Raw genomic sequence first — 72,089 nt, 5'->3', positions numbered from 1 at the left:
CCCAAAGGCAAAATTCTTCTCATTCGGAATAGTGGGAGTATTATAAGAAACTCGAATACTACAAATTGTTTCCACATTAAATGAGTAATGTTCGGAAAAAGGGTAATCATAATCATGACAAGTTTTATAAATATAATCATCACTACTTTTTATAGCATAAGTGTCATCACAATAATCATTATAAGTAGCAACCTTGTTCTCATCATAATCAATTGAAACCTCTTCCAAGATAGTGGAATCATTACTAAAGAAAGTCATGACCTCTCCAAATCCACTTTCATAATTATCACAATAAGATTCAAAATCCTCCAAAATAGTGGGATCGTTACTTCCTAAAGTTGACACTCTTCCAAACCCACTTTCACAAATATAATCATCATATGTAGGAGGCATGATATCATCATAATAAATTTGCATATCAAAACTTGGGAGACTACAAATATCATCTTCATTAAACATAGCTTCCCCAACCTTGGGACTAACATTAATTGCAGAAAATACATTCTCAAACATGTCATTCTCATCAGACATAGCATCCCCAAGCTTGGGCCTTTTCATATCATAAGCATAATCACTCTCATCATTAATAGTATGGATAACACCAATAGTATAACAATTATCATCATCACAATGAGTAATAGGAGCAACATCATTTGGGAGGGATACCTTTTTACCTTTACTTCTCAGTCTTTTCTTTTCCTTCTACACATCATGTGTGGGTTTAACCCTCTTTTTTGAGCTCCTTATTAATGAGATTGGTTGAATAGAAGGCTCCTCCTCGTTACCTGATTCATCATAAGAAATAATAGGAGGATATTGGGAAGCCTCTTCCCTTTCATTAGTATTCTATTCATCTTCTATTTCTTTTCTTTTCTTTATATACTTGGCAATGTAAGGATTTTCAATGCAATTCACCGCACAATACATATAAATTTCCTCTAGATCAAAATTAAGAACTCTGTCAAGGGCAAATTCTGGAATAACCTTAGATATACGTTTCATTTCTTCATAACCCAAGAGCAAACTAAGTTCATTATGATGTGCAAGGGAAATCAAGTCATCACAATTTTTGGACACGATACGATCATGAAACAATTTGCATTGGGTACTGAAATGATCACGTTCATTGCAAAGTTCACAAGTACGGCTAAGAAAGTTTAAATTTTCAGCACAACCATCTAGCCTTTCTTGCAACCATTTAGTTTCCAAATACTTATACCTCTGGCAAAATCTATCTTCCCTGTTTGGTGTGTACTTGCAAACTCTATGCACTCCACAAAAATTGACATGCTTATAAGAGATATTTTCATCATGACTAGTGCAATCATCATTAGTACTATGGATATTCAAAGAGTTCATACTAATAACATTGCAATCATGCTCATCATTCAAATATTAGTGCCAAACATTTTAATGCATTCTTCTTCTAACACTTTGGCACAATTTTCATTTCCATCATAATCACGAAAGATATTAAAAAGATGAAGCATATGAGGCAAACTCAATTCCTTTTTTTAGTTCTCTTTTATAAACTAAACTAGTGATGAAACAAGAAAAAGGATTCGATTGCAAGATCTAAAGATATACCTTCAAGCGCTAACCTCCCCGGCAACGGCGCCAGAAAAGAGCTTGATGTCTACTACACAACCTTCTTCTTGTAGACGTTGTTGGGCCTCCAAGTGCAGAGGTTTGTAGGACAGTAGCAAATTTCCCTCAAGTGGATGACCTAAGGTTTATCAATCCGTGGGAGGCGTAGGATGAAGATGGTCTCTCTCAAACAACCCTGCAACCAAATAACAAAGAGTATCTTGTGTCCCCAACACACCCAATACAATGGTAAATTGTATAGGTGCACTAGTTCGGTGAAGTGATGGTGATACAAGTGCAATATGGATGGTAAATATAGGTTTTTGTAATCTGAAAATATAAAAACAGCAAGGTAACTAATGATAAAAGTGAGCACAAATGGTATTGCAATGCGTTGGAACAAGGCCTAGGGTTCATACTTTCACTAGTGCAAGTTCTCTCAACAATAATAACATAATTGGATCATATAACTATCCCTCAACATGCAAAAAAGAGTCACTCCAAAGTCACTAATAGCGGAGAACAAAGGAAGATATTATGGTAGGGTACGGAACCACCTCAAAGTTATTCTTTCTGATCGATCTATTCAAGAGTCCGTAGTAAAATAACATGAAGCTATTCTTTCCGTTCAATCTATAATAGAGTTCATACTAGAATAACACCTTAAGACACAAATCAACCAAAACCCTAATGTCACCTAGATACTCCAATGTCACCTCAAGTATCCGTGGGTATGATTATACGATATGCATCACACACAATCTCAGATTCATCTATTCAACCAACACAAAGAACTTCAAAGAGTGCCCCAAAGTTTCTACCGGAGAGTCAAGACGAAAACGTGTGCCAACCCCTATGCATAAGTTTTCACGAGGTCACGGAACTCACAAGTTGATCACCAAAACATACATCAAGTGGATCACATGAGATCCCATTGTCACCACAGATAAGCACATGCAAGACATACATCAAGTGTTCTCGAATCCTTAAAGACTCAATACGATATGATAACTTCAAAGGGAAAACTCAATCCATCACAAGAGAGTAGAGGGGGAGAAACATCATAAGATCCAACTATAATAGCAAAGTTCGCGATACATCAAGATCGTACCAACTCAAGAACACGAGAGAGAGAGAGAGAGAGATCAAACACATAGCTACTGGTACATACCCTCAGCCTCGAGGGTGAACTACTCCCTCCTCGTCATGGAGAGCGTCGGGATGATGAAGATGGCCACCGGAGAGGGATTCCCCCCTCCGGCAGGGTGCGGGAACGGGTCTAGATTGTTTTTCGGTGGCTACGGAGGCTTCTGGCGGCGGAACTCTCAATCTATTTTGTTCCCTGATGTTTTTGGGGTATATGGATATATATAGGTGAAAGAAGTCGGTCAAGGGAGCCATGAGGGGCCCACGAGGGTGGGGGCGCACCCAGGGGGCAGGCGTGCCTCCCTGCCTCATGGCCAGCTTGAAGCTTCCTTGACTTCAACTCCAAGTCTCCTGGATCACGTTCGTTCCAAAAATCACGCTCCCGAAGGTTTCATTCCGTTTGGACTCCGTTTGATATTCCTTTTCTGCGAAACACTGAAACAAGGGAAAAACAGAAATTGACACTGGGCTCTGGGTTAATAGGTTAGTCCCAAAAATAATATAAAAGTGCATAATAAAGCCCATAAACATCCAAAACAGATAATATAATAGCATGGAACTCAAAAATTATAGATACGTTGGAGACGTATCATCTAGCAGGCCTCACCCACCATTTGTGAGATGCCACTCCACCACCAACCCTATGACACTCTACCTTTGTCTTTCTCCCAACCTTATTCCTCTGCTACGCATATCCATGGATGTCAATCGATCTCCCTCAATACATAGCTAGGTCTCTCTCCTTCCCCACACATATACTAGTCGATCGGTCTCTGCCCCTCCTCCCCTTCCCCTGCGCACACACACACCGATAGTCGAACGTTGTAGGTAGGTATCCATGCCATAGAGAAAAACGCCACCTCTGCCCTCTCAAATTCTAGTAGGGCAACCGCCCTGTATCTTTGACGTGGGCAATAACAAATTCGATGGCACTCTTTATCGATCGCGCAGCCACACACTTCATCCCTGTTTTCGATTATATCGATATCTCACGTCCATGACTCCGTTTCACACACATTGCATATGTTACCTTTTTTGTTTGAGATATCATCGACACATTGCCTCTATTTTGCACAAACCATCTCTCTCACACCCACCTACGTATGTACCTGCACCTAAAGAAGAGGTGCACGTACTCATGCCTCGTTCTCGGCCACACCCGCGCGGGTACACGGTGGAGTTCGTTTCTGTACGAAAAGGCAGCCCATGTGATAATTTGACGCATGTAGCGGTTGTTTACTCGAAGAAGGGTCGGGTACCATGACTGGACGAAACAAAGTTCGACTTCATGTGTTAGTATTAAATAAAGTTATATATTCCTCAATGGCACGTACAGAATATAAAACGATTGCCGTGGGGAAAATGGAAAAATCCGCTCCACTATATAGAACGGAGCCTGCCTGCCGGGGTTCTCTCTCGTCACACCATCTCACACAAGGCGGCGGTGGCCTCTCTCTCTCTCACCGTTGGTCAGTGATCCGGCCGCATCCCGTCCGCCAGCGGAAAGGGAGGATGTGCATCGTTTCTCCATTCGACGACATTGAGGCAGCACGTCCCGATCTACGGTACCCCCCGTTCTCTCTGACCAAGCTCTGACACAGTAGGGCCTTCACCACTTGCTCGCTGCCATAGTATGGGTAGATCCCGGCCGCCGGTGCCCTCCTAGTAACATCCCGACGCCCCTCAGGTACAGCTTCCTCCGGCCTTGCTCCAGTGCCCATCTTCCCACGTTGCTGCATGTGGATCTTCTTTAGTTGTTTGCTTAAAATGTATCTCGGCCGGCGTACTTGCCATCTTGTAATTTCGTCCTCAAACCATTTTTGATAAACCACCATGCTGCTATCTTTCCCTTATTACATGGAGTATGCTTCTTTTTTGTCGGTGTATGTGTCTTCAACTCGTGTTATTGGGCAGTAATTGTTTCCTTTCTACCTCCTTTTGCAAATAGGGCTATCCATTTTCACCTCGTTGCTATTGCAACCTTTTGGTGAAATCCACAAATCACTTTTTTTTCTTAAGAGTGTTTTGTGTAGTTCCGCCAAAATGTCACATGGGCAACATTTTTACATTTCCATGGGACTGCAGAAAGGGAGATTGGTTTTGCTATCCTCCCCATCCAACTCCGTGCCTAATCTTCTCCAACAAGTAGTTAGTCCTAAAGAGAGATCACAGAGGTGATCGGCTTCTATTTGTGTGTGTTATGTTTCATAATCTAGTTCCACTATTATTGTAGTCACACTAACTGGATATCTTTGCAAATAGGGATGGTCCACTAGATTTTAGTGGAGCTTCACAAAATGACCAGATTGTGGTGTCCTCCATACACCTCTTTTTTGGCTATAGAGCTGGGTGAAACTAGCTGCCAAGCAATGACCACTGTGCGCAGGAAATGGAGCCATGCCTACGAACAACATTGATCAAGTATATATTTTTCTTTATTTGTACACCTTCTCACAACTTTGTCTTCAGTTGTGATGTGAATATTGGCGCTGATCTGTGAACCATTGAGATGCATTAGCAGCCATGGTAGTTTCATTTGTATTTGATGGAATGTTGTAACGAGATAATCTTGAGGCAGGAGGACACATGAATCCCAAGTTGAAACCCTTTTTTTCCCGTGGGAACCAAAATTGAAACCTTCATAGCATCACAGTACAACTTCATTAAAATTATGCGTACATATAAACAAATCCTGAAGGATTGATAGCAATGCCAGAAACAATTCAACTTCGTTTTGCCGACATGTGGGACATCCTTCATCCGGTTCCACATGCCATGCAACAATATTGAGTGCACAACTGCAAGGAAAGATTCACCCCGGTCGTTGCGCCGCAGTAGTAATGACTAGTGAGCAGTCAAATCACAGAGCCCCACCTTCGCCACAGTAAGTTGCTCGGATGAAGCAACCATCATTTTCTCTGTTCCTTGAATCCGCTGGTACTCCCATATTTCCAGAGTAATAAGTTGCTCGGGCGAAGCATCCATCACTTCACCTTTCCCACAGTAAGTAGTAGTACCTCCTTTTTTTACTCTATAAACAACCACACGCGAATATTGGCAGTAGCAGCACAACAACTAAATCAAAAATCGAAACCAACCAATGAACTACTACTAATGGTGAGCGGTTGCTAGTATCATGTACTCTGTCTCTCCATGTATATAGGGCTTAATGCATTTTCCGAGACTAACTTTGGCCCCGTTTGGATCCATGGGTTAGAGTTAGTTTGAGCTAGTTGGGGCTCAAATAGCCCTAAAGTATCCAAGCGTGAGGGTTAAATTGGAGCAAGTTGCAACGAACCCACCAAAAAAACTATCCCACCCAATAGGTGCTAATTGGAGATAGTTCTCATTGGCCCATTGAAAAATCACTTTTCTCTCTCCATCAAGTGCATTTATTGTCAATCTAACCCTGTCACCCAAACACCCTCTTTGGCTATAGTTAGTTCAGGGTTAGTCATGAGTTAGTTTAACCTCTAGCTAAGTTAGAGTATCCAAACAGGAGCAGTATAGGACATGCAAGTTGCTCAAAGCATACAATCAAATTCGTATGTGAAAGGATCTTTTTTTTAAACGGAACGTGAAAGGATCTTCGAATGATATAATTTTCAAATTATATAAAATCTTATCAATAGTCAAAGGCATCCTCGAAGAATACATTAGGCCCAATATAAAATCTTATCAATAGTCAAAACCAAGTGTTCTAAACGAGTTCAAAATGAGAAACTGGACCCACTCACGGCACGGCACGCCTGTCTCATTCGGTCCGTCGGTCAAAGCGCTTCCTCTTCTTGGCATAACAATAGAGTACAATATTTTTTTGAAATGCTCTTGGCATGTCACTAACATGTGATGAGTTAATCGACCTCAATAGACGGCAAAAACGCCAGTCCGCTGCACTTTGAGAGAGACGAGGAGCAAGAAGCGATACGGGCTGCTGGATTACTAGAGCTAGGTGTCGCACTGAGGCCAAGAAATATGGTGATAGCATGGGTTAGCCATGTAGTATGATGTAACTACACTGGGCTGCCGTGTTTCGTACTCTTCCAGTCCATTGTGGAGATGATTGGTTGATTTTATATCGCTGAATAATATAAAATATTATGAGTGCAGACGCTCCACCACAAGGTTCCTTGCCCCTTCTCGGTCATCGGGAATCGATGTTCTTCTAATCTTTTTTGACATGAGCTTTGTTCATCCTTTTGCCAACACACGGCAACTCGCAGAACGACGAGAAGCTTGCTTACTACGCCTTCTCCCTCGCCAACACATGCGCGGTGGCTCGTAGCACGAGGAGAAACTTTTGCTTACAAGCGGTGGACATGCAGCAGTTCATTTGGTGTCAGATTGCCAGCAGTTCATTCGACTTCCGAAAGAGGCGAAGAGCCAAGCGCAAGGTCACCTGGTCATAGTGGGAGTAACATAGGTAGTAACATAGCGCAGTCACCGCGCACGCGTTGGCGGGGGAGAAGGCGTAGTAAGCAAGCTTCTTGTCATTCTGCAAGTTGATGAGACACATCAAAGTTATTTAGTACGTACTCTCTCCAAAAAAGGGCTGACCATGTCATGGCTACCATCCCGTGCTCCGTCATTGAGTACATGCACTATTCACGTGCCATCGAGGAGAAAACAATATTGCGTAGTAGGTGCCATTGAAGTGCACGACTCACTTACGCACTGCTTATATGATTATCTCCATTTTCTTACATGACACGTGCACCTTGATGCTAGATGTCTCACGTGTTGGCAAAAGGATGAACAAATCTCACGTAAAAAAAGAGTGGAAGAACATAGATTCCCGACGACCGAGAAGGAGCACGGAACCTCGCGGTGTAGCGTCTGCAAGGAACCTTGCGCGTTTTCCCCTGTTTTTTGTCGCTTGCCCACCTATAAACAAATAAAAGAACATGAACTCTTCGCTAACCACTAGAGATGATACATCATGATGCTAAGTTGAAGATATTTTATAGTTTATATTGATAACCACGCACGAAGCCACGCATGTGCAGGACGCATGCAGCCATGAATGTACACACGCCAACACACTAACTCATGCCGATCCAACTCATGCACATACGCGCACAGCATGGAGCACACAACGCACGTACACAACACATGCATGCACACACACTCGGCCGCAGAATGCACGTGAATAACAAGATGTGTCTATATCCTAATAAATGAAGTGTTGCATGCTACCACACATATGTTACTATATAGGTACTAACATAGACTAGTAACATGAGCATGTTACTAGTCTATGTTACTACCCATTCTGACTAGTCTGAGGGGGTGTCTCCAACAGTGTTCCTCAGCTCGCACCTCTTGCATCACGGTGGTCGAGCTTAGAGTCATTCATCTGGTACACGTGGCATCTCAGATCTGGACACAAGGTGACGTACACCGTCAAGGTCCACAGTCAAGGGGGTCAAGGCGGACATAACCTCTCACTACGTCCGCCATTTGAAGCGGCGCCCCGGCCCAGGTCGCCGCCCGCTGCACTCCCAGTTGTACCCGCCTCCTCACCGCATTCAAAATCCTACATTTAAAACCGTGTGGAATGCGAGAAACCAACTCCGGCCACACACGTCCGTTCAGGAGCAGGACGCCGGCCAAGCTCCTCCTTCCACCATTTTGTCCACTCTTTCGGCGGCATCCGGCGAGAAGGAAGAACAGTTCTCTGGCATAAAAGCCGTCTGGGTGGCCCGCCGAGCCCGACAGTTACGAGCGAGGCAGCTCGCTTCTCCACCTACCTCGCCTAGCCCATCGGAGGTAGTTGCCGCACTAAGCCAGCGTGTGGTTCCGTAGCTGGCCTCTCAAATACAGCACGAGGAAGAGTGCCGACTTGCTCCACGCCGTCTTGTCGAGGAGCACGGCGACAAGGGCATCGTCGCTGCCCTCGATGCCGCATCGTCGTACATCGCCTCCAGTGTCTGCGACTGCGCCATCCGCCATCGACGCGCTCGTAGCCGCGACATGCAGGCAGAGAAAGAAGCCGCCGCGGGATGTCGACGAGGTGATGCGGGTATGTGGACGTCTACGAGGTGACGGGCAGCACGTCCCCGCCCACCGCCATCATCGAGGGGAAGTAGAACACGGGAGGCCGCCGCTGATTGTATCCCATGAAGGCCACTGCTGAGGCGACGCCGGTGAATACAGCCGGTGTCTTGCATGATTCTTCTTCTGCCGGATGCTGGAGGAGGACAAAGAGTCGGGCGGCAACCATTTAGATTAGGTATTTTAATTCTACCAGGCTGGTTGTACTGGTAGTATTATAAGTAGTATCATGCATGCCAAGTAGTAGTAGGCAAATTTGATGAGGTGGCGTAGAATTAAATGAAGAAAGAGAGAGTTGAGTATCATATTATGATACGGTATGGAATTAAGACCTCTTCCAATGCAAATGTGCTTAGATGAGGTGCTAAGTGCATTAAATGGCTTAGCAACTCAAGTCTCCAATGCATAGGTGCTTAGTTTGTTGTTGCTAAGCTTGCTTCATTTAATTAGCTATAGACTCACAACTGTCTTTCCACCGTGTCTTCCTGGGGTCACCAAACTAGTCTCTCTCTTCTTAATTAACTTGCCACATCATAATTTATGTCTACATGGCAGGCTTAGCAGCTATACATGGTGGAGCACTGGGAGAGGCCAAGGATGGTCATCGTGGTCATGGTGGAGCACTAGAAAACTAAAATTTTGAGTTAAGCCTTATAAATCGGAAAGGAGGGAGTACTGTAACATATTGCTATGTTACTCTAAACATCTCTCTCCTCATTAACTACATGCCACATAAGCAAAATTTTCTTGGAGTGCGCTATATACTACATAAGTTACTCCCACTATGAGGCGAGCGACGAGCCGACGGGGTAGCCCGACGACCCCTTGAGCTTGAAAGGCACCCACGTGATCTCCTCTCCTCGTAGGGAAGGACGGGTCCATTGGGTACATCTCCGACGACATCCGCGGCTTCCGACGGCGTCATTGCCATTTCTTTAGTGTAAATAATTAGTCAATTCTTAGTCAACAATCAAAACCGCCTAAACTCTAACATGTGAACACTAAAACAGCTCAAGGGGATGATATACCCGGTTTTAGATATTTGAGGGTAAAAATCGTACCAAAATTGACTTTGGGGGGTTATTTGTCCATCAACTTACATTTGAGGGTGAAAAATATACTTCTTTCAATGGTCCGCTGGTCAGAGTATTCTTTTTAGATTTATAACATGTGGGACCGAGTGTGAGCGAACCGACCTCAATCAACGGCAAAATCGCCTGCCGGACGCACTTTGAGAGAGACGAGGAGAAATGTGTCATGCAAGAAAATGGCTGGTCTCATGTTTAAAATTTGCTGTACTATAGTAGAGGTATATGTAGATGTAGATGTAGTGTAGATGTAGATGCAGATGTAGATGTATATGTTGAGATGTAGAGATAAGTGAGACTCACCAACGGTCACCAACGTAGGCCGAGTACGTGCATGAATCACCCACAAAAAGGAGTATGTGCACGAAGAGAAAAATTGCACGCACGGACGCACGTACTCCGTGCCTCATTCCCTAACACACACGCGGGTACATGGTGGAGCTCATTTCTAGATGAAGAGGCAGCTCACGTGATAATTTGATGCATTTGGTAGCTGTTCACTTAATGGAGGGTCGGGAACCATGCGTGGCCAAATCAAAGTTTGACCATGACGTGGTGGCGTGTTTGTTTTTAATTTTTTTCTACAATGGAACGTACACAATTTTTTCTTGAATGGCACGTGAATCGTGGACATACTCAATGATGGAGCACGGGATGGGATGGTAGCCATGGACATGGTCGGCCTGATAACCCACAAGTATAGGGTATCGCAACAGTTTTCGATAAGTAAGAGTGTCGAACCCAATGAGGAGCTAAAGGTAGAACAAATATTCCCTCAAGTTCTATCGACCACCGATACAACTCTTCGCACGCTTGACGTTCACTTTACCTAGAACAAGTATGAAACTAGAAGTACTTTGTAGGTGTTGTTGGATAGGTCTGCAAGATAATAAAGATTACGTAAATAAAAACTAGGGGCTGTTTAGATAAAGAAACAATAAAGTAAATATAGCGAGTGTGGAAAAGTGGTGGTAGGAGTTGTGAAATTGCCCCTAAGCAATTGACTACTTTACTAGACCGATAGCAAGTATTATGTGGGAGAGGCCACTGCTAGCATGTCATCCCTGACTTGGAATTCTATGCACTTATGATTGGAACTATTAGCAAGCATCCGCAACTACTAATGTTCATTAAGGTAAAACCCAACCATAGCATTAAGATATATTGGCCCCCTTCAATCCCGTATGCATCAATTTCTATGCTAGGTTGAAGCTTCTGTCACTCTTGCCCTCCAATACATAGTCCTAGCAACATACAACTAACCCTAGGGTGTGATCCACGCGCGCAATCATATGATGGGCACCAAAGGACAGCAACATAACCACAAGCAAATTAAATCAGTCATAGGAATTCATCAACCACCGATAGCACAACGAAAATCTACTCAGACATCATAGGATGGCAACACATCATTGGATAATAATATGAAGCATAAAGCACCATGTTCAAGTAGAGGGTACAGAGGGTTGCGGGAGAGTGGACCACTGTAGATAGAGGGGGGAAGGTGATGGAGATGTTGGTGAAGATGGCGGAGGTGTTGGTGTAGATCGCGGTGATGATGATGGCCCCCGGTGGCACTCCGATGCCACCGGAAGCGAGGGGGAGAGAGCACTCCTCCTTCTTCTTCTTCCTTGACCTCCTTCCTAGATGGGAGAAGGGTTTCCCCTCTGGTCCATGGCATCCATGGCACGGGAGGGGCGAGAGCCCCTTCAAGATTGGATCTGTCTCTCTCTGTTTCTGCATTCTCACATTCTTCCCTTTCACCGTTTCTTATATTCCTGGAGATCCGTAACTCCGATTGGGCTGAAATTTTGACACAATCTCTATCCGGAAATTAGCTTTCTTGCGGCGAAAGAAGGGCACCAACCGCCTTACGAGTGGCCCACGAGGGTCAGGGGTGCGCCCAGGGGGCAGGTGTGCCCCCTACCTCGTGGCCACCTCGGGCACCCTCCCGCGTGGATTTTTCTCCCCAAAAATCATATATATTCCAAAAAAACTCCGTCAGTTTTTATCTCGTTTGGACTCCGTTTGATATGGATATTCTGCGAAACAAAAAACATGCAACAAATAGGAACTGGCACTGGGCACTGGATCAATATGTTAGTCCCAAAAATAGTATAAAAAGTTGCCAAAAGTATATGAAAGTTGAATAATATTTGCATGGAACAATCAAAAATTATAGATACGACGGAGACGTATCAGCATCCCCAAGCTTAATTCCTGCTCGTCCTCGAGTAGGTAAATGATAAAAAGGATAATTTTTGATGTGGAATGCTACCTCGCATAATCTTGATCACATATCTAATCATGGCATGAATATTAATATACGAGTGATTCAAAGCAATAGTCTATCATTTGACATAAAAACAATAACACTTCAAGCCTACTAATAAAGCAATCATGTCTTTTCAAAATAATGAGGCCAAAGAAAGTTATCCCTACAAAATCATATAGTCTGGCTATGCTCCATCTTCACCACACAAAATACTCACATCATGCACAACCCCAGTGACAAGCCAAGCAATTGTTTCATACTTTTGACGTTCTCAAACCTTTTCAACTTTCACACAATACATGAGCGTGAGCCATGGACATAGCACTATAGGTGGAATAGAATGGTGGTTGTGGAGAAGACAAAAAGGAGAAGATAGTCTCACATCAACTAGGCGTATCAACGGTCTATGGAGATGCCCATCAATAGATATCAATGTGAGTGAGTAGGGATTGCCATGCAATGGATGCACTAGAGCTATAAGTATATGACAGCTCAAACTGAAACTAAGTGGGTGTGCATCCAACTTGCTTGCTCATGAAGACCTAGGGCATTTGAGGAAGCCCATCATTGGAATATACAAGGCAAGTTCTATAATGAAAATTCCCACTAGTATATTAAAGTGATAACTCAAGAGACTCTCTATATGAAGAACATGGTGCTACTTTGAACCACAAGTGTGTTAAAAGGATAGTAACATTGCCCCTTCTCTCTTTTTCTCTCATTTTTTCTTTTTTTCTTTTTTTTCTTTTTTTGTAGGCTTCTTTGGCCTCTCTCTTTTTTGGGGGGGCTTCTTTGGCCACTTTTATTTTAATAACCTCACATGCGACAATGTTCTAATAATGATGATCATCACACTTTTATTTACTTTACAACTCAATATTACAACTCGATATCTAGAACAAAGATATGACTCCATATGAATGCCTCCGGCGGTGTACCGGGATGTGCAATGATCTAGCGTAGCAATGACATCAAAAAACGGACAAGCCATGAAAACATCATGCTAGCTATCTTACGATCATGCAAAGCAATATGACAATGAATGCTCAAGTCATGTATATGATGATGATGAAAGTTGCATGGCAATATATCTCGGAATGGCTATGGAAATGCCATGATAGGTAGGTATGGTGGCTGTTTTGAGGAAGGTATATGGTGGGTTTATGGTACCGGCGAAAGTTGCGCGGTACTAGAGAGGCTAGCAATGATGGAAGGGTGAGAGTGTGTATAATCCATGGACTCAACATTAGTCATAAAGAACTCACATACTTATGGCAAAAATCTATTAGTCATCGAAATAAAGTACTACGCGCATGCTCCTAGGAGGATAGATTGGTAGGAAAAGACCATCGCTCGTCCCCGACCGCCACTCATAAGGAAGGCAATCAATAAATACCTCATGCTCCAACTTCGTTACATAACGGTTCACCATACGTGCATGCTACGGGAATCACAAACCTCAACACAGGTATTTCTACAATCCACAACTACCCACTAGCATGACTCTAATATCACCATCTTTATATCGCAAAACTATTGCAATGAATCAAACACATCATATTTAGTGATCTACAAGTTTTATGTAGGATTTTATGACTAACCATGTGAATGACCAATTCCTGTCTTTTCTCTAAATAGATATAAGTGAAGCAAGAGAGTTTAATTCTTTCTACAAAAGATATGCCCACGCTCTAACAAATATAAGTGAAGCAAAAGAGCATTCTACAAATGGTGGTTGTCTATGTAAAGAGAAACAGGGAATCCAAGCTTCTAATGATATAAGTGAAGCACATGAAGCATTCTATAAAGCCATACTCAAAAGATATAAGTGAAATGCAATGAGCATTCTATAAATCAACCAAGGACTATCTCATACCAGCATGGTGCATAAAAGAAAAACGAAAACTAAACGCAAAAGATGCTCCAAGATTGCACATATCGCATGAACGAAACGAATCCAAAAACATACCGATACTTGTTGAAGAAAGAGGGCATGCCTTCCGGGGCATCCCCAAGCTTAGACGCTTGAGTATCCTTGAATATTTACTTGGGGTGCCTCGGGAATCCCCAAGCTTGAGCTCTTTCCTCTCTTCCTTCTTCTCACATCGAGACATTCTCGATCATCGAACACTTCATCCACACAAAACTTCAACAAAAAAACTTGGTAAGATCCGTTAGTATAATAAAGCAAATCACTACTCTGAGTACTGCTGCAAACCAATTCATATTTTTTTTGCATTATGTCTACTGCAATATAAATTTTTCATGGCTTAATCCACTAATATAAATTGATAGTTTCATCAAAACAAGCAAACTATGCATCAAAAACAGAATCTGTCTAAAACAGAATAGTCTGCAATAATCTGAACATTCACCATACTTATAATACTTGAAAAATTCTACCAAAATTAGGAAAAATAAAAAAAATGTATAGAAAGACAGCGCAAAAAGAATCAGAACCATTTGATGTTCCAGCTAAAAATGTAAAATCGCACACTACAGCCAAAGTTTCTGTCCTGCACCGTACAAACCATCAAGCAAATGTAAACATCCTAAAGGCAAACCTTGGCACATTATTTTTATTTCTAAACTTTATAAAAGCACACAACATAAATAAATGACTCTCTAAAACTTTCGGGTTGTCTCCCTGGCAGCGCTTTCTTTAAAGCCATTAAGCTAGGCATATAGTGCTCAAGTAATGGATCCACATGGATCCCAAGGTATGTCAAAGCCAATTTTAATTAACAATGATTTGTAATTTAGTGGTGAGCACAAGGTAACATATATCATGTAATGACGAAGTCTAACTCTCTTCCTATGCATCGGCATGTCACAAAAAAAAACAATTCATGCACACATAGTAAAGGCCAATGCATAGTATAAACAGTTTCTTGCAATTTTATCATATTGGAAACATAGAGAGGTGGAGATATAGTTCCTCTCTCGTAATAATTGCAAGTAGGAGCAGCAAACACATGCATATTATATTCATCAAAATCATCATGTGTAGTAGTAAAAGGCAACCCATCAATATAATCCTTAATAAGTGCAAACTTCTCCGATATAGTGTAGTTGGGAGAATTCAAAAAGATAATAGGACTATCATGCGTGGGTGCAATAGCAACAATTTCATGTTTAACATAAGGAACTATAGCAAGTTCATCTCCATAAGCATAATTCATATTGCATCTTGGCCACAAGCATAGCAAGCATCATCAAAAAGGGATATTTCAAAAGAATCAACGGGATCATAACAATCATCATAGCAATCATCCTCCGGTAAGCACGAAGGGAAATTAAACAATGTATGAGTTGAAGAGTTACTCTCATTAGAAGGTGGGCACGGGTAGCTAATCCGCTCTTCCTCCTTTTGTTCTTCACTCTCCTCCTCATCTTTTTCATCCAATGAGCTCACAGTTTCATCAATTTCTTCTTCCATAGACTCCTGCAAAATATTAGTCTCTTCTTGGACAGCGGAGTAGTCCTCAATATATAGTTCAACATAGGCATTAGAAGCATAATTATCATAGCAATATTTAAGTATGGCAAAATTTTCAGATTTGTAAAGAGTAGCATCATACTTTTCAATCAAAGAAGCAATTTCGTAAGCACCCTTAAAAGCAACAAATTCTTCAATTTATTGAACATCATAGTAACTATAAACACCCTTAGCATAAGAGGATATGATTCCATTATCACTAAACAAACATTGGTAGGGAAGGTGTTTCTTAGGGTCTTCAGAACAACAAGTACAATCATATATTTCACATAAATTCCAAGCATAGCATTGCAAACGATGAATTTTATCTAGTAAAATTTTCCCTTTTTCAGATATTCGGTGTCGCACAAAACAAGCATGCTCATCTAAAGATTTTCCCTCAACTAAGCTAGTTGGGGTTTCAGCACGAGCACATAGGGATCGAAGATGATCCAAGTAATAAACTTCAGCAGTGCGATAGATTTTGAGTGGTTCTTCAACCATTGGTTTAGTAGGTCCAACTAATTTTTTTGGTATTTTGCGTTTCCTACCCATAACTAAAGATAGAAAACAACTAAGAACAACAAATAAAAATTACTTAGTGATAAAACAAACAAGCACACACGAGAATATGCACCCCACGCTATTGCTCCCCGGCAACGGCGCCAGAAAAAGGTCTTGATAACCCATAAGTATAGGGGATCCCAACAGTTTTCGATAAGTAAGAGTGTCGAACCCAACGAGGAGCTAAAGGTAGAACAAATATTCCCTCAAGTTCTATCGACCACCTATACAACTCTTCGCACGCTTGACGTTCGCTTTACCTAGAACAAGTATGAAACTAGAAGTACTTTGTAGGTGTTGTTGGATAGGTCTGCAAGATAATAAAGATTACGTAAATAAAAACTAGGGGCTGTTTAGATAAAGAAACAATAAAGTAAATATAGCGAGTGTGGAAAAGTGGTGGTAGGAGTTGCGAAATTGCCCCTAAGCAATTGACTACTTTACTAGACCGATAGCAAGTATTATGTGGGAGAGACCACTGCTAGCATGTCATCCCTGACTAGGAATTCTATGCACTTATGATTGGAACTATTAGCAAGCATCCACAACTACTAACGTTCATTAAGGTAAAACCTAACCATAGCATTAAGATATATTGGTCCCCCTTCAATCCCGTATGCATCAATTTCTATGCTAGGTTGAAGCTTCTGTCACTCTTGCCCTCCAATACATAGTCCTATCAACATACAACTAACCCTAGGGTGTGACCCACGCGTGCAATCATATGATGGGAACCAAAGGACAGCAACATAACCACAAGCAAATTAAATCAATCATAGCAATTCATCAACCACCGATACGACAACGAAAATCTACTTAGACATCATAGGATGGCAACACATCATTGGATAATAATATGAAGCATAAAGCACCATGTTCAAGTAGAGGGTACAACGGGTTGCGGGAGAGTGGACCGCTGTAGATAGAGGGGGAAGGTGATGGAGATATTGGTGAAGATGGCGGAGGTGTTGGTGTAGATCGCGGTGATGATGATGGCGCCCGGTGGCACTCCGGTGCCACCGGAAGCGAGGGGGAGAGAGCCCCCCTCCTTCTTCTTATTCCTTGACCTCCTCCCTAGATGGGAGAAGGGTTTACCCTCTAGTCCATGGCCTCCATGGCACGGGAGGGGCGAGAGCACTTCCGAGATTGGATCTGTCTCTCTCTGTTTTTTCGTTCTCAGATTCTTCCCTTTCACCGTTTCTTATATTCCCGGAGATCCGTAGCTCCGATTGGGGTGAAATTTTGACACGATCTCTATCCGGAAATTAGCTTTCTTGCGGCAAAAGAAGGGCACCAACCGCCTTACGGGTGCCCCACGAGGGTCAGGGGCGCCCCCCTACCTCGTGGCCACCTCGGGCACCGTCTCGCGTGGATTTTTCTTCCCAAAAATCATATATATTCCAAAAAAATCTCCGTCAGTTTTTATCCCGTTTGGACTCCGTTTGATATGGATATTCTGCGAAACAAAAAACATGCAACAAACAGGAACTGGCACTTGGCACTGGATCAATATGTTAGTCCCAAAAATAGTATAAAAAGTTGCCAAAAGTATATGAAAGTTGAATAATATTGGCATGGAACAATCAAAAATTATAGATACGACAGAGACATATCACGGCCCTTTTTGGAGACTACTACACTGGTACTTTGATGTACATTTTGAAAAAAAAAACTACTACTTTGATGTGTCATGTCAACTCGCAGAACGATGAGAACCTTGCTTACTACACCCTCTACATAGCCCACACTTTGTACGGCTAGTTATAGTGGGAGTCACTTAGCGCACTCCATGAAAATTTTGCTTATGTGGCAAGTAGTTAATGAGAAGTGGTAACATAATATGTTACTGTAACATAGTGTTTCCCAAGACAAGATGAGTCTACAAGCTAATAAATGAAGCCATCATCACATTACTGTACTACTCCCACCTTTCCGGTTTATAGGGCTCCCTCCTTTTCGGTTTATAGGGCTCAATTTGAAAATCTCACCAACCAAGATAGATGATGAGTGGTCCAATAATTTTTGTAATTTGCAAAAGCACCCAATTAATGCTCTTGTTTTTCTAAAAAAATTATGTTTACGATTGTATTATTTGCAATGCATGCATGCACAAAGTACATGCATTGGTCAATTTTCTCTTAATACTTGCATGCAATTATTTAATGCACCTTGAAATCTAAACTTGTGATGGGGAACAACCAAATTGATCCTTATAAAATGGAAACACTAAGATTTGAGATAATCCCTATAAACTGGAAAGGAGGGAGTAGTAACATAGACTAGTGTCATGTGCATGAAACTACTAGTGAGTATGGGAGCATATGATATTTCCCCGTCCGGACTGATCCCAAATTGGCTTCTCACCTTCTTGGACCAACAAAAACCCCTCCCCCCTCCTGTGCGCGCTTCCCGCCCGGTGCTAGCTAAGCCCGCCGCTCCACATTGATGGTAAGTCAGGGCGACGCGACCTCTCACTGCTTGCGCCGTTGAAGCGGCGCGCCGACCGAGGGCACCGCCCGCTGCATGCCTGGCATTTTAGACTACACAATGGAGAGTAACTTTAGAGAAAGTACTACAATTGGATGACATGAGCAGACTATAAGGATTTAAATATAGTATTTGTGCTTAGTTGAACGAGAGAGAAGAGGAGAGAGAAGAGAAGCGTGCTGTAAACTTGTAGCCGGTTGTAGCAGGAGCTCCAACATACTTTGTGAGACAAAAGGTGGGGCCATTATTAATGATATAGTATTATACTAAAGGGACTAACTATTGTACTAGCAGGCTATTAGGTTGGTTCTAGATGATGTGTCAACTTCATATAGCCAGATGTTGGCTATACTATTGACCATGCTCTAAGTGTGGTGTGAGTGGGACTAAAGTTTAGTCCCATACTGCTAGGTGAGTGTGAGTTGCACCACTTTATAATGTGGTCTATTCTAGAATTTGCATGAGCATGATAATAGGAAACCTACACGCGCGCTCTTCGGGAATGAGCATGTCCAAGGACAAAAGCTATCTACGTAGTCTATATTTTTGTTGGTCGGAAAATTTATTAAGTCATTAATTAATAATTAACGGACACCTTAATTACTCACCCGTTTCTGATTCTTTTGGATAGTGGGGCTATTATTGACTTGGACGTGGGGTTTGGGCCAAAGGCCTACTATTATACTTAGTCTTACTCGCACGACCGACTTGACAGGCTCTACCCTAGCCGCTGTTGTATCATATGATTTTGCACCATTGCAGATCTTAGCGCCGCCACACAATTCTTCTCCAGCCCTCCTTCCGGTGTGCACCGCAAGAAGGGACATCAGTCCACCGAACCCCGCCTTTTGTGATCCTGTACAAGAGAGGGGCGATCAGGTTTTTGGGGAGCACACTCCTGTGACTGCTGCCAGCGACGACTTCCTCAATGACTGCCTTCTTCCCTGACCTCGGTAACCTCTTCATCAACGACATGAGTGACAAAATCAACCACAGCGGTTCTGCTCCCGCTGTACAGTATGTGATTCTGTTCTCCTGGCGCATCATTACCTTGATCTTTGCAATTGTCATCGTGCTCTATTTACTACTGATTCGGATTAAATCTCATAGTAAATTTCTCATATATTCAACAATCCAATCCAAAAACCTGATTACAGGCAATTTACTCCGAGTGGTTTTGCTGCGCTTTTGAAGCCTCCTACTTTTAAGGGGGTGCAATATAAAAGGTGGCGCACAAGAGCAGTATATTGGTTTCAGATCATGTACTGCTATGACGTCACTAAGGGTAAGCCTGAGGGCGGTCTTAATCCTACACAGCAGGAAGCTTTTGAGAACATGGATACCCTCTTCAAAGCTGCCCCGCTGAGTGTTCTTGACGATTCCACTATGGATTCATATATGTCGTTTGACAGCGGCAAAGACATGTGGGCTGCGCTCGAGGCCATGTTTGGGGCGTCGGGCGCTGGCAAGGAGTTGTACGTCATGGAGCAATTCTGTGACTACAAGATGACTGATGAGTGCTCTGTTGTTTAGCAGACTCATGAGATACAGTCACTCTCTAAGGAAGTTGAGTACTTTAAGTGTGTGTTGCCGGACAAATTTTTTGCTGGGACCATCATTGCCAAGCTTCCACCTTCATGGAACGATTTTGCTACTTGTCTGAAAAACAAGAGACATGAGTTTTCCGTTTCGGATCTCATTAGCACTCTTGATTTTGAAGAGAAGGCAAGAGCAAAAGACACACGTGCTCGGGTCACTGAGGGAGCTTCTAGTGCCCACATGGTACACGAGAAGAACTTCCAGCCCAACCAGCCCCAAAACAACAAGAACAAATCTCAGGGGAAAGGCAAGTTTGATGCAAAGAACAAGCTGTCACATCCTACCAATTTCAAGAAGAATTCTTATAACAGGAAGGGATACAAACCTCAATTTTGGTAGCACCTCACAAAATTTATACGGCTGCATCTACCTGCTGTCAAATAACCTCATGGTGCTCTAGGTCTTCCTACATTCGTAACTAGGTACAATGACCACCGCCAGATGAAATAAGCTTATTCGTACGTTGACTTGCTGATTGCGGTGCGGAACGATCCTGTCATGTGTGGAGGAGCAAACAAGCAGTGTAGCCGAAGGTGGAAATAAACCAAGGACTTATGAAATTATATATAATCTTCCTCAGGCAGGTCAGTATCCCCTTCGTCCATATGATCGTGTTTTGTCATGCCGAGCTATTGATATGTGCTATTGTTTTGCAACACCGTTTTAAGTATAGCCATTGTTTTCCTATCTTTTCAGATTCAGGACAATGAAGATGATTTCAGGGGAACTACACAATATGGACTCATATTGAGTCATCTCTATTGCATCATGTGTTTGCTGCAAATGTGTCAGCATCAATTGCAAGATGAGGCAGCTAGCTAGCTGTGGAGTTGCCAACATGATCAAAGTGCTCGCAACATTGAGAAGAAACAAGCATGGCCAGGAAATTAATGCGTGCGCAGGGAGGCCCTTTGCTCAGCGAAGCATCGACCGATTTTCTTTATTTCCACACCTTCTCTCAGCTTTGTATTGGTTATAGTATGGTGAATCATTGAGATGCATAAACATGCTGAACTTCACAATCTAGTAAGTACTCCCTCTGTCCTAAAATATAAGAACGTTTTTAACACTAGCATAGTATCAGAAACGTTTATATTCTGGGACAGAGGGAGTATATTGTAGGCCTGTTATTTGACACCTCACATTGCCGCGCTATGCGACCAGTGTGAGTGACTGCATCCAGTATTGCACCCTCTAATTTGGTGGATGCCAAGTTGAAAAAGGTTACCGATGAGTAGCCATAAGATGGAGGAGTCTCTTTTTTTCTTCCGAATGGGCAATAAGCTGGAGAGTGTCTCGGGCTGCCTCTAGCACAAGGCCCTCCAGTACGAAACACGGGCATCCGGCTGGGCCGATACAAAAGCCTATCCATTTTAAAGCCCATTTATTTTTGTTTTTTGCGACGAGAAGCCCATATTTCTTGAAGAGGGGGCGACCCCAGAAAAACCCTCCTTCCTCCTCGCTTCCACTTATAATGCAGCTCGCTCTCCCGCTTCCGTCTCCCCCCAATTCCCCCCGCCCCATCTTCCTCACTCGTCCAGAAAACCCCTACTCACCTTCTTCCTCACTCGTACAGAAAACGCCTGCTCCTCTTCTTCCACTCCTACAGAAAACCCCAGCCCTCCTTCTTCCCCACTCGCACTGCCACTAGGCTCGTCTCTAGCTACTCTGCTCAAACCCGTGAGCTCAGAGCGACGCCCACAAGGAAAATGGAGTCGGCTGTCCCCAGCACCAAGAAGATGACGCTCTCGCCAACGACGATGCCGGTTGTAGATCTCGCACCCGGTAGCACGGGGAGAAGCGGCGAGCCCCCCCCCCCCACCCGGATATCAGGAACCGGTAGAATCTCCGGTGTACCGCATCAACAATCTCCCGAACGTCATCCTTGAGGAGATCATCTCGCTTCTCCCCACCAAGGATTGTTGCCGCACACAAGTCTTCTCAACTCGGTGGCGCCCTCTATGGCACACCGCGCCCCTCAATCTCGACTGTCGTCAGATATCTGTCCTTCCTGAATTTGATCTCCTCAGAGCCATCGTCTCCTCTCACCAGCAGGGCCCCGTTCAACGCCTCCGCATCCCGACACACTACCTGATGTCCATACCCAGCATGGTGGACGCTTGGCTGACATCCCCTGAATTTGGAAAACTCTAGCAGTTTGAGTTCTATCATTACCACGAAAGTTTCATACCACGAACACACCAAGAATTCATGCCCACACCACCATTGTCCATCTCGCGGTTTTTCTCCTCTCTCCACATCGCCACCTTTACCCGGTGCCATCTACTAGACGATCTGGTACAACTGCTTCGACTCCCACTGCTAAAAAAACTTTCGCTTGTGGTGGTTTATCTGTCGGAGGCCTCACTGCACAGCATCATCCACTCCAGTTGCCCTGCCCTGGAGTGCTTGCTGATTGTTTTGGGAATAGAAATCCCTATCAGTTATCTCCAAATAAAGTCGCCTCACCTTAAAAGCATTGAAATTTGTTTTGAAGGACAGCAGCTCATCATCGAAGATGCCCCTTCACTTCAAAGGTTGCTCCTTGATAATTGATATAAACCTTCGTAGATAACTGTCGTCTCTGTGCCCAAACTGGAGACCTTGGGTGTAATTTGTGATCCGTTTAATGATCACAAGAAGTTGGTGTTTGGCTCCTCACTTTTTCAGGTACCGTATATTATCATCTACACATTTGTAATCATAAGCTGCATTTTTTATTTGTGCGCATAAGTTTTATATCATCTTGGAGTACACTTTGGGTACTAATATTATGTCATATGCTCAATGAAGAGTTCGTCCATGGATAGCCTATCAATGTTGCTGGATTCTGTCAAGATCTTATATATTGGAATGTCTAGTTTTGATCTAAACATAATTATTGGCTTGCTGGGATGCTTTCGACCTCTCGAGAATTTATATATAGAGGTGATGATTTCATGCACATTGAAAGCCTGTATATATTGTACTAGAATTAACCGTTCAGTTGTCGCTCTTTCTACATATTGTTTTTTCAGACCTAAACTGTTTTCAATCTTCATGTCTACCTAGGTACTGCGACCACATGGAGAAAAACCTATAACCAATCGGTGGCGTAATAAGCACCAGGATTTTCTCAGTTCTCATGACATTCATTTGAGGACAATAACGATGGAAAGATATATATCCAACCAGATAAACAGAAGCTTTGTCACATTCTTCCTGTTGAATGCGATGTTACTATTGTCCATGAGGCTTAAGTTTTACAGCAAGAGATTTCTCACAGATGGACACATTGAACAGCAAAAAAAGAAGTTTCAGGTGGACAAATGGGCTTCTAAACGTGCTCGGCTTCTATTTACAACAAGTTGTAGTCATCCTGAAATATTTTTTTTGCACAGGATGTTGATTTTATGGATCAGATCGATCCATTTGTTTGTGACTGTGAAAAAGAGTGGTTGAGTTATATGTTACTGTCATGTTCAATCTAGATTTTGTCTAAAAATTGATGAACAATTAATCCTTGTGCTTTTTGTACCATTTGTAAGCTTGAGTTGCATGTTGTTGCTCTTGTATTCCCCTCCATCTGCCACTACACTGCCGCATCTTCCAGGTTGCTGTTCGTTCCCGTCCGAGGCCTCACCCCATCGAAATATGCAAAATTTCGTTGAATTTTTTAGCAGTGCCCAGAATATATGGTTTGTAATGCTAATAAAAAGAATATGGGCTTCAAATATTCTTAAGAATTAGCAAATAGGTTGTAAATTATTGAAAATAATGGCAAATGGGTTGTATGCTATTTTCCACAGATTTGAAGACTGACTTCTGGGCCTACTAGGTTGACGATGACGCTGTCATATCTTTTTTATGCGTACGCAAGGTTTTGTCAACTTAGTCAATACAGAGCAGTGACTGTTGCATGTCCATCCAACAGCCGTTGTGCTTCTTCAATCTCTGATAGTCCTGCTCCAGTCGCCCAAACCAGCGCCAGCGGGACTGCCTGCTCCCTTCTCCCGTGGCTGGTTGTGCTGCCGCCAGGCCATCCCTCTACCAACCCGCACATCCTGCTATTTTCCGGTGACGTCAGCCTCACCCCGCAGCCGACCAGTCGGTGCTCCTACTCCCCTCAGTGCGGGCATCCGCTGCGGTGGCTTCGTCGGCTCCGGGTCGTTCTGTTCCTGGGCCTCGCCTTCGTCCACCGCGTTTGTGCTCTCGACGCGGCAAGGTCAACATGATCAACATACAACAACCATCGGAAGAGGCTGATAGTAGGGGCCCACACAAGAAATGCCTCCTTATCACACACAAAATAATGATTCATCCACCTGACAGCTGGGACCCACTGGAAGGGCCTCTGTATTTTGCGAAAAAATGTTCCCCCGCTGTCAGCTCGGACCCACCAGCTATATCTTCGCACGCAAGGAAGTGCTTCCTTATTACGCATAAAAAAATGAATACTCCCCCTACTAGCTGGGACCCACCATATGAGAGGCTGACTTGTGGGCCTACTAAGTTGATGTGGATGGAAGGCTTTGTCAACATAGTCAATATGAACGATTCTAGCTGCAGTGACTGTACGATGTTCATCCAACAGCCGTAGTGCTTCTTCAACCTCTGGTCTTCTTGCTCCAGCTGCCCAAAGCAACGCCGGTCGTGCCGCCTGCTCCTGCCTCCCGTGGCCGGTTGTGCTGCGGTAAAGGCCTCACCGCTCCTTACTACTCCCACCGCTGGTCAGGCCATCCCTCTACTCACCCACACCCCCTGTTATTCTGCGGCGACTGCAGCCTCACACCGTAGCCGAACCAGTGAACCCTCGTACTCCTCTCCGCATGGGCATCCACTATCGTGTCTTCCCCGGCTCCGCGTCGGCCCCTTCCTAGGCCTCGTCGTCGTCCACTGCCTTGGTGCTCTCGGTGCGGCATGGTCAATGTGGTCAACGAACGACTTCCATCAGAAGAGTACTGTACATGGAGAGGCTGATAGCTGGGTCCATTGCCGTGCCTCCTTATTACGCGGAAAATAAAGATTCCTCCACCTGATAGCAGGGACCCACCGGACGGGCCACTGTATTTTGTGAAAAAAAATGTTTCCCCTGACTGCTGGGACCCACCAGGTACATCATTGCATGCAAGGAAGTGCATCCATATTAAGGACAAAAAAATGATTCGCTCCCTAACTGCTAGGACCCACCAGCTACATCTTCGCACGCAAGGAAGTGCCTGACAGTCGGGACCCACCTGGTCGAAGCGTACGTAGCGTTGTCATTCTGGTCGCGAACGTGTACGTACATATGATCGGTCTGTCTGCAGGCTGCATCGATGAATCGTGGGCGTGCAAAGAAAGGCACGTGTCGTAGTAGAGGCACGCATGTAGCATGTACACGTGCGTACAGCCAGGGTGCAAGAAAGTAAATACAGCCACCTACGTATATACGGGCGGGGTCTCAAATTCCTACTCGCGCATACGTACAGCCAGGGCTCGTGTACATGGCTGGGTCGGAACAGAGAAACTGCGTCGTCGTCGTGTTCATGGGGAGGCAACGGAATGCATCGTATTCATCGGGAGGCAATGTAATACGCGGAGTTCATCGGGAGCCAACCGGCTAGGACCGAACAACTGATTGAAATGAGGCCTGGCGTACCGCAGAACGGAGGAAACGGCCATGTGTTCGACCGGCCACAGTCGAAATGGGATCCTGTTCATCAGGAGGGGTCTGGCGTACCGCAAAACGGAGGAAACCGACTTCTCTTGGACCTCCTACGGCCGAAACGGGGTCGGGAGGGGTGTGGCGTACTGCAAAACGGAGGAAACGGACTTGTGTTGGAACGCTACGGTCGAAACGGGGGTCCTGTTCATCGGGAGGGGTGTGATGTACCACAAAATGGGACTCCACAGGATACTGTTCATCTCCACCGTCGACCTCCTCCAGCCTCCACGGGCTACTGTTCATCCACCATTGATCTCCTCCAGCCTCCACCTGTGACTGTTCATCCACGGGCTCCTGTTCATCCAGCCTCCACCGCTCCTCCACCGGCTACTATTCAACCAGCCCTCTCCACGGGGTCCTGTTCAACCACCCCTCCACGGGATACTGTTTATCCAGCCCTCCACCGGCTACTGTTCAACCAGCCCTCTACGGGGTCCTGTTCATCCAGCCTTCCACACACGGGGTCCTGTTCATCCAGCCCTCCACACACGGGATCCTGTTCATTCAACGGCAACGGCCTCTACTACCACGGGGTCCTGTTCATCCCCCCCTCACTAGGAACTGTTCATCCCCCCCCCCCCCCAACAACGCTCACTGTTCATTAAGAGCCAGCAGGTTCGATCGGCTTCAGTTAGCAGCAGTAGTGAAGGAATCGCTCGATCGGGTTCAGTTAATAGCCATCGATCGATCGCCCGGGTTCAGTAACGTGTAGCCTGCAGTGCAATCGCTCAGGTTCAGTTAGAGCCCAACGCCTCGCTCGGGTTCAATTAGAGCGCAACGCCTCGCACACATGCGCGTACGTACGAGAGAAACACGCATCGCTCGGCCCCCGACCACCCACCGTAACCGGGGAACTCCCTGATATTTTCCTCGCCCTCGCTTCTACCACAGTTTTTTCCGTCATGGATGGCCCAAAGAATGTCATGCAGCTGCGTCTCCGGCCCGCTCAGGACGAAAAGCCCATTTTCTGTCATGATTTTTTTCATAGAATTAGGAGCCCACCACATCTTTTATGATACCGGGTTTTGTCACAATTATCATCATAGAAGTGACATAAGCATGACAGAAAAAAAATCGTTCGGTCCAAAATGTCATGGCTGTGTCTTTTTTTGTAGTGACGCAAATGAGCTGTGGAGACATTTCTAACTCTTTTGAATTGTTTGTTTTCCATAGTAGTTTTAATTTGTGTTTTGAAATATTGTCTTTTTTGTTTTCATATTTTTTGATTTGTGATATTTCATCTTTTACCGAGTTTTTGTATTCTAGACCCCCCCCCCTCAAGTTAGCTTTAGCTTTCACTTTTCATTTTCTATACGGACCAAATGGCAAGGTTGTCATGTCGTGCATTAATCATGGGCACACGATCGTCCAGATTGCTTTGATCGAGGTACAAATTTCCCCAAAGACTATATCATATGGATAAGATTATTTTTATAAAATAAATGAATTTATATTAATATTTTGATTATTGGACCACCCTGGCCCATTGGACAGGCTACTCCACTGGCTAAAAAACTAAAATACTTGGCAACAAAAGTTAAAGGTAATTTTGAAATTTTTTGAAACTAAATACCATATATATGAGGAAGGATGAAAATGTATCACTCTGAATACGATGTGTATATAGTACTCCCTCCGTTTCTAAATATTTGTCTTTTTAGGATTTCAAATGGACTACCACATACGGATGTATATAGACATATTTTAGAGTGTAAATTCACTCATATTGCTCCGTATGTAGTCACTTGTTGAAAAATCTTTAGAAAGACAAATATTTAGAAACGGAGGGAGTACAACATAGGAGCAAACCTTTCGTGATGTCTCAGCAAAAGGAAAATAAATAAGTACCGCTTGGTCTTTTGAAGTTTAATCCACGACAATCAATGGCGGAGACAGGGGGACCAGCAGGGGCAGCCCCCCCCCCCCCCCCCCGTCACTGATTTAAGCCTAGCACTAATGTGAACAATGATTTTTTTTTACTGCTAAAATGATATATATTGATGGAATGGCCCTCCCCAACAAGACTTAAGAACACTCGGCCTTCCTCATCCCATTTTTCTGGCTCCGCCACTGACAACAATGATAAAAATCAGACATAAGATTTTTAACCATGACAAATTTGATGCATTGATGACAAATTATGTTGTTGGGAGCATGTCCACTTCCTTCAATAAACATGGCAAATCCTTGCCATGCTTAGGTTTTTGCCAAGAATTGTCATGTCTACTGAAAGAATTTATCATGTTTGCAACAACATAATTTGGCATAAAAATATCATATTCACCATGGTTAAAAATCTGACCATAGATTTGAATGAAAATCCTTAACCTGTTGGGAGACGCGCGTGGACCCCACGGTATAGCCGCCACGAAATGCATGATTGCTCGTGGGAGCAAAGCATAACGGAATATCGGATTGTACCGACGCTCATCATTAGGAGTACTACCATTATTATTATTAGTTTACAATGGCAATGTGACTTCTCAGGATGTACTTACGCCGGTGCACATATTTTCTTCTGACGAGGAGTAGAGCAGTTCGTTTCACTGCTTGAATACAACACACAGGCATTAGGAAACGATGGGACCTTTGTAAATTATGTGGCTGGTACAAACGACTTCAGAAGAATGGCATTCTTGACCAATGGAGCAACAGGTTCCTTAACAACGTTAATTCTAAGAGGGTGCTTAGATCCAAGGGACTATTTTTAGTCTGACTAAAAATAGTCTCTTTTAGAGGCTAAAGTTCCAAGCACCTCTGACTAAAGAGAAGCTAGGACTAGTCTTGAGGCTAAAAATTTTTAGCCATAGGAAACCTACTAAAATATGTATTAGCCCTCTCTCTCATCATTTAATGCATCTCCTTTAACACATGCGAGTTCTGCATTGGAGGGTTTGGAGGATAATAAATACTCAATAATTTGATTTTAGTCTCTTTAGTATTTGGATCCAAGCATGGATGAGGCTAACAAGTTTTAATCCCACTACTTTTAGTCATGGGACTAAAACGTATCCAAGCACCCTTTAAGCTTCCAGCCTGCCTGGTCAGTACTTAAATGCTGGTTTGGTAGTGGACTTCTGCGACCCACCAATACTAAACAGAACATGTGTTTCAGAAAAAGAGAAAAGTCAGTGGCACTGTCAGACAGAAAACTTTTGGAGGTTGTTGGGATTATCATTCATGCATGCCTATTTATTTTATTTTTCTCAAGGGAGAGGGACAAAAGACACCTCATGGTATTAAGTGCGAAAAAAAGCCATGAAATCATAGCATATCTTATCTGCGCAAATATACAAGTCTGCCACCGGCCGCGCAGGCATATAGAATCTGGTTGGGAATAAATCTCACGAACTCATGCAGTAGTCTTTCTTCTTCGTCTATGTCGTCAAGTGAAGATGCAAGGGTTCGCGCGATTCATTTGGTTCTTTTTCTGAATTGAAGTCTTCTCGCACAAGGTCTAGCGACCGCAACGGCAATCTGAAACTGACTCGCGAACTCCTTTTTATGTAATGACCAGTGAGATTAGGCACGGTTTGACAAAAAGAAACAAGTGAGATTACATCTGTGTTGCATGCATCATGCGTTGGCAACGAACTACTGGCGCAATGACGTTGACGCGCGGTGGAGTGTCAGCCTCAGCTTACGTGGTATAACAACGCCAAGCGTTATACATGATGACCAGAGCCACAGTCGTATTGCCAGTCTCTTGGAAAACGTACGCTGCTAACACAGATATTCTGAAATACTCGATCGATAATCTGACACCAACGTAATCATTCAGAATTTGGTTTGTCGGTCCACTTAGCATCTACTCCCTCCGTTCTATAAAGTTGAGTTATCTACTTTGAAACAGAGGGAGTATGTTCGACGCTAATACATGAAGTGATTTTTTTGCTGTTTGGACGGACCTCTTAAATTATTCTCTTTAGTTTTGTGTGTGTGTGCGCGCGCGATTCGCTGGGCATATAGGAAAGCAGCACTTACGTCGCATGATATAAAGAAAAGTTCCACCTTATTGGCCGCAGAGAATAACATATCCATGACCACGACATTAAAGTCTTGAACATTAGCGCACCTTCCCTCCCCTCTCCTCTCGCGACCGCGTCGCCCCCGTGTGCGACCGGCCACGCCTCCGGCCCCTTCTCCACAAGCCCTTCCCCACCCCTTTCCCTCCACCGTCACCGGTGTCTGTCGTCGGGTAAGGCCCGGGTGGCGCCGGCGCCGCCGGCCCCCAGCTTTTCCCCTCTCGGAGACTTTCCAGTGCGGGGCGGTGCAACTCTGGGGGGTGTTCCCAGGCGGCGGCGGTCCGGCGCGATGGCGGGGCCACTTGCCGCGGGTGTGGGGGATCTGCAACGCTGGCGTTGGCAGCGGGGATGCGCGGTGGAACTGGCTGGCGGCGCTCACTCGGCCCAAATCTAGGCCCCTTTGGGCTCCATCTGGGCCTGGGCGAGCCCACGGCTTCTCTGTCGGCAATGTTGCTCCCTAGAGGTGGAGGTGATGCGTCGGGATGCCGGGTGGTGGCGACGCTGTCGCCGGTTTGCTGCAGCATGGCGGCAGAGGCTCTGCGGGGCCGATCTGGGCCCGGCAGGGCCCGGAGGCCTGGTGTGCCCTGCTGCCGCGTCCGGCCGGCTACCGCGACGGAACTGGAGGTAGTGGCCTCCCGTGCGACGGGGGTGCAGGTGGTTCCCTCTCGCGTGGCTTTGGTGGTGCCGCCTCGCTTCCTTGCGCTCCCTCTCTCCATCCTCTAGGCCTCGCGATGGTGATCTCAGTGAGATGACGAGGGTGGCGTCAAGACCATGATGGCGCATGCTGGTGGGTGGCAAGCTGATTGGAAGGCTTCGGAACAGCCGGGTAGTGGTGTTTTGGGTTTGGGAGTAATCCCTGCAGGCTCATCTAGCACCGACGCAGTGACACCTACGGGTGGCCATTCCTTCCTCAAAGGTGTCGGATGTACCCATTCCCCACTCCCCTCCAAGTGTCGAAGGAAACCCTAGGACATGTCCGGGTAGCGGCGTCGTTATTGTCGCATTCTTTTTTGAAGGTGTTGCTTGGTACGTGGCGGTTCAGAGTCTAGTAATGTGGTGGGACTCCGAAGGGCGCAGCAGTGGCGAGTAATCCGCGTTTAGTCGAGTTGCCGTTGTTGGCATTAGTTTCTCTTTTCTTTTGAGCTTGACGTGCTATTCGGCTCAGCAAATGTTCTGTGATCAATGATGGTTGCTTTATAATATAAAATGAAGAAAACCCCTTTTTAAATAACATATCCATTGCTCACTAAGCGCATGAGTTATCAGCATTATACCGTGAAACGTCTGTTTCCACTGAGCAGAAGTGCATTTCCTCATAGTTTCACATGCAATAAATATATATACTCTCTCCGTTTCTAAATATAAGTCGTTTTAGAAATTTTAATATGGACTACATACGAAAGTATAACATATTTTAGAGTGTAGATTTACTCATTTTGCTCCCTTATTAAAATCTCTAAAAAGACTTATATTTAGAAACAAAGGAAGTACTTGATTTATCACATATTAATGTATATCAAGTAATCGAGATCAAAATGATTAATTTATATATAGTGTTTCATATTGTCAAACCCCATCACAAGTCATTAACGAGTAATTTTACTTCCATGTCATTAAAATTGGTGTACTAGCTTGTTCTAATAATTTGTGTCTGAGAGACTCTCAACCAAGTAACATGCATCAAAATGTATTTTAACTGAGTATTAAATCCCGTCGCATTTAATTGTGACATATTCAACTTTTTATTGTATTTTTTGATTTTTATTTCTGTAGAAATTTTCTCACATAGTTTAAACCAAAATGAACAAATTTAAATTTTACACAATATTTAGAAATCAAATACCTAGTTCTGCAGCAACGTGTGGGGTATCGGCTAGTATTTTCATACACCTTAAACCATAAAAATTAGACGTAATTACATTTTTATCCTTTTAAAATATTCACATTCCATACACTTGCTATACACTCTAAACCATAAGTATAGTTTTTGCAAAAATATGACAATAATATTTTCAGACACTTTGAACCATAAATTTATGGTTTTCATTATTTAAGTTGATTCATTTTGATTTTTTTGGAAATAAAAATGAATCTGGAATTGGAAAATGAATATTTTTTTTGAACCTATCTCGAGATTAAATTTCATAAAAAATCTAATTATGGCCTATATTAGAGGTCCCTTTTTCGTCCTTTGACCCCACACACACACACACACACACACACACACACACACACGGGGCAAAAGAACAAAATAGAAAATGTTAGAGAAATCGAGGAAAAAATGAAAAGAAGCGGCAACTTTGTAGAAAGAAAAAGTCTCAAAAAAATAGAGGATTATTGAAATCAGTAGAGACTAACTTTTTTACTGACAAAAGTAGAAAATATGAGGATTTGAGTACAAATATTTTATAAATATGCATGAAAAGAATCAATATTTTATGATTTTAATCAGTATTCCTAAGTTTTATCAAATTCGATGGTTTCACTCATATTAATGATAGTTCCGTTGTCGCAAAATTATAAGGGATTTCGATTAAATTCATGAAATATTTAAGTTTCTTGACATTTTTAAGAGATGTGATGTTATTTCTTTTCTCTATTTTTTCAAATGCACCTTCATGTCGCCCGTTATAGCGGTCTGGCTGCTCTCAGTGACCAAATATTTTTGGCACTTCAATTTAAGGGTCAAGTAGTGTTAGTTTCGGGTTTAGGATCCAAATTCAGCTCATCCAATAGTTGATGGGCAAAAGAAATGTCGGGTATGATCATGTTTAAATATATTTTTGGAAAATGGTTTTAGTTACTGAATTATAAGAATAGTTTGAATGACTATATACAATCCATAAATTGCTCAAAAATGAATACTACAGTTTGGAAAACATTTTTTGTGGTATTGGATTGTTTGTATTCACACAGAAAAAACATTGTTGAGATCTAAAATATATGACAGGGGGTAGAGATGGTGTTGTGGGCCTTTTGCTTGGCTGATGGTATTTTGAGCAGTTTTGTGCCAAAAGAGATGAATACACAATTAGCGGTTGTTTGTAGATCACAGATTTCACGGCGATGGCGTATATTGATATATGCATAGTATGCAGGGACATGAAAATAAACAAGTCGTCTTTTAGTTGCAAATGAGGGATCAGAGTGTTATTCAGTGGTGTTGAAGGGATTTGTTCGCTCCTGCTACGTATATAAATCCCAGCATGTGCACTAGATTAGTATCACAATATAAATGATACTCGTCTAATTTCTACTGACCAGAAATGTCATGACAATAGTCATAAGGAACACCTTTTCTGCCGGCTATTGTGGGCTAAATAAATCAGGTAGGACTTTCGTTTATCGACGCATGCAGACAGCATGACAAGTTCATAACTAGTTAGTTCCATTAAGAGACCATGACTATGTCAAGAAATCAAGAAAAACTACTTGCAAAATGCAGCATCAATAACACATCGGAATACCATCGTCGGCCGAGACCGATATGGTATACGCATTTCTTTCTGTTTCTGGAAGGAAGCTGCCGGCGGAAACGACGAATTGCCAAGCCACTGGATTTGATGACTCCTGCTTAAACTTGTCGCCTCGTGGAGCAGGTGCGTACGTTGAGTCAGAAACATTTATCCGGGAATTTAGTATTGCACGAGGCAGATGCAGCCCCCTCATGAGTGAGATCAAAGTGCTTTATTACGTGCAACTTACAAGTTCATCATTAATTTAGTACTCCTTCCGTTCTAAAGTAAGTGTCTCAACTTTCTACAGTACAAAGTTGAGACTTATTTTAGGGTGTGGACCATTAGTCTCGATCTACAGAAAAATTCGTCATTGCTTCAGTTCACTTTGCATGTTTTTTTTGTGTGTGTGTGTGTCTCCTTCTCGGTTGCATTCTTACTATTTGTGTATGCGACATATTTATTTCACATCTCATGATGTTGGCCCACGACAAAATGATCAGTATGAATAGAACCAGTGTTTCTCTATGACGAAAATCTATTTGTTTGACTAGTTCACACTTCTGCCAAAGTGCTATGTCTTGTTGCAGGGACTTGTGATTAAACACAATAGCAAAACTCTATCCGTCCTATTCTCCTTGACTGCAAGTTCCTCGAACTCCAGTCAATTTACTCCGGGTTGATTCTTCAAGCAACTCAGTAAAAAAGTCGTCTTTCCGAGATGAGGCGGTGGTGATCTTGAAGCTAAGCACCATGGCCAAGAGGCCCAATTTGGAGGCCAAGATGTTTGACATTTGAATCACATTGTTGTTCCAAAGCATTAGTACCGCCAAGAGTGGCAAGAGCTAGGCTTTGAGCAAAATTCCGTGATATGTGGCCTCTGAGGAAGACAACTATGAAATGGTCGAAGTCATCAAGCTTCGCTCCTAGAGGCACATAATGCGACAAGAGAATGTTGCCATAGTTTCATGCACAGTTGTGCACCGGTCTGGTCAGTTCAGGCCACTCACATTCCATCACAATTGGTTAATAGTTTGTTCAATCATATGCCTAGAGAATATCACATGTAAAATATATAACGTGTAGCAAACCAAGCCCGACGAAATGCACAGCCGCATTGCAAGCTGAAGAAAGTGTAGATCGACCACTTCTTTGTGATTCAAAGTACAATTTTGTTTAAATGAAACATGCACGAGTTACTACAGACTCATCTACAGTTGCTTCATTGAAATCCACTAGTAAACTTTAGTAGCCAACACATTGTAATGATCTATTGCAAACTTCCAGATTTGTACGATCAGAAATTGACTGGAGGGGGCCGGGCAAATAGGAGATTTAATTTTTTCTTCAAAAATAGTAAGTCTCTTAACACAGCACGACGGAATAAAATGACTAAGGGAATTCTAAGCAGAGGAAAAACTAATGAAGGGATTGACTTAGATGAAAAACTAAACGACACTCTTGCAAGATATCTATCAGAACTGAAGCTACAAAACTAGATAGCAGGAGATGTAAAGCATGTGAACATAGAGGCATATCACATTAAGTACAACAAGATGGAAAAAACACACACACATGGCTGCGGTATAGAAGGTGTTAGGGCATTATTCTCCCTTAGTGGTTTTGGTGATTGATGGCAATACTTTTTCGAACTAATCGTGTGCATTGAGCATTTCAGATAAACAATCATTTGGCACAAGACGATTCGATCCCCTCAGAGCTATTGTGGAGACAGTGTTTTTCTTGCGTTTCATTTTCGGTGGGCTTGAGTCGTAGGAACACCGTACTATTAAGAGGGGGTCCGCTTCAGAAAGGTTCGGGTGGAATCAACACATACACGGCCACTTTGCACCGTCGTTCTTTCCCGGCAACTAAGCTTGTCCTCCCCTATTGCTTGGGCTTTTTAGAACTGCATAAGCGGTAGTACCACTCTGCTCAGCGGTAGTACCGCTCTAGAGGTACTGCCACACTTCAGTGCGGTCCCAACTTCCGCTTGTTTTTTTGTGTTCTATAAATGGGCGGTAGTAGAGTGACAGTTCAGCGCGGTAGTACCACTCCTGCAGTACTACGGCCCAAACTACCACCCCACTACTGCGGGTTTACTGGACATACTAAAACTAAGCGAAAGTACCGCTCCGACGGAACTATCGATGTCCTCTACCGCATGGAGTACCGCTTATTTTTTTCGTTCTGGAATGCCCAGTCTGTCGGGGGAAGTAGAGCGGCAGTGATTTGCAGTAGTACCGCCCTGCCCTCATCTACTTCCGTTGGTTCCAGCTGCTGTTGAAAACCAAGCGGAAGTACCGCTTACTTGATCTGCTCATTTGTATGCATCGGTTGAAACTACCGTGCCAGCGGAAGTACCGCTCACCCGAGCAGCACTACCGCTTATGCACGGGCTGTGAGTGCATAATGGTTGGATTCCATCCCCCACTATATAAGGGAGCCATCTTCCCCAAGTTGACTCACCTCTTCCTACCCAAGCTCCATTGTGGCTCACAAGCTCATTTCCAGCCGAACTCTCCCTAGCCAATAAAACTTGTTGATTCTTTGGGGATTGGTTGAGAAGGCCTAGATCTACACTTCCACCAAGAGAAATTTGATTCCCCCACTAGTCCCTTGCGGATCTTGTTACTCTTGGGTGGTTGAGAACCCTAGATAGTTGAGGTCACCTTGGAGCTACATTCCATTGTGGTGAAGCTTCGTGGTGTTGTTGGGAGCCTCCAATTCGGTTGTGGAGAGAGCCCCAACCTTGTTTTTAAAGGTCTGGTTACCACCTTCAAGGGAACCACTAGTGCAATCACGACATCTCGCATTGTGTGAGGGCGCGAGGAGAATACGGTGGCCCTAGTGGCTTCTTGGGGGGCATTGTACCTCCACACCGCTCCAACAAAGACGTACTTTCTCTCAAAGGGAACGAACTTCGGTAACACATCCTCGTCTCCACCGGCTCCACTTGTGCTTATCTCTTACCTTTACTTTGTGCAAATTACTTGTGTTGTTTCCCTTGCTTGATTGTGTTGTTGTTGTTGTTGCTAGCATCTATAGGTTTCTCACCTAGTTGCATATCTAGACAACCTATTTGTGGCTAACCCTAATTTGTTAAGAATAGATAAAAATTGGTAGGTGCCTATTCCCCACCCCCTCCAGTCAACCATATTGATACTTTCAGAAGGAAATGCTCTTCCATCTCGAAGGACTGAACATAGATGAACAACACAACGAGGGATAACTCAACATAATGTAAGTACCAAAAGTAATGCAGAAAGATAAAGAACCAGTGTTGCTCGATGGCGAAAAGCTATTTGTTTGACTAGTTTGCACTTTGGCCAAAGTGCTACATCTTGTTAGAGGGACTTGTCATAGAAAACATGAGCAAAACTCCCTCTGTCCTATTCTCCTTGACTGCAAGTTCCTCGAACTCCAACCAATTTACTCAGGGTAGATTCTTCACGACAATCTCTAAACGTTCACAGACAAAATCATTGGCACACTATAATGACTCTTGGTCACTCGGGCAGACACCTAACCATCTAGTGAGTGTGCAGCTCGAGTAATAGGCGAGAGATAGATATCAACTTAGTTCTCTGCAATTGCTCAATCACTTCACTAAGTTTTTGGCATTGGGTTTTCTCTTCTTGAAATCCCTCAATTCTCTCTTCTTAAGCCTTCATCTCACTTTCCTTCTCAGTTTGCTTTTCACTCTCCACATCAACATGCAAAGAGCAGGTTTCTTTTTCGATTTCCATCTAAGCTTGCTGTTTAGATGAGTTTGTCATCCTGATATCATCATTTTTCTCAGAAGCACTTGGCATCGGTGAAGTAATTTCTCCCTCCCGTGGGTTTGATGCAGAGGGAATTTCATCAACTTTTTCTTTTATGCGGGGTGGGGCAGCATTTTGTTCGGGAGCACATCGCTATAGTGAAATGACTTCATCTTCCATATTTATTGAGCCCTCATCTCACGAAGAACATCCTCATGATACGTCCATTTTGCATCATGCTTTTATATCAATATTTATTGCATTATGGGTTGTTATTACACATTATGTCACAATACTTATGCCTATTCTCTCTTATTTTACAAGGTTTACATAAAGAGGGAGAATGCCGGCAGCTGGGATTCTGGCTGGAAAAGGAGCAAATATTAGAGACCTATTATGCACAGCTCCAAAAGTCCTGAAACTTCACGGATGATGTTTTCCAAATATATAAAAAACATTGAGCGCAAGAACTTCACTAGGGGGCCACACCATGCCCACAAGGGTGGGGGCACGCCCTACCCCCCTGGGCGCGCCCCTACCTCGTGGGCCCCCTGGTGGCCCTCCGGTGACCATCTTCTGCTATATGGACTCTTTCGATGGAAAAAAATCATAAGCCATCTTCTCGGACGAAACTCCGCCGCCACGAGGCAGAGCCAATCTAGGGTTCTGGCGGGGCTGTTCTGCTGGGGAAACTTCCCTCCTGGAGGGGGAAATCATCGCCATCGTCATCACCAACGCTCCTCTCATCGGGAGAGGGCAATCTCCATCAACATCTTCATCGGCACCATCTCATCTCAAAACCCTAGTTCATCTCTTGTATCCAATTCTTGTCTCCAAGTCCGGGATTGGTGCTAGTAGGTTGCTAGTAGTGTTAAGTACTCCTTGTAGTTGATGCTAGTTGGTTTAATTGGTGGAAGATCATATGTTCAGATCCTATATTCATATTAATACCCCTCTGATTATGAATATGTTTATGCTTTGTGAGTAGTTACTTTTGTTCCTGAGGACATGGGAGAAGTCTTGCTATTAGTAGTCATGTGAATTTGGTATTCGTTCGATATTTTGATGAGATGTATGTTGTCTCTCCTCTAGTGGTGTTATGTGAACGTCGACTACATGACACTTCACCATTGTTTGGGCCTAGAGGAAGGCATTGGGAAGTCATAAGTAGATGATGGGTTGCTAGAGTGACAGAAGTTTAAACCCTAGTTTATGTGTTGCTTCGTAAGGGGATGATTTGGATCCATATGTTTCATGCTATGGTTAGGTTTACCTTAATACTTTTGTTGTATTTGCGGATGCTTGCAATAGAGGTTAATCATAAGTGGGATGTTTGTCCAAGTAAGGGTAGCACCCAAGCATCAGTCCACCCACATACCAAATTATCAAAGTATCGAACGTGAATCATATGAGCGTGATGAAAACTAGCTTGACGATATTCCCATGTGTCCTCGGGAGCGCTTTACATCATATAAGAGTTTGTCCAGGCTTGTCCTTTGCTACAAAAAGGATTGGGCCACCTTGCTGCACCTTATTTACTTTTGTTACTTGTTGCTCGTAACAATTATCTTATCCCAAAACTATCTGTTACCACTTATTTAAGTACTTGCAGAGAATACCTTGCTGGAAATCGCTTATCATTTCCTTCTGCTCCTCGTTGGGTTCGACACTCTTACTTATCGAAAGGATTACGATAGATCCCCTATACTTGTGGGTCATCAAGACTCTTTTCTGGCATCATTGCCGGGGAATGAAGCGCCTTTGGTAGGTGGAATTTGGTAAGGAAAAATTTATATAGTGTGCTGAAATTTACTGTCACTTGTTACTATGGAAAGTAATCCTCTGAGGGGCTTGTTCGGGGTATCTTCACCCCAAATAGTAGAGCAAAGAGTTGCTCCTCAACCTACTGAACCTACTGAAAATGAAAATGCTTGCTTTGAAATTCCTTTGGGTATGGTAGAAAAACTGCTAGCTAATCCTTTTTTGGCAGATGGAACAAAACATCCTGATGAGCATCTAATATATGTGGATGAAGTTTGTGGATTATTTAAGCTTGCATGTGTACCCGGAGATGTTGTTAAGAAGAAGGTCTTCCCTTTATCTTTGAGGGGAGATGCATAGACATGGTACAGGCTATTGTGATGATATGGAGTCTTGGAATTACAAACGATTGAAATTGGAATTTCATCAAAAGTTTTATCCTATGCATCTTGTTCATCGTGATCGCAATTATATATATAATTTTTGGCCTCGCAAAGGAGAAAGCATCGCTCAAGCTTGGGGGAGGCTTAAATCAATGTTATATTCATGCCCCAATCATGAGCTCTCAAGAGAAATGATTATTCAAATTTTTTATGCTCGGCTTTCTAATAACAATCGCACCATGCTTGATACTTCTTGTGATGGCTCTTTTATGATGAAGACTATTGAATTCAAATGGGATTTATTGGAAAGGAATTAAACGCAACTCCGAAGATTGGGACCTCGACAATGGTAAGGAGTCAGGTATGACACCTAGTTTTGATTATGTTAAATCTTTTACGGATACCGATATTTTCCATAAATTTAGCACTAAATATGGACTTGACTCTGAGATAGTAGCTTCTTTCTGTGAATCATTTGCTGCTTATGTTGACCTCCCCAAGGAGAAGTGGTTTAAATATCATCCTCCCATAGAAGTAAAAGTAGCTACACCTATTAAAGTTGAAGAAAAGACTATCACTTATAACGATCCTATTGTTCCTACTTCTTATGCTGAGAAACCACCTTTCCCTGTTAGGATCAATGATCATGCTAAAGCTTCAACTATGGTTCGTAAAAGCAATATTAAAACATATACACCTCCTGAGCAAGTTAAAGTTGAACCTAATATTGCTATTGTTAAAGATCTCTTGTCTGATAATATAGATGGGCATGTTATTTATTTCTGTGATGAAACTGCTAGAATTTCTAGACCCCGTGATACAGATAAACCTAGACCTGTGGTAGGTATGCCTGTTATTTCTGTTAAAATAGGAGATCATTGTTATCATGGCTTATGTGATATGGGTGCTAGTGCTAGTGCAATACCTATTGACTTATACAAAGAAATTATGCATGACATTACACCTGTTGAGTTAGAAGATATTGATGTCACAATTAAACTTGCTAATAGAGATACTATTTCACCAATGGGAATTGTTAGAGATGTTGAAGTCTTGTGTGGGAAAACTAAATATCCTGCTGATTTTCTTGTTCTTGGTTCCCCACAAGATAGCTTCTGTCCCATTATATTTGGTGACCCTTCTTAAATACTGTTAATGCTACCATAGATTGCAAATGAGATGTTGTTACTGTCGGTTTAGATGATATGACTCATGAATTTAATTTTTCTAAATTTAGTAGACAACACCGTGAAGAAGAATTACCTAGTAAAGATGAAATTATTGGTCTTGCTTCTATTGTCATACCTCCTAGTGATCCTTTAGAACAATATTTGCTAGACCATGAAAATGATATGTTTATGAATGAAAGAAGGGAATTAGATGAAGTATTCTTTAAACAGGAACCTATTCTGAAACACAATTTACCTGTTGAAATCCTAGGAGATCCTCCTCCACCCAAGGGTGATCCCGTGTTTGAGCTTAAACCATTACCAGATACTCTTAAATATGCTTATCTTGATGAGAAAAAGATATATCCTGTTATTATTAGTGCTAACCTTTCAGAACATGAAGAAGAGAGATTATTGAAAACTCTGAAGAAGCACCGTGCTGCTATTGGGTATACTCTTGATGATCTTAAGGGCATTAGTCCCACTCTATGCCAACATAAAATTAATTTGGAGGAAGATGCCAAACCAGTTCGTGATCATCAACGCCGACTGAATCCTAAAATGAAAGAAGTGGCAAGAAAGGAGATACTAAAGCTCCTTGTGAAGGAAATATGCCCTAGAGGCAATAATAAAGTTATTATTTATTTCCTTATATCATGATAAATGTTTATTATTCATGCTAGAATTGTATTAACCGGAAACATAATACATGTGTGAATACATAGACAAACAGAGTGTCACTAGTATGCCTCTACTTGATTAGCTCGTTAATCAAAGATGGTTATGTTTCCTAAACATGAACAAAGAGTTGTTATTTGATTAACGAGGTCACATCATTAGATGAATGATCTGATTGACATGACCCATTCCATTAGCTTAGCACACGATCGTTTAGTATGTTGCTATTGCTTTCTTCATGACTTATACATGTTCCTATGACTATGAGATTATGCAACTCCCGTTTGCCGGAGGAACACTTTGGGTGCTACCAAATGTCACAACGTAAATGGGTGATTATAAAGGAGCATTACAGGTGTCTCCAAAGGTAGATGTTGGGTTGGCGTATTTCGAGATTAGGATTTGTCACTCCGATTGTCAGAGAGGTATCTCTGGGCCCTCTCGGTAATGCACATCACATAAGCCTTGCAAGCATTACAACTAATATGTTAGTTGTGAGATGATGTATTACGGAACGAGTAAAGAGACTTGCCGGTAACGAGATTCAACTAGGTATTTGGAATACCGACGATCGAATCTCGGGCAAGTAACATACCGATGACAAAGGGAACAACGTATGTTGTTATGCGGTCTGACCGATAAAGATCTTCGTAGAATATGTAGGAGCCAATATGGGCATCCAGGTCCCGCTATTGGTTATTGACCGAAGACGTGTCTCGGTCATGTCTACATTGTTCTCGAACCCGTAGGGTCTGCACGCTTAAGGTTACGATGACAGTTATATTATGAGTTTATGCATTTTGATGTACCGAAGGTTGTTCGGAGTCCCGGATATGATCACGGACATGACGAGGAGTCTCGAAATGGTCGAGACATAAATATTGATATATTGGAAGCCTATGTTTGGATATCGGAAGTGTTCCGGGTGAAATCGGGATTTTACCGGAGTACCGGGAAGGTTACCGGAACTCCCCGGGAGCTAAATGGGCCATGATGGGCCTTAGTGGAAAAGAGAAGAGGCAGCCCTACATGGGTTGCGCGCCTCCCCCTTCCCCTAGTCCTATTAGGACTAGGAGAGGTGGCCGGCCCCCTCCTTCTCTTTCCCCCCTCCGCGAATCCTATTCCAACTAGGATTGGGGGGGGGGGGAATCCTACTCCCAGAGGGAGTAGGACTCTCCTGGCGCACCCCTTGTGGCCGGCCAGCCTCCCCCCCTTTGGTCCTTTATATACTGAGGTAGAGGCACCCTAGAACACACAAGTTGATCCACGTGATCTATTCCTTAGCCGTGTGCGGTGCCCCCAGCCACCATATTCCTCGATAATACTGTAGCAGAGTTTAGGCGAAGCCCTGCTGCTGTAGTGCATAAAGATCGTCACCACGCCGTCGTGCTGACGGAACTCTTCCCTGACACTTTGCTGGATCAGAGTCCGGGGATCGTCATCGAGCTGAACGTGTGCTCGAACTCGGAGGTGCCGTAGTTTCGGTACTTGATCGGTTGGATCATGAAGACGTACGACTATTTCCTCTATGTTGCGTCAACGCTTCCGCAGTCGATCTGCGTGGGTACGTAGACAACACTCTCCCCTCTCGTTGCTATGCATCACATGATCTTGCGTGTGCGTAGGAATTTTTTTGAAATTACTACGAAACCCAACAGTGGCATCCGAGCCTAGGTTATTTATGTTGATGTTATATGCACGAGTAGAACACAAGTGAGTTGTGGGCGATATAAGTCATACTGCCTACCAGCATGTCATACTTTGGTTCGGCGGCATTGTTGGACGAGACAACCCGGACCAACATTACGCGTACGCTTACGCGAGACCGGTTTCCCCGACGTGCTTTGCACATAGGTGGCTTGCGGGCGACAGTCTCTCCAACTTTAGTTGAACCAAGTGTGGCTACGCCCAGTCCTTGCGAAGGTTAAAACGGAGTCTATTTGACAAACTATCGTTGTGGTTTTGATGCGTAGGTGAGATTGGTTCTTGCTTAAGCCCGTAGCAGCCACGTAAAACTTGCAACAACAAAGTAGAGGACGTCTAACTTGTTTTTGCACGGCATGTTGTGATGTGATATGGTCAAGGCATGATGCTGAATTTTATTGTATGAGATGATCATGTTTTGTAACCGAGTTATCGGCAATTGGCAGGAGCCTTATGGTTGTCGTTTTATTGTATGCAATGCAATCGCGATGTAATGCTTCACTTTATTACTAAACGGTAGTGATAGTCGTGGAAGCATAAGATTGGCGAGACGACAACGATGCTACGATGGAGATCAAGGTGTCGCGCTAGTGACGATGGTGATCACGACGATGCTTCGGAGATGGAGATCACAAGCACAAGATGATGATGGCCATATCATATCACTTATATTGATTGCATGTGATGTTTATCCTTTTATGCATCTTATCTTGCTTTGATTGACGGTAGCATTATAAGATGATCTCTCACTAAATTATCAAGAAGTGTTCTCCCTGAGTATGCACCATTGCGAAAGTTCTTCGTGCTGAGACACCACGTGATGATCGGGTGTGATAGGTTCTACGTTCAAATACAACGGGTGCAAAACAGTTGCACACGCGGAATACTCAGGTTATACTTGACGAGCCAAGCATATACAGATATGGCCTCGGAACACGGAGACCGAAAGGTCGAGCGTGAATCATATAGTAGATATGATCAACATAATGATGTTCACCAATGAAACTACTCCATCTCACGTGATGATCGGGCATGGTTTAGTTGATTTGGATCACGTGATCACTTAGAGGATTAGAGGGATGTCTATCTAAGTGGGAGTTCTTAAGTAATATGATTAATTGAACTTTAATTTATCATGAACTTAGTCCTGGTAGTATTAGCATATCTATGTTGTAGATCAATAGCTCGCGTTGTTGTTTTCATATGTTTATTTTGATATGTTCCTAGAGAAAAATTGTGTTGAAAGATGTTAGTAGCAATGATGCGGATTGGATCCGTGATCTGAGGTTTATCCTCATTGCTGCACAGAAGAATTATGTCCTTGATGCACCGCTAGGTGACAGACCTATTGCAGGAGCAGATGCAGACGTTATGAACGTTTGGCTAGCTCAATATGATGACTACTTGATAGTTTAGTGCACCATGCTTAACGGCTTAGAATCGGAACTTCAAAGACGTTTTGAACGTCATGGACCATATGAGATGATCCAGGAGTTGAAGTTAATATTTCAAGCAAATACCCGAGTTGAGAGATATGAAGTCTCCAACAAGTTCTATAGCTAAAAGATGGAGGAGAATCGCTCAACTAGTGAGAATGTGCTCAGATTGTCTGGGTACTACAATCGCTTGAATCAAGTGGGAGTTAATCTTCCAGATAAAATAGTGATTGACAGAATTCTCTAGTCACCATCACCAAGTTAGTAGAACTTCGTGGTGAACTATAATATGCAAGGGATAACGGAAACAACTCCCAAGCTCTTCGTGATGCTGAAATCAACGAAGGTAGAAATCAAGAAAAAACATCAAGTGTTGATGGTTGACAAGATCACTAGTTTCAAGAAAAGGGCAGAGGGAAGAAGGGGAACTTCAAGAAGAACAGCAAGCAAGTTGCTGCTCAAGTGAAGAAGCCCAAGTCTGGTCCTAAGCCTGAGACTAAGTGCTTCTACTGCAAAGGGACTGGTCACTGGAAGCAGAGCTACCCCAAGTGATTGGCGGAAAAGAAGGATGGCAAAGTGAACATAAGTATATTTGATATACATGTTATTGATGTGTACTTTACTAGTGTTTATAGCAAACCCTCGGTATTTGATACTAGTTCAGTTGCTAAGATTAGTAACTCGAAACAGGAGTTGCAGAATAAACAGTGACTAGTTAAGGGTGAAGTGACGATGTGTGTTGGAAGTGGTTCCAAGATTGATATGATCATCATCGCACAGTCCCTATAATTTCGGGATTAGTGTTGAACCTAAATAAGTGTTATTTGGTGTTTGCGTTGAGCATGAATATGATTTGATCATGTTTATTATGATACGGTTATCCATTTAAGTAAGAGAATAAATTGTTGTTCTGTTTACATGAATAAAACATTATATGGTTACACACCCAATGAAAATAGTTTGTTGGATCTCCATCGTAGTGATACACATAATCATAATATTGAAACCAAAAGATGCAAAGTTAATAATGATAGTGCAACTTATTTGTAGCACTGCTATTTAGGTCATATTGGTGTAAAGCGCATGAAGAAACTCCATACTGATGGGCTTTTGGAATCACTTGATTATGAATCAGTTGATGCTTGCGAACCATGCCTCATGGGCAAGATGACTAAGACTCTGTTCTTCGGAACAATGGAGCGAGCAACAGATTTGTTAGAAATCATACATACTGATGTATGTGGTCCGATGAATATTGAGGCTCGCGACAGGTATCATTATTTTCTGATCTTCACAGATGATTTGAGCAGATATGAGTATATCTACTTGATGAAACATAAGTCTGAAATATTTGAAAAGTTCAAAGAATTTCAGAGTGAAGTGAAAAATCATCGTAACAAGAAAATAAAGTTTCTACGATCTGATCGTAGAGAAGAGTATTTGAGTTACGAGTTTGGCCTTCAGTTAAAAACAATGTGAAATAGTTTCACTACTCATGCCACCTGGAACACCACAATGTAATGGTGTGTCCGAACATCATAACCGTACTTTATTAGATATGGTGCGATCTATGATGTCTCTTACCGATCTACCACTATCGTTTTGGGGTTATGCATTAGAGACAACTGCATTCACGTTAAATAGGGCACCATCTAAATCCGTTGAGACGACGCCGTATGAACTATGGTTTGGCAAGAAACCTAAGCTGTCGTTTCTTAAAGTTTGAGGTTGCAATACTTATGTGAAAAAGTTTCAACCTGATAAGCTCAAACCCAAATCGGAGAAGTGTGTCTTCATAGGATACCCAAAAGAAAATGTTGGGTACACCTTCTATCACAGATCCAAAGGCAAGACATTCGTTGCTGAGAATGGATCCTTTCCAGAGAAGGAGTTTCTCTCGAAAGAAGTGAGTGGGAGGAAAGTAGAAAACTTGATAAGGTAATTGTACCTTCTCCCTTATTGGAAAGTAGTTCATCTCAGAAATCTGTTCTTGTGACTACTACACCAATTAGTGAGGAAGCTAATGATGATGATCATGTAACTTCAGATCAAGTTACTACTGAATCTCGTAGGTAAACCAGAGTGAGATCCGCACCAGAGTGGTACGGTAATCCTGTTCTGGAAGTCATGTTACTAGACCATGACGAACTTGCGAACTATGAGGAAGCGATGATGAGCCCAGATTCCGCGAAATGGTTTGAGGCCATGAAATCTGAGATATGATCCATGTATGAGAACAAAGTTTGGACTTTGGTTGACTTGCCCGATGATCGGCAAGCAATAGAAAATAAATGGATCTTCAAGAGGAAGACGAACGCTGATAGTAGTGTTACTATCTACAAAGCTAGAATTGTCGCAAAAGGTTTTCGACAAGTTCAAGGTGTTGACTACGATGAGAGTTTCTCACTCGTATCTATGCTTGAGTCTGTCCGAATCATGTTAGTAATTGCCGCATTTTATGAAATCTGGCAAATGGATAAACAAAACTGCATTCCTTAATGGATTTATTAAAGAAGAGTTGTATATGATGCAACCAGAAGGTTTTGTCAATCCGAAAGGTGCTAACAAAATGTGCAAACTCCAGCGATCCATCTGTGGACTGGTGCAAGCATCTCGGAGTTGGAATATACGCTTTGATGAGTTGATCAAAGCATATAGTTTTATACAGACTTGCGGTGAAGCCTGTATTTACGAGAAAGTGAGTGGGAGCACTACAGCTTTTCTGATAAGTATATGTGAATGACATATTGTTGATCAGAAATAATGTAGAATTATTCTGTAAAGCATAAAGGAGTGTTTGAAAGGAGTTTTTCAAAGAAAGACTTCGGTGAAGCTGCTTACATATTGAGCTTCAAGATCTATAGAGATAGATCAAGACGCTTGATAAGTTTTTTCAATGAGTACATACCTTGACAAGATTTTGAAGTAGTTCAAAATGGAGCAGTCAAAGAAAGAGTTCTTGCCTGTATTACAAGGTGTGAAGTTGAGTAAGACTCAAAGCCTGACCACGGCAGAAGATAGAAAGAGAATAAAAGTCATTCCTTATGCCTCAGTCATAGGTTCTATAAAGTATGCCATGCTGTGTACCAGATCTATTGTATACCCTACACTGATTGACATGGGAGTACAATAGTGATCTAGGAGTAGATCACTGGACAGCGGTCAAAATTATCCTTAGTGGAATAAGGATATGTTTCTCGATTACGGAGGTGACAAAAAGGTTTGCCGTAAAGGGTTACGTCGATGCAAGTTTTGACACTGATCTGGATGACTCTAAGTCTCGATCTAGATACATATTGAAAGTGGGAGCAATTAGCTAGAGTAGCTCCGTGCAGAGCATTGTAGACATAGAAAATTGCAAAATACATAACGGATCTGAATGTGAAAGATCGTTGACTAAGATTCTCTCACAAGCAAAACATGATCACACCTTAGTACTCTTTGGGTGTTAATCACATAGCGATGTGAACTAGATTACCGAATCTAGTAAACCCTTTGGGTGTTGGTCACATGACGATGTGAACTATGGGTGTTAATCACATGATGATGTGAACTATCGATGTTAATCACATGGTGATGTGATCTAGATTACTGACTCTAGTGCAAGTGGGAGACTGAAGGAAATATGCCCTAGAGGCAATAATAAAGTTATTATTTATTTCCTTATATCATGATAAATGTTTATTATTCATGCTAGAATTGTATTAATCGGAAACATAATACATGTGTGAATACATAGACAAACAGAGTGTCACTAGTATGCCTCTACTTGACTAGCTCGTTAATCAAAGATGGTTATGTTTCCTAAACATTAACAAATAGTTTTTATTTGATTAACGAGGTCACATCATTAGATGAATGATCTGATTGACATGACCCATTCCATTAGCTTAGCACACGATCGTTTAGTATGTTGCTATTGCTTTCTTCATGACTTATACATGTTCCTATGACTATGAGATTATGCAACTCCCGTTTGTCGGAGGAACACTTTGGGTGCTACCAAACGTCACAACGTAAATGGGTGATTATAAAGGAGCATTACAGGTGTCTCCAAAGGTAGATGTTGGGTTGGCGTATTTCGAGATTAGGATTTGTCACTCCGATTGTCGGAGAGGTATCTCTGGGCCCTCTCGGTAATGCACATCACATAAGCCTTGCAAGCATTACAACTAATATGTTAGTTGTGAGATGATGTATTACGGAACGAGTAAAGAGACTTGCCAGTAACGAGATTGAACTAGGTATTTGGAATACCAACGATCGAATCTCGGCAAGTAACATACCGATGACAAAGGGAACAACGTATGTTGTTATGCGGTCTGACCGATAAAGATCTTCGTAGAATATGTAGGAGCCAATATGGGCATCCAGGTCCCGCTATTGGTTATTGACCGGAGACGTGTCTCGGTCATGTCTACATTGTTCTTGAACCCGTAGGGTCTGCACGCTTAAGGTTACGATGACAGTTATATTATGAGTTTATGCATTTTGATGTACCGAAGGTTGTTCGGAGTCCCGGATATGATCACGGACATGACGAGGAGTCTCGAAATGGTCGAGACATAAAGATTGATATATTGGAAGCCTATGTTTGGATATCGGAAGTGTTCCGGGTGAAATCGGGATTTTACCGGAGTACCGGGAAGGTTACCGGAACCCCCCGGGAGCTAAATGGGCCATGATGGGCCTTAGTGGAAAAGAGAAGAGGCAGCCCTACATGGGATGCGCGCCTCCCCCTTCCCCTAGTCCTATTAGGACTAGGAGAGGTGGCCGTCCCCCTCCTTCTCTTTTCCCCCTCCGCGAATCCTATTCCAACTAGGATTGGGGGGGGGGGGAATCCTACTCCCATAGGGAGTAGGACTCTCCTGGCGCACCCCTTGTGGCTGGCCAGCCTCCCCCTTTGGTCCTTTATATACTGAGGTAGAGGCACCCTAGAACACACAAGTTGATCCACGTGATCTATTCCTTAGCCGTGTGCGGTGCCCCCAGCCACCATATTCCTCGATAATACTGTAGCGGAGTTTAGGCGAAGCCCTGCTGCTGTAGTGCATCAAGACCGTCACCACGCCGTCGTGCTGACGGAACTCTTCCCCGACACTTTGCTGGATCGGAGTCCGGGGATCGTCATCGAGCTGAACGTGTGCTCGAACTCGGAGGTGTCGTAGTTTCGGTACTTGATCGGTTGGATCGTGAAGACGTACGACTACTTCCTCTATGTTGCGTCAACACTTCCGCAGTCGGTCTGCGTGGGTACGTAGACAACACTCTCCCCTCTCGTTGCTATGCATCACATGATCTTGCGTGTGCGTAGGAATTTTTTTGAAATTACTACGAAACCCAACACCTTGAAGCAGGTATAATTTACCCCGTTGCTGATAGTCAGTGGGTAAACCCTGTCCATTGTGTCCCTAAGAAGGGAGGTATTACTGTTGTTCCTAATGACAAAAATGAATTGAATCCTCAAAGAATTATTATTGGTTATAGGATGGTAATTGATTTCCGCAAATTAAATAAGGCCACTAAAAAGGATCATTACCCCTTACCTTTTATCGATCAAATGCTAGAAAGATTATCCAAACATACACATTTTTGCTTTCTAGATGGTTATTCTGGTTTCTCTCAAATACCTGTGTCAGCCAAAGATCAATCAAAGACTACTTTTACATGCCCTTTTGGTACTTTTGCTTATAGACGTATGCCTTTTGGTTTATGTAATGCACCTGCTACCTTTCAAAGATGCATGATGGCTATATTCTCTGACTTTTGTGAAAAGATTTGTGAGGTTTTCATGGATGACTTTTCCGTCTATGGATCTTCTTTTGATGATTGCTTGAGCAACCTTGATCGAGTTTTGCAGAGATGTGAAGAAACTAATCTTGTCTTGAATTGGGAAATGTGCCACTTTATGGTTAATGAAGGTATTGTCTTGGGGCATAAAGTTTCTGAAAGAGGTATTGAAGTTGATAAAGCCACGGTTGATGCTATTGAAAAGATGCCATGTCCCAAGGACATCAAAGGTATAAGAAGTTTTCATGTCGGTTTTTATAGGAGGTTCATTAAGGACTTCTCAAAAATCTCTCGGCCTCTGACTAATTTATTACAAAAAGATATACCATTTGTCTTTGATGATGATTGTGTAGAAGCATTTGAAATACTTAAGAAAGCATTGATCTCTGCACCTATTGTTCAGCCACCTGATTGGAATTTACCCTTTGAAATTATGTGTGATGCTAGTGATTATGCTGTAGGTGTTGTTCTAGGACAAAGAGTTGATAAGAAAGTAAATGTTATCCAATATGCTAGTAAAACTCTAGACAATGCTCAAAGAAATTATGCTACTACTGAAAAAGAATTCTTAGCAGTTGTATTTGCTTGTGATAAGTTTAGGCCTTATATTGTTGATTCTAAAGTAACTATTCACACTGATCATGCTGCTATTAAATATCTTATGAAAAAGAAAGATGCTAAACCTAGACTTATTAGATGGGTTCTCTTGCTTCAAGAATTTGATTTACATATTGTTGATAGAAAAGGAGCCGAGAACCCCGTTGCAGACAACTTGTCTAGGTTAGAAAATGTGCTTGATGACCCACTACCTATTGATGATAGCTTTCCTGATGAGCAATTAAATGTCATAAATGCTTCTCATACTGCTCCATGGTATGTTGATTATGCTAATTACATTGTTGCTAAGTTTATACCACCTAGTTTCACATACCAGCAAAAGAAAAAGTTCTTCTATGATTTGAGGCATTACTTTTGGGATGACCCACATCTTTATAAAGAAGGAGTAGATGGTGTTATTAGACGTTGTGTACCTGAGCATGAACGGGAACAGATCCTATGCAAGTGTCACTCCGAAGCTTATGGTGGACACCATGCTGGAGATAGAACTGGACATAAGGTACTGCAATCTGGTTTTTATTGGCCTACTCTCTTCAAGGATGCCCGTAAGTTTGTCTTATCTTGTGATGAATGTCAAAGAATTGGTAATATTAGTAGACATCAAGAAATGCCTACGAATTATTCACTTGTTATTGAACCATTTGATGTTCGGGGCTTTGACTATATGTGACCTTTTCCTTCCTCTAATGGTTATACACATATTTTAGTTGCTGTTGATTATGTTACTAAGTGGGTAGAAGCTATTCCAACTAGTAGTGTTGATCATAACACCTCTATTAAAATGCTTAAAGAAGTTATCTTTCCAAGGTTTGGAGTCCCTAGATATTTAATGACTGATGGTGGTTCACATTTTATTCATGGTGCTTTCCGTAAAATGCTAGCTAAATATGATGTTAATCATAGAATTGCATCTCCTTATCACCCTCAGTCTAGTGGTCAAGTAAAATTGAGTAATAGAGAACTCAAATTAATTTTGCAAAAGACTGTTAATAGGTCCAGAAAGAATTGGTCCAAGAAACTTGATGATGCATTATGGGCCTATAGAACTGCATATAAAAATCCTATGGGTATGTCTCCGTATAAATGGTCTATGGAAAAGCATGTCACTTACCTCTCGAACTAGAACACAAGGCTTATTGGGTTATTAAAGAACTAAATTGTGATTTTAAACTTGCCGGTGAGAAGAGGTTATTTGATATTAGCTCACTTGATGAATGGAGAACCCAAGCCTACGAAAATGCCAAGTTGTTTAAAGAAAAAGTTAAAAGGTGGCATGATAAAAGAATACAAAAGCGTGATTTTAATGTAGGTGATTATGTATTGCTATACAACTCTCGTTTAAGATTTTTTTTGCAGGAAAACTTCTCTCTAAATGGGAAGGTCCTTACGTTATCGAAGAGGTCTACCGTTCCGGTGCCATAAAAATCAACAACTTCGAAGGCACAAATCCGAAGGTGGTAAATGGTCAAAGAATCAAACATTATATCTCAGGTAATCCCATAAATGTTGAAACCAATGTTATTGAAACCGTAACCCCGGAGGAATACATAAGGGAAACTTTCCGGAATGTTTTAGACTCCGAAAAGGAATAAGTATGTGGTACGGTAAGTAAACCGACTCCAAAACAGTTTTTAAGACAATATTTCTCCGTTTTGGAATATTTAGAAAAATAGAAAAATAAGCAGCAGTCCGGAAAGGACACGAGGGCTCCACGAGGGTGGAGGGCGCGCCCTACCCCCCTGGGCGTGCCCCCCTACCTCGTGGGCACCTCGTGTGCTCTCCGGACTCCGCTTTCTTACAGGACACGTATTTTGGTTGGTAAAAATTCATTATATAACCTCTCGGGGGTTTTGACTCCCGTATCACGCAAAAATCTCCTGTCTTTGTTTCGAGCTATTTTGTGTCAGGGTTCTCAAGGCCAGGCACTATGTCGTCTCCCTCCTCCTCCAACCATGAGGGCAATGATGCTTGGCTAATGAATATAGAGCTGAAGAGAGAAGAACCTATGGAGATCAACAAGGATGAAGGGATCAAGAAGGCCATGGAGGACCAAGTTCCAGCAATAGAGGACACCCTTCAACTGGATCACAATCTTCTTACCCCAACAGAAATCGAAGCTTTCAAGATGATTGAGTTGGCTCGTATACAAAATAAGTATCTCACACGTGAAAATATTTTGTTGAAGGAGCATATCATCGCACTCAAGGGCATCATCCGCAAGCTAGAAGACCTCCTAAGCTCGATGTGCAACTACCCATCATCAACAACTCCCCCTTCTTCACCAACAAAGGAGACATAATCACCTGGGTATGGGCACTCCACTTGGCAACTGCCAATCTTGGGGGAGTGCCCCGGTATCGTATCACCATCACTTTTATCTTTACCGTTTTTCTTAGTTCGGTCCTTTTGGTAATATTTTGATCTAGTAGAATAAAAGTTCTTAGTATGATCTAGTCGTGAGTTTTGCTTTATTATCCTTCTATGTAATTGAGTCCTTGAGCTATATAATAAAGATTAGTGATTGAGTCAAGGGCTTGCTTATTTTTGCCATGATCCCAAATAAAAGAAAAGAAAAGAGAAAGAAATAAAAAGAAACAAAGAGATCATGTGAGTCTTATGGAGAGTAATGAGCTCACATAGAAAGAGTATGATGAATAAAAGTTATTGAGGGTTGACAAACATAGTTTTGGTCATCGTTGCAATTAATAGGAAGTAATAAAGAAAGAGTGGTCTTCACATATAAATATACTATCTTGGACATCTTTTATGATTGTGAGCACTCATTAAAATATGACATGCTAAAGAGTTGACATTGGACAAGGAAGACAACATAATGGGTTATGTTTTCTTACATCCGAGATAAATTATATTGTCTTGGATCCTCCAACATGTCGAGCTTGCCTTTCTCCCTCATGCTAGCCAAATTCATTGCACCAAGTAGAGATACTACTTGTGCTTCCAAACACCCTTAAACCAGTTTTGCCATGAGAGTCCACCATACCTACCTATGGGTTGAGTAAGACCCATCAAGTAAGTTGTCATCGGTGCAAGCAATAAAAATTGCTCTCTAAATATGTATGATTGATTGGTGTGGTAGAAATAAGCTTTATACAATCATGTGATATGGAAGTAATAAAAGCGACAGACTGCATAATAAAGGTCCATATCACAAGTGGCAATATAAAGTGATGTTCTTTCACATTAGGATTTTGTGCATCCAACCATAAAAGCGCATGACAACCTTTGCTTCCCTCTGCGAAGGGCCTATCTTTTACTTTTATCTCCTATATTGCAAAAGAGTCACGGTGATCTTCACCCTTCCTTTTTACATTTTATCATTTGGCAAGCACAATATGTTGGAAAGATCCTGGTATATATGACTAATTGGATGTGGGTTTTCATGAACTATTACTGTTGACATTACCCTTGAGGTAAAACGTTGGGAGGCAAAACTATAAGCCCCTATCTTTCTCTGTGTCCGATTAAAACTCCATACCCATAAGTATTGCGTGAGTGTCAGCAATTGTGAAAGACTATATGATAGTTGAGTATGTGGACTTGCTGAAAAGCTCTTATACATTGACTCTTTCCTATGTTATGATAAATTGCAATTGCCTCAATGACTGAGATTATAGTTTGTTAGTTTTCAATGAAGTTTACGATTCATACTTGATATTGTGATTGAATTATTACTCTAGCATAAGATATCATATGACAAGAATTATATAAGTTGTTGTTCTGAGAATGATCATGATACCCTCATGTCCGTATTTTATTTTTATTGACACCTTCATCTCTAAACATGTGGACATATTTTTCGATTTCGGCTTTTCGCTTGAGGACAAGCGAGGTCTAAGCTTGGGGGAGTTGATACGTCCATTTTGCATCATGATTTTATATCAATATTTATTGCATTATGGGTTGTTATTACACATTATGTCACAATACTTATGCCTGTTCTCTCTTATTTTACAAGGTTTACATAAAGAGGGAGAATGCCGACAGCTGGGATTCTGGCTGGAAAAGGAGCAAATATTAGAAAGCTATTCTGCACAGCTCCAAAAGTCCTGAAACTTCACGGATGGTGTTTTCCAAATAAATAAAAAACATTGAGCGCAAGAACTTCACCAGGGGGCCACACCCTGCCCACGGATGGTGTTTTCCAAATATATAAAAAACATTGAGCGCAAGAACTTCACCAGGGGGGCCACACCCTGCCCACGAGGGTGGGGAGCGCGCCCCCTACCTCGTGGGCCCCCTGGTGGCCCTCCAGTGACCATCTTCCTCTATATGGACTCTTTCGGTGGAAAAACAATCATAAGCCATCTTCTTGGATGAAACTCCGCCGCCACGAGGCGGAACCTTGGCGGAGCCAATCTAGGGTTCTGGCGGGGTTGTTCTGCCGGGGAAACTTCCCTCCCGGAGGGGGAAATCATCGCCATCCTCATCACCAACGCTCCTCTCATCGGGAGAGGGCAATCTCCATCAACATCTTCATCAGCACCATCTCATCTCAAAACCCTAGTTCATCTCTTGTATCCAATTCTTGTCTCCAAGTCCGGGATTGGTGCTAGTAGGTTGCTAGTAGTGTTAATTACTCCTTGTAGTTGATGCTAGTTGGTTTAATTGGTGGAAGATCATATGTTCAGATCCTATATTCATATTAATACCCCTCTGATTATGAACATGTTTATGCTTTGTGAGTAGTTACTTTTGTTCCTGAGGACATGGGACAAGTCTTGCTATTATTAGTCATGTGAATTTGGTATTCGTTCTATATTTTGATGAGATCTATGTTGTCTCTCCTCTAGTGGTGTTATGTGAACGTCGACTACATGAAACTTCACCATTGTTTGGGCCTAGAGGAAGGCATTGGGAAGTAATAAATAGATGATGGATTGCTAGAGTGACAGAAGCTTAAACCCTAGTTTATGCGTTGCTTCGTAAGGGGCTGATTTGGATCCATATGTTTCATGCTATTGTTAGGTTTACCTTAATACTTTTGTTGTATTTGCGGATGCTTGCAATAGAGGTTAATCATAAGTGGGATGTTTGTCCAAGTAAGGGCAGCACCCAAGCACCGGTCCACCCACATACCAAATTATCAAAGTACCGAGCGTGAATCATATGAGCGTGATGAAAACTAGCTTGACGATATTCCCATGTGTCCTCGGGAGCGCTTTACATCATATAAGAGTTTGTCCAGGCTTGTCCTTTGCTACAAAAAGGATTGGGCCACCTTGCTCCACCTTATTTACTTTTGTTACTTGTTGCTCGTTACAATTATCTTATCCCAAAACTATATGTTACCACTTATTTCAGTACTTGCAGAGAATACCTTGCTGGAAACCGCTTATCATTTCCTTCTGCTCCTCGTTGGGTTCGACACTCTTACTTAACGAAAGGACTACGATAGATCCCCTATACTTGTGGGTCATCACCTCATTAGCAATATTTTCTTCTATGGAGCTCTGGCCCAGAGGGATATAACCCATACATACAACGATCAACTAACGATCAGTGTTTTCTTTCAGTGCAGGTGGTTTTTTTTCAATTTCATGCACCACTTACCTTTTCTTGATGGCAACATAACCAACCATTTCTTAATTATGGTTCTGAAGGAAATATGCCCTAGAGGCAATAATAATGTTATTATTTTATTTCCTTATATCATGATAAATGTTTATTATTCATGCTAGAATTGTATTATCCGGAAACATAATACTTGTGTGAATACATAGACAAACTAAACGTCACTACTATGCCTCTACTTGACTAGCTCGTTAATCAAAGATGGTTATGTTTCCTAACCATAGACATGTGTTGTCATTTGATTAACGGGATCACATTATTAGGAGAATGATGTGATTGACATGACCCATTCCATTAGCTTAGCACCCGATCGTTTAGTATGTTGCTATTGCTTTCTTCATGACTTATACATGTTCCTATGACTATGAGATTATGCAACTCCCGTTTGCCGGAGGAACACTTTGTGTGCTACCAAACATCACAACGCAACTGGGTGATTATAAAGGAGCTCTACAGGTGTCTCCAAAGGTAAATGTTGGGTTGGCGTATTTCGAGATTAGGATTTGTCACTCCGATTGTCGGAGAGGTATCTCTGGGCCCTCTCGGTAATGCACATCATATAAGCCTTGCAAGCATTGCAACTAATGAGTTAGTTGCGAGATGATGTATTACGAAACGAGTAAAGAGACTTGCCGGTAACGAGATTGAACTAGGTATTGAGATACCGACGATCGAATCTCGGGCAAGTAACATACCGATGACAAAGGGAACAACGTATGTTGTTATGCGGTCTGACCGATAAAGATCTTCGTAGAATATGTGGGAGCCAATATGAGCATCCAGGTTCCGCTATTGGTTATTGACCGGAGACATGTCTCGGTCATGTCTACATTATTCTAGAACCCGTAGGGTCCGCACGCTTAAGGTTTCGATGACAGTTATATTATGAGTTTATGAGTTTTGATGTACCGAAGTTAGTTCGGAGTCCCGTATGTGATCACGGACATAACGAGGAGTCTCGAAATGGTCGAGACTTAAAGATTGATATATTGGACGGCTATATTCGGACACCGGAAGTGTTCCGGATGATTTCGGAGAAAACCGGAGTACCGGAGGGTTAACGGAACCCCCCCGGGAGAAGTAATGGGCCTTAGTGGAGAGAGAGAGAAGGGCAGCCAGGGTGGGCCGCACGCCTCCTCCCCCTGGTCCGAATTGGACTATGAGAGGGGGGGCGGTGCCCCCCTTTCCTTCTCCCTCCCCACTTCCTTTCCCCCTCCTAGTAGGAGTCCTACTCCTACTAGGAGGAGGACTCCTCTTTGGCGCGCCAATAGGGCCGGCCGGCCTCCTCCCCCTGCTCCTTTATATACGGGGGCAGGGGGCACCCCTAGACACACAAGTTGATCCACGTGATTGTTTTCTTAGCCGTGTGCGGTGCCCCCTTCCACCATAATCCTCGATAATATTGTAGCGTTGCTTAGGCAAAGCCCTGCGACGGTAGAACATCAAGATCGTCACCACGCCGTCGTGCTGGCGGAACTCTTCCCCGACACTTTGCTGGATCGGAGTCCGGGGATTGTCATCGAGCTGAACATGTGCTAAAACTCGGAGGTGCCGTAGTTTCGGTGCTTGATCGGTCGGGCCATGAAGACGTACGACTACATCAACCGCGTTGTGCTAACGCTTCCGCTGTCGGTCTACAAGGGTACATAGGTCACACTCTTCTCTCTTGTTGCTATGCATCACCATGATCTTGCATGTGTGTAGGAATTTTTTTGAAATTACTGCGTTCTCCAACAGTGGTATCAGAGCCTAGGTTTTATGTATTGATGTTATATGCATGAGTAGAACACAAGTGAGTTGTGGGCGATATAAGTCATACTGCTTACCAGCATGTCATACTTTGGTTCGGCGGTATTGTTGGACGAAGCGGCCCGGACCGACATTACGCGTACGCTTACGCGAGACCGGTTCTCCCGACGTGCTTTGCACAAAGGTGGCTAGCGGGTGTCAGTTTCTCCAACTTTAGTTGAACCAAGTGTGGCTACGCCCGGTCCTTGTGAAGGTTAAAACAGCACCAACTTGACAAACTATCATTGTGGTTTTGATGCGTAGGTAAGATTGGTTCTTACTTAAGCCCGTAGCAGCCACGTAAAACTTGCAACAACAAAGTAGAGGACGTCTAACTTGTTTTTGCAGGGCATGTTGTGATGTGATATGGTCAAGACATGATGCTAAATTTTATTGTATGAGATGATCATGTTTTGTAACCAAGTTATCGGCAACTGGCAGGAGCCATATGGTTGTCGCTTTATTGTATGCAATGCAATTGCGTTGTAATGCTTTACTTTATCACTAAGATGTAGCGATAGTCGTGGAAGCATAATATTGGCAAGACGACAACGATGCTACGATGGTGATCAAGGTGTCGCGCCGGTGACGATGGTGATCATGAAGGTGCTTTGAAGATGGAGATCACAAGCACAAGATGATGATGGCCATATCATATCACTTATATTGATTGCATGTGATGTTTATCTTTTATGCATCTTATCTTGCTTTGTTTGACGGTAGCATTTTAAGATGATCTCTCACTAATTATCAAGAAGTGTTCTCCCTGAGTATGCACCGTTGCGAAAGTTCTTCGTGCTGAGACACCACGTGATGATCGGGTGTGATAGGCTCTACGTTCAAATACAACGGGTGCAAAACAGTTGCACACGCAGAATACTCAGGTTATACTTGACGAGCCAAGCATATACAGATATGGCCTCGGAACACGAAGATCGAAAGGTCAAGCGTGAATCATATAGTAGATATGATCAACATAGTGATGTTCACCAATGAAACTACTCCATCTCACGTGATGATCGGACATGGTTTAGTTGATTTGGATCACGTAATCACTTAGAGGATTAGAGGGATGTCTATCTAAGTGGGAGTTCTTTAGTAATATGATTAATTGAACCTAAATTTATCATGAACTTAGTACCTGATAGTATCTTGCTTGTTTATGTTTGATTGTAGATAGATGGCCCATGCTGTTGTTCCGTTGAATTTTAATGCGTTCCTTGAGAAAGCAAAGTTGAAAGATGATGGTAGCAATTACACGGACTGGGTCCGTAACTTGAGGATTATCCTCATTGCTGCACAGAAGAATTACGTCCTGGAAGCACCGCTGGGTGCCAGGCCTGCTGCTGGAGCAACACCAGATGTTATGAATGTCTGGCAGAGCAAAGCTGATGACTACTCGATACTTCAGTGTGCCATGCTTTACGGCTTAGAATCGGGACTTCAACGACGTTTTGAATGTCATGGAGCATATGAGATGTTCCAGGAGTTGAAGTTAATATTTCAAGCAAATGCCCGGATTGAGAGATATGAAGTCTCCAATAAGTTCTATAGCTGCAAGATGGAGGAGAACAGTTCTGTCAGTGAGCATATACTCAAAATGTCTGGGTATAATAATCACTTGATTCAATTGGGAGTTAATCTTCCAGATGATTGCGTCATTGACAGAATTCTCCAATCACTGCCACCAAGCTACAAGAGCTTCGTGATGAACTATAATATGCAAGGGATGAATAAGACTATTCCTGAGCTCTTCGCAATGCTGAAAACTGCGGAGGTAGAAATCAAGAAGGAGCATCAAGTGTTGATGGTCAACAAGACCACTAGTTTCAAGAAAAAGGGCAAAGGAAAGAAGAAGGGGAACTTCAAAAAGAACAGCAAGCAAGTTGCTACTCAAGAGAAGAAACCCAAACCTGGACCTGAGCCTGAAACTGAGTGCTTCTACTGCAAGCAGACTGGTCACTGGAAGCGGAACTGCCCCAAGTATTTGGCGGATAAGAAGGATGGCAAGGTGAACAAAGGTATATGTGATATACATGTTATTGATGTGTACCTTACTAATGCTCGCAGTAGCACCTGGGTATTTGATACTGGTTCTGTTGCTAACATTTGCAACTCGAAACAGGGACTAGGATTAAGCGAAGATTGGCTAAGGACGAGGTGACGATGCGCGTGGGAAATGGTTCCAAAGTCGATGTGATCGCGGTCGGCACGCTACCTCTACATCTACCTTCGGGATTAGTATTAGACCTAAATAATTGTTATTTGGTGCCAGCGTTAAGCATGGACATTATATCTGGATCTTGTTTGATGCGAGACGGTTATTCATTTAAATCAGAGAATAATGGTTGTTCTATTTATATGAGTAATATCTTTTATGGTCATGCACCCTTAAAGAGTGGTCTATTCTTATTAAATCTCGATAGTAGTGACACACATATTCATAATGTTGAAGCCAAAAGATGCAGAGTTGATAATGATAGTGAAACTTATTTGTGGCACTGCCATTTGGGTCATATCAGTGTAAAGCGCATGAAGAAACTCCATACTGATGGACTTTTGGAACCACTTGATTATGAATCGCTTGGTACTTGCGAACCGTGCCTTATGGGTAAGATGACAAAAACACCGTTCTCCGGTACTATGGAGAGAGCAACAGATTTATTGGAAATCATACATATAGATGTATGTGGTCCAATGAATGTTGAGGCTTGTGGCGGATATCGTTATTTTCTCACCTTCACAGATGACTTAAGCAGATATGGGTATATCTACTTAATGAAACATAAGTCTGAAACGTTTGGAAAGTTCAAAGAATTTCAGAGTGAAGTTGAAAATCATCGTAACAAGAAAATAAAATTCCTACGATCTGATCATGGAGGAGAATATTTGAGTTATGAGTTTGGTGTACATTTGAAACAATGCGGAATAGTTTCGCAACTCACGCCACCCGGAACACCACAGTGTAATGGTGTGTCCGAACGTCGTAATCGTACTTTACTAGATATGGTGCGATCTATGATGTCTCTTACTGATTTACCGCTATCGTTTTGGGGATATGCTCTAGAGACGGACGCATTCACGTTAAATAGGGCACCATCAAAATCCGTTGAGACGACGCCTTATGAACTGTGGTTCGGCAAGAAACCAAAGTTGTCGTTTCTGAAAGTTTGGGGCTGCGATGCTTATGTGAAAAAGCTTCAACCTGATAAGCTCGAACCCAAATCGGAGAAATGTGTCTTCATAGGATATCCAAAGGAAACTATTGGATACACCTTCTATCATAGATCCGAAGGCAAGACTTTTGTTGCTAAATTTGGAAACTTTCTAGAGAAGGAGTTTCTCTCGAAAGAAGTGAGTGGGAGGAAAGTAGAACTTGACGAGGTAACTATACCTGCTCCCTTATTGGGAAGTAGTACATCACAGAAACCAGTTTCTGTGACACCTACACCAATTAGTGAGGAAGCTAATGATGATGATCATGAAACTTCAGAAAAAGATACTACTGAACCTCGTAGATCAACCAGAGTAAGATCCGCACCAGAGTGGTACGGTAATCCTGTTCTGGAAGTCATGCTACTAGATCATGATGAACCTACGAACTATGAAGAAGCGATGCTGAGCCCAGATTCCGCAAAATGGCTTGAAGCCATGAAATCTGAGATGGGATCCATGTATGAGAACAAAGTATGGACTTTGGTTGACTTGCCCAATGATCGGCAAGCAATTGAGAATAAATGGATCTTCAAGAAGAAGACTGACGCTGACGGTAATATTACTGTCTACAAAGCTCGACTTGTCGCAAAAGGTTTTCGACAAGTTCAAGGGATTGACTACGATGAGACCTTCTCACCCGTAGCGATGCTTAAGTCTGTCCGAATCATGTTAGCAATTGCCGCATTTTATAATTATGAAATTTGGCAGATGGATGTCAAAACTGCATTCCTGAATGGATTTCTGGAAGAAGAGTTGTATATGATGCAACCGGAAGGTTTTGTCGATCCAAAGGGAGCTAACAAAGTGTGCAAGCTCCAGCGATCCATTTATGGACTGGTGCAAGCTTCTCGGAGTTGGAATAAACGCTTTGATAGTGTGATCAAAGCATTTGGTTTTGTACAGACTTTTGGAGAAGCCTGTACTTACAAGAAAGTGAGTGGGAGCTCTGTAGCATTTCTGATATTATATGTAGATGACATATTACCAATCGGAAATGATATAGAATTTCCGAATAGCATAAAGGGATACTTGAATAAGATTTTTTCAATGAAAGACCTCGGTGAAGCTGCTTACATATTGGGCATTAAGATCTATAGAGATAGATCAAGACGCTTAATTGGACTTTCACAAAGCACATACCTTGACAAAATTTTGAAAAAGTTCAAAATGGATCAAGCAAAGTAAGGATTCTTGCCTGTGTTACAAGGTGTGAAATTGAGTAAGACTCAATGCCCGACCAATGCAGAAGATAGAGAGAAAATGAAAGATGTTCCCTATGCTTCAGCCATAGGCTCTATCATGTATGCAATGCTATGTACCAGACCTGATGTGTGTCTTGCTATAAGTCTAGCAGGGAGGTACCAAAGTAATCCAGGAGTGGATCACTGGACAGTGGTCAAGAACATCCTGAAATACCTGAAAAGGACTAAGGATATGTTTCTCATATATGGAGGTGACAAAGAGCTCATCGTAACTGGTTACGTTGATGCAAGCTTTAACACTGATCCGGACGATTCTAAATCGCAAATCGGATACGTGTTTACATTAAACGGTGGAGCTGTTAGTTGGTGCAGTTCTAAACAAAGCGTTGTGGCGGGATCTACATGTGAAGCGGAGTACATAGCTGCTTCGGAAGCAGCAAACGAAGGAGTCTGGATGAAGGAGTTCATATCCGATCTAGGTGTCATACCTAGTGCATCGGGTCCAATGAAAATCTTTTGTGACAATACTGGTGCAATTGCCTTGGCAAAGGAATCCAGATTTCACAAGAGAACCAAGCACATCAAGAGACGCTTCAATTCCATCCGGGATCTAGTCCAGGTGGGAGACATAGAGATTTGCAAGATACATGCGGATCTGAATGTTGCAGACCCGTTGACTAAGCCTCTTCCACGAGCAAAACATGATCAGCACCAAAGCTCCATGGGTGTTAGAATCATTACTGTGTAATCTAGATTATTGACTCTAGTGCAAGTGGGAGACTAAAGGAAATATGCCCTAGAGGCAATAATAATGTTATTATTTTATTTCCTTATATCATGATAAATGTTTATTATTCATGCTAGAATTGTATTATCCGGAAACATAATACTTGTGTGAATACATAGACAAACTAAACGTCACTAGTATGCCTCTACTTGACTAGCTCGTTAATCAAAGATGGTTATGTTTCCTAACCATAGACATGTGTTGTCATTTGATTAACGGGATCACATTATTAGGAGAATGATGTGATTGACATGACCCATCCCATTAGCTTAGCACCCGATCGTTTAGTATGTTGCTATTGCTTTCTTCATGACTTATACATGTTCCTATGACTATGAGATTATGCAACTCCTGTTTGCCGGAGGAACACTTTGTGTGCTACCAAACGTCACAACGTAACTGGGTGATTATAAAGGAGCTCTACAGGTGTCTCCAAAGGTAAATGTTGGGTTGGCATATTTCGAGATTAGGATTTGTCACTCCGATTGTCGGAGAGGTATCTCTGGGCCCTCTCGGTAATGCACATCACATAAGCCTTGCAAGCATTGCAAATAATGAGTTAGTTGCGAGATGATGTATTACGAAATGAGTAAAGAGACTTGTCGGTAACGAGATTGAACTAGGTATTGAGATACCGACGATCGAATCTCGGGCAAGTAACATACCGATGACAAAGGGAACAACGTATGTTGTTATGCGGTATGACCGATAAAGATCTTCGTAGAATATGTGGGAGCCAATATGAGCATCCAGGTTCCGCTATTGGTTATTGACTGGAGACATGTCTCGGTCATGTCTACATTATTCTCGAACCCGTAGGGTCCGCACGCTTAAGGTTTTGATGACAGTTATATTATGAGTTTATGAGTTTTGATGTACCGAAGTTAGTTTGGAGTCCCGGATGTGATCACGGACATAATGAGGAGTCTCGAAATGGTCGAGACATAAAGATTGATATATTGGACGGCTATATTCAGACACCGGAAGTGTTCCGGGTGATTTCGGAGAAAACCGGAGTACCGGAGGGTTACCGGAACCCCCCAGGAGAAGTAATGGGCCATATGGGCCTTAGTGGAGAGAGAAAAGGGCAGCCAGGGTGGGCCGCGCGCCTCCTCCCCCCTGGTCCGAATTGGACTAGGAGAGGGGGGCGGCGCCCCCCTTTCCTTCTCCCTCCCCACTTCCTTTCCCCCTCCTAGTAGGAGTCCTACTCCTACTAGGAGGAGGACTCCTCCTTGGCGCGCCAATAGGGCCGGCCGGCCTCCTCCCCTTGCTCCTTTATATACGGGGGCAGGGGGCACCCCTAGACACACAAGTTGATCCACGTGATCGTTTTCTTAGCTGTGTGCGGTGCCCCCTTCCACCATAATCCTTGATAATATTGTAGTGTTGCTTAGGCGAAGCCCTGCGACGGTAGAACATCAAGATCGTCACCACGCCGTCGTGCTGACGGAACTCTTCCCCGACACTTTGCTGGATCGGAGTCCGGGGATCGTCATCGAACTGAACGTGTGCTAAAACTCGGAGGTGCCGTAGTTTCGGTGCTTGATCGGTCGGGCCGTGAAGACGTACGACTACATCAACCGCATTGTGCTAACGCTTCCGCTGTCGGTCTACAAGGGTACGTAGGTCACACTCTCCCCTCTTGTTGCTATGCATCACCATGATCTTGCGTGTGCGTAGGAATTTTTTTGAAATTACTGCGTTCCCCAACAGGTTCATGGTCACATCAAACACTACCTTAGTGAGATGAATATGCCGTGTGCGTCTTTTCTCATGGATGACAACGATGGCACTGTTGCACTCCACAGAAACTTCCTCCAATTTGCGAGTTCCATACTCATGAAAGACCTTCATCTCTGGCATGCATAACCGCAGTGAAATCACCAATGATTTTTTAGCTCATCTAGCATCTTAGAGGTAGCATCGATGATTTTGCTGGGAATTCACAGAGAATGAAGATCAACATTGGGAGGATCAACAACAAATCTCTCCAAGTCCTCCATAATCGATGGAACATTGTAAGACATCAAGACAACCATATTGTAATAGCAAGTCTCTCAACACAGCACCGTGGAATAAAATGACTAAGGTAATTCTAAGTAGAGGAAAAACTGATGAAGGAATTGACTTACATGAAAAACAAAAAGACACTGCCGTGAGATATCTATTAGAACTAAAGCTACACGGATATGGTAGCAGTAGATGTAAAAAATGCGAATATAGAGGCATACCACATTAAGTACAACAAGATGGGAAACAAACACAAATATGGTTGCGATGCAGAAGGAAATTCTCTCCTATCTTAAAGGACTGAACATAGATGAATAACACATCGAGGAATAACTCAACATAATGTAAATGCCGGAAATAATTCAGAAATAGAAGAAACAATGTTGCTCGATGGCGACAAGCTATTTGTTCGACAAATTCACACTTCTGCCAAAGGGCTATGTCTGGTTAGAGGAATTTGTGATTGAACACTCTCTCTCCGTTCGATTCTCCTGGGTTGCTCAGACAAACTCACGTCAAGTCAACTGGAGCAAGGTTGGGGTGGGGTGGCTATTTATAGACTAAGCAATCACGAGTGTGAAATTACTAGTATGGGTCTGCGCCTCTCAAAAACAGTCGGATTTGAACTCACATGGCAACTTCACTTCAGGAACACGATCAAGAAGAACTTCGTCTCTGACTCCGATTAAGAACACGGCACACAAAGAGATTTCTCTCTACATCACTAGGAGATAGGTAACGCTTGAGCATTCAATAAAGACCTAAATCTTGTGTAACTTGGACCCCCCCCTCTTAATATTATGGTAGCCATATGACTCAAATGAAAGAAATGAAACTACAAAAAAGAGCTACGTCTTCTCGTCATCTTCAATCTTCTTCGCTGCAGTCAATTGCTCCTCGAACAACACACCAAATCAATTGTTCACTCGGCATTTTTAGGGGCTCGTCTCCGACATGCAATCCTCTTGATAGCAAAGTCCTCAATAGCTCAGCAATCTTCTCTGCAACACAGATAATCTTTGTAGAAGTTTTAGCAAACTTCTCGATAGCTCTGGGGACCATTTTACTATGTGTGCACTAGCAAACACATTAATTCCTCAACTATTTTGTGCAATAATCTTTATAAGACTCAAGGGGCACTAGATTGCATATACAAGATTGTAGGCGTAGAAAATAAGGAAGCAGTTGCCCAAGGACGAAAACACAAGTGCGCAAAACAAAAGCAAAGGAAAGATCTCTAGAGTTAGAGCATCTCTAAAAATCCATTATCCTATAATTGAAAAACATATCCCATGTCCCAAAAATGCTATTTTAATGGATTAAATTTTTCTTCATCTATAAGTTCCCCTAAAACTTAATCCCAAAATATTCTGGAACACACATTTTTTACCCAAACTCATTTCAAACACGAATTATAAATAGTTCATTGCATAATTTGATTTACGTATCACATGAGCATCACACATAGCATTATTAAATAATCTATGGTGTACTATATTAACACTACATCAACATCAAGCTAGGTTAAGCATCGAGATAAAACATAGAAAACCTACATACTAGATAGCTCTAGTCATTATGGACTAAACCAAGAATATCATCAGTGCAATGACCCTCACAAAAAACACTGATGCTGCTAATCTAGAGAGTATGAACCAAATCATTACAACAACTAGAAGTGCAAGGGGAAGTGTCTTAAATTTCGTTCTTTTGGCTTGCATCTCGTTGATTTGGACATGCTTCTCGCGTGTGTCTATCAACGCATCATGTAGCTTCTTTTCAGTGATTGATTGTAGTAGTCTAACATTTGGTCTATGTAAAGGTTTACAAGATTGACCCATATGCATGTGCTACAAGTGAATCCTCTCTGGGCGATTGTATGATCTGAGCAACGAGATTCTTATACCAAATTGCAAACATCAAGGATTTGTGTTATACGTTGCTTTCACGACCACAAAAATCCAAAAATTCTCGAACTGAAAAAGTCTCAATTGGGATTCCTGGGTGTGTGCAAGGTTTTTTAAGGACACCAGAAGCCGCAGGGGATCACTTGTTGCTCACCAGATTTTGGGCGGCATCGTCGTCGGCGCTACACGATCTGCAGGAATATCCGACGGAGGTGTTGTTGCAGCGTGATGATTTGCATGAGTTTGTAGGACACGGCGGAGTTCTCACAGTCGAGCCAGCAGGAGAGGCGGGGAGCTCGTCCATGGTGGCGATGCAACGGTTGTCCCTCCTGCTCGGACCAAGCCTCTTCTGTGGGGCTTGGCCAACTATGTCCAAGTTGATATGGAGACTAGCTGGATGCTGGGGGGAGAGGGTACTCTCCTTTGGTTGGTAGTTTCCTTGTGTTTTGGCGTCGGTGAGGGTTTGGAACTGGCGTCCGTGAAAGATCAAAGCGCCTCCCAGAGGGGTTGTTCTACCGCCTGATAGATCGATGCCGATGACCACGGGCGTGGTGTTGTCCAAGCTCGCCAGGGCAAGGGTCGGGGCTTGCCTGAAGGCGGCCATCGGTAGTCAGTAGGTTGTGTCCCCTCGCACCACCAGGACTGGCTGGCGATGCAACAATGCATCATCATCTCACCGCCATGACCTGGTAGCTGGCGCAAGGCTAGGATGGAAAGAGGTGCCTTCTTCCTTTGCCTTCGTGGTTGTTGTTGTGATGTGGATTCTAGGTGGAGTCTTGGGTACATGGATATAGGGGCGGCGGCCTCAGGTGGCGGTCTGCATGGTTGGCTCTCCAACGAGTATCATGGCGGCAGTGATGGCTATGTCCCTTGATCACATGGGCGATGATGGGTGTCACGGCGGGTGGCTCGGGCTCATTCTCTTCCGTTGGTAGTGGCGATGCTTAGATTCTGATCTGGAGGATTACACTTATCGCAGATGTCATGGGTGCCTCGTTGGGGCACTGGTAAGCTGCCGAGTGAAAGCTTCACGCTTTGGCGCCGATGGAGAAGATGCCTATGGGTGCCACACTCCTCTTGAGGACGACATTGTGGTTCTCCTACCCATGCCAGGGTTCCGGATGAAGACCCTTGGCCGTCTCGGACTCGGCAGCGGCAACACTTGGCGTCGTTTTCCCTTTTGAGGGTGTTGCCGTGAAGCTTAGTTGTTCTAGGGTGTGTCTTGGTGGTGTCTTCAGGCCTTCATGTGTACTCTCTCTCTCTCTCTCTCTCTCTCTCCAACATAGTTATTTTATTTATCGCCTTTGGTGTTTTTTTAGTGTGTTTTATATTGTCATGTTATCCTGGGGATGCGCTTTGTACGAGAGTTTCCTTATTGCTTTGCATTGTTCAGGTGAGTACATTAATTTGTGCTTTATCTGAAAAACGGGCGAGAGCCTATTTCGTGGGACTAATAATAGTGTCCTAGAGTGTGGCCTTCTTTGGCGTGAAAGAGTGTGACTTTTTAAGAGGTGCAAACCTATAATTTGAAGGAGTTAGACGTTTAGGAATCTGTTAGCTAAGGATTAATTTTTCTTAATTAGAATTTCGTTTTCTAAATATAATTTTTTATGGGATCCGATAGAGATGATCTTACTTTTTATCTCACTTGGGGGCACACACCGTTAAACCGCATGGGTCAAATGATGAGGACGAAAAGGTGCAGGTCAGACAAGACACACACGCTTCCGTGGTATACTTGGGCCTCTTGGCACATCATGATGCCCCCGGCGGCTGGCTCAACTCGTCCCAGTCCCACCACTGTTATTATATTTCCAGGTCCAATTATTGGCACACGATCATGATGCGCGACCCTAGCCTAGAGACGGTCGACGCGGACGCCCTACACAAGCAGGGCGCCACTGTGCAGCATTGACATCCAAGTGGTACAGGTTCCTGGACCAGCCAACACAGGTACTTGCATTACTTCTGCCTCTGGTTCTCCTTGTCCGTGCGTGGTGGCATCGTGCCACTTTGCTTCTTTGACCCATCTCCTCCTGCTCCGTGCTCCGTGCATTGGCAAACAACTTTCCTTGTACCAGGGCATGCACGAGCCGCTAGTCGGGTGGGCCGCCGCACAACCTCAGGAAACTAGCTAAGGTTCAGTGCATCGGATCCGGTGACATGAATTGCTACTCCCTCCGTCCAAAAAAGCTTTTGTTCTTCATTTGAGAAATAAACTTGGGACAAGTTTTTTCGGACAGTACTTCCCTGTGATAATAACACTAGTGTGTACTACAAGTCAAGAGCTAGTCAAGTTAGATATCCCATGTTAACCAGGGGCATCACGGGCGACACGCACGTTTAATTCAGGGGGCGGAGTCCATCTCAGATGACGTGCGGCAAACTTGAGGGTTCGGACGCGTGTTGGCTTCGCTGTCTGTTTGGTTGGTTTTCTAACCTAGTACTGGGTTGGTAAGTAAACAACTACGATGCCGACCGCTCCGACTAGTCACCTAAACGCTCCCAATCAGCGTAAACTAATGCGCACAAGAAGTTAAATTTCGTTGCGGCAATGATTCATGGCAATGCCATTGGATGTCCACCGCTGACTAGCCGGTCGATGTAAATAGACTGGAAAACATGCTCCGTCTGTTTAATCATTCCTGTAGCCGGATATGTACAGGCGATCGGGTTAGCAGAGCCCGGGCATTCTTTTCTTTGCGGGGGAGAGCCCGGGCATTCTTAACCAGTGGAATGCAGGGTGCGACCGGATCAAGATGGATCACTTTAATGTTGAGTCTTATCTTCTTTTTTGTTCAAAAAGGATGGAGCAGTTTAAATTCAGAGTCAAACGAGGCTGTTCCATTCGGTTTTTTTTGCGGGGATATTAGTTTGTATTTGCTGATTAAATGTCTGCAGATTGAATTGGTCCATACCTGCGTTTGGAAGAAGTACTACAGCTTCTTGCTATTGAAATTATCATATACTCCCTCCATTTTTTTTTTGAGCCCTGACCGTAGAACAATCGTTCTATGGTATTTTCATTAATAAAAAGTTACAAAATGGTACAAGTTATAATACAAGAAGGAAACAATGGACAAATGCCTCAGCCAATCCCTTCTCTAGGAAACATAGGTAGACCCATTAAAGATTTAAATCTGTTCATTCTTTAACCTTGATTGCTTTGTCCTCTTTGGCTTGAAGTTGCACAGCCCATAGTCCTTCCGACAGATAAAATTTCCATGAATCAATCGCCGGTGGCGCAGACCGAAAGATTTTGTCATTCCTTACTAACCAAATACTCCAGCAACTCATAATAATGATAATATCCATTGCCAAATCTTTAGGAAGCCGATTAGAAATTAGGACAATCTCATCAAAAGTGGAGATACCTCTGGTTCTTCCCGGTGCTATGACATCCTAGCAAGACAAAAGCAAATGGACAATTCCAAAATAAGTGAAGTAGAGTTTCTTCCATATTGTCAGAGCAGAGAGCACAGGTTGATTCATCTGTTTGTGCGAAAACTAATTCCGGAAGGAGAAAATATGTTCTTTTATTAGCAGATCAATTACATATGTAGCGATTCGCAAAATAAAGTAAAATTGTAGTGTTGCACTAGTCCTTCAAATCTACTACATTGTGAATGCAACATGTAGACGACAAATACCTAAGCCCGGCACCCGTATTCTGACAAAGCCATACTGACTACTCCAGTGGTACATTAGATCTACACACATGCTCTCAGTCTTGCTTCCTCTATGTCAAATGAAATAATTTCGCCTTTGTCCATGCACGTTACGTCGTACCCTACTAACCTGGCCTTTTCTACCAATACTTGGCGAGACAGTGGCCAAGTGGTCAATGATAAGATAGTTCAGTTTTAACCACCCCTAAACTTTGTGAAGGACTTGTGCGTTTTTCACATCTGACCACTCAAAAGGTCCCAGTGAATAATGTACCATTAAATTTCTCCCTTGCCACGTTAACGTTAACGTGTAATTTCTTACTCCGGTTCAAAGGTGCAACGTTGTTATCATCAATATATATACCGTACATATTACAAGGACAACGACGAGTCAACAAAAACATAACATGTAAGGAATATATACCGTACATGTTGGAGACTTTGTTGAACTATTTTCTTATCAATAATATGGCCGTATGTTGATGCAGAGGCCAGGGGATGACCTCCTTTTCTAAGAAAAACATGTAAGGAATATGATTACTAAATTCTCTGGTAAAGTTCTTTTTTAAAACAGTTTGGATTCCTTACCACATGTGTCACGTGGTAAATTCTCTGGTCAAGTTAATGCCTGTGCTGCTATCTTATATAGGTCATTAACATTATGTGTTTTGTCATTTTTTTCAAGAAACGTGAGACAGCTGTTGAATATGAGCTCAAGTCCAGGGTAGCAATTTTGTAGCTTATAAAGATCTATTGGGCTTGTATCACCACACGAGATTGGCTATAGCCTAGAGCGCAACAGCTACTGGACCGGCCCAAAACTGTAGCTTAGCGCTAGTATTTTTTTATCTGAGATTTTTACCGATGTTTCCACTGTTTTAGCATTGGTTTTCTTTCGGTTTTACTATGGTTTTATTCATTTTTCCTATTTCCTTTCCCATTTAATTTTTAGGGTCTTCTTCGGCTTTCTTTGTTTTATCTTTTCTTTCGACACATATCTAATTTTTTATCCACATTGTACATTTTTCTTGTAAAGAAGGAACATTGTTTCATATATGTTTAACATTTTTCAAATACATTATTAACACTCTCGAAATATATGTTTTGATGTAAAAAGATTTACACACATTTTACTTTCTTTATACAGCTAACACATTTTTATATGCGTTTAA

This window comes from Triticum urartu, chromosome 6 (genome assembly GCF_003073215.2).
Source record: "Triticum urartu cultivar G1812 chromosome 6, Tu2.1, whole genome shotgun sequence".
In the NCBI taxonomy this organism is placed as follows: Eukaryota; Viridiplantae; Streptophyta; class Magnoliopsida; order Poales; family Poaceae; genus Triticum; species Triticum urartu.
The sequence above is the reverse complement of the archived record's forward strand: the minus strand, read 5'-3'. Positions refer to the sequence as shown.